Genomic DNA, 72,089 nt, shown 5'->3' with positions numbered 1-72,089 from the left:
AAACACACAGTCCCCAGTGCTGCGGGTCGAAGAACCTGAAGTCTTTACTGTTCCTGAGACATCGTGAACAGGGGGCAAGCTCTACCTCAAGCCCTTGGAGAGTCTCACCAATTCGGTTGCAGAAAGTCCAGTCCAGGCCTTTCACTGCCCAAGACAAAAGCAGCCACTGCAGGTCAGCCCAGCAAAACACGCAGCAAAGCGGTCGTTCCTTTTAGCAGTATCTCCGGCTCTTCTTCTGTGCAGTCTTCTTGACCCAGATGAGTTCTAAAGTTCAGGGGTCTGGGACACAGCATTTGTACACAAAAAATCCTTTGATCTGCCAGGCAGAGGGTGTCGGTGTCAGACCAGAACCAGTTGGGCCTTCTCTGGCATGAATTCCTGGCAGGAGGTGGAGACGGCTTTGTCAGAGGCAGACCAGGCCCTTTGAGGTGCAAGTAAATCTCCTACCTCTTCCCCCATCGTAGCCCAGGTCTATGTAGCCCTTTCCTGACCTACCTAGACTATCGAGAGCCACCCTGCTCCCTAGCCATTTGTCGTCCAAAAAACAGACAGGCAATCCACATTCCAGCAGAGGCACACGGGATGACCGAGCAAAATAATACCCACTTTCTAAAAGTGGCCTCTATGGTCTCAGAATGAAAATGACACCCTCGCTAAAGGCTGCGTCTTTAGACGCTGAGTTCAGGCGTACCAAACTTCATTCACCTATACCTTTTTTTGGCTACGTACATGGGTGGCACAATCCGTGCTGCAGGCCCACGAGTAGCGGTTGACTCACAAGCCCCGGCTCCCGCAGTGCCCATTATTGGGGAATGACAAGTAAGTCACACATCCAATCATAACACCATTTACCACAGGAGCACCAGCGCTTTACCACTGATCATCAGTGTGAAAAGCACGCAGAAACGTTATACTAGCAAAAACAGATTGAAAATCGGGAGGGCATTTTGATAAGTTCCTCATCTGACAAGTTCTTCGTCAGTCTTGTGGTGCAATCGTGGCCAGGGGACATCTGTCTCTGTTTGCACAATGTACACAGCCTTGTGCTCCCTTGCTCAATTGTGTGGTCACAGGGTGCAGCCTCGTGCTTCCTTGATCAGATGGTGTGGTCACGGGGCACAGCCTCGTGCTTCCTTGATCAGATGGTGTGGTCACGGGGCACAGCCTCGAGCTTCCTTGACCAGATGGTGTGGTCACAGGGCACAGGAGTTGGTCGTGACAGGCTGAGTTACCAACAATGGACAGGATGTGCCTAAGTCTCTGACACAACTGGGGGTGGGGAGGCACACAGGCAGCTTCTCAGAATTTGCTCGACCACAAGGAGGAAGGAGGGTTGTGCAAGTTTCAACAGGGACGTGGAAAGAAATTCTTCACCAGGTTGCCGAGAGCATGGCAACACAAAATGGCGTCTCGTGGGTCATTTTAATTGCAGTTGAACAGAGGACAACACAAGCGCATATTTTTATATTTTGGGTGGCAGATTTACAAGCCCCTTGCACCGCTGTTGCATCACTTTAGTGACGCAGCGGTGGCGCAAAGCCATCGCCATGCTGCGGGGTATTTACAACCTGACGCATCTGGGAGATGAGCCCCTGGAAAGGCCTCGCCACATCCTCCTCCTCTGGACAGCCTCGTTGCATTGTAAAGCCCTCTGCCACATGTACGCATTCTGGCCCAGGGTGGGGGGGGGCCTTCCGGTGCAGGAACGTCTCCTAAAAGTGGCTGAGGGGCCATGCTGCGTGAAAACCCTGCGCCTGCTTGAAGCAGAGTAAGGATTGGCGCAGCATGTTAGGGATAGGGCACCCCCGAGCCTTGCTGGAGCTGCATCGCGCTTGCGATGCAGCTCCAGCAATGCGCCGCATTTCCCCCGGGGATGCGTCACGCATCTGCCCATCCGAGCGCCCCGGTGAGCCGCATTTACAATGCGGCGCACCAGTGGTGGCGCACGGGTGGGCAGATGTATCGCAACTCTTGTGGCGCATCCCTGCTGATTAGAAGTCGTAAATCTGCCCCTATATATTTTATATTTCATTCCTTCGTCCCAGATCCCGAAAGGTGTCTGTGTTTATTGAGCGTCGTTGAGGGATATTCTCTTTGGTGAACAGTGACATAAAATAAGTGGCCTTGTCATTCTGAATGTTTGTATAAAATGAATGAATCTACAGTGGATGCCCAGCACTAAAGTTTGCAGACTCTTGGATTCTGCTTGTACCTGATGAAGAATCCCACCCTTCACAGTCGTGATGCACGTGTGCCCTGTGCGTGCCCTGTGCGTGCCCTGCGTGGATTCCCCTCAACAAGTCTGTTCTGGAGGAGGGGTGATGCTTCACTTATTTCGAATACAATCCACAGTCTTCAGTGATGTGCATTGAGCCCCTCACACTCCTGCGCCCGGTGCACTGCACCTGCTGCACAGTCACAGACACGCCCCTCAAAGCAGCTGCCCCTGAACCCTGGTCTTTCTATTTCTTGAATGCCTTTTTTGCCTTTGTGCCTGGACAAGAAATAATAAGAGCTCCTTGGATGGATCGGTTGCCAAGGAACAGGATAAGGGGGAGGAGGGAGCAGAGGATGAAAGGAGAGGGATGTATGACATTACAACGCATGCTTTTACATCGCATGCTTTTACAACGCGGTTTTTACAACGCATACTATTACAACGCATAGTGCTTTGGGGCGCTGGATAGTGAATAGTTTAATTTACTATTCCAACTCCAGTCCCCGTGGATAGTAGGGAAGGTGTTGGACAGTAAATGAAACCTATTCCCTATCCTAGAGCGCCCCCCAGCGCAATACGTTGTAATGGTTTGCGTTGTAAAAGTTTCGTCGTAAAGGCACTGCGTGGTAAAAGTTGCGTTGTAAAGGATGTTTCCCAAAGGAGAGGCCTGCCCATGGGGGGGAGGAGAGGGCAGAGGATTGAGAGGCCTGTCCATGGGGGTACAGGAGGGGCGCAGGGCATTGAAGCCCCTGTTCCCATCAGCCCCCTCGACAGAAGGACTCAGGGTACGAGCAGACCCTGCCCCCCCAGCGGCGCCTCAGACCCCCCTGGGTGTGTCCAGACTTTCATCATATTTGGGATACAGGTGAGACCCCTCCCCACTCTCTGCCTCCATCAAGGGTGGGTCCTGGTTCTCCAGAAGCACCTTGGGGGGGCCCCGGGGGCTTGGTAAAGCCCCCCTCCCGCCCCCCCTATGGAAAGCGTCCGTGCGCTGGAGCCACCGCGGGGGGCTCAAGGCGCTACAAAGATACAATGGAGAGCATTATAAACATGAAGGTCTGTGGGGTCAGAGAGGGGCGCGACCATAGCAGCCCCCCTCCCCCCGACCCGAGAGCCTCCTTGGGGCAGCGCCTAGATGCAGAGCATGGAGGCAGCGCCTAGAGCCTGTCCAGGGGTGCAGAGGAGGTGAGGCCTGTCCAAGGATGCAGAGGAGGAGAGGCCTGTCCAAGGATAGAGGAGGAGAGGCCTGTCCAGGGGTGCAGAGGAGGAGAGTCCTGTCCAGCGGTGCAGAGGGGGTGAGGCCTGTCCAGGAGTGCAGAGGAGGTGAGGCCTGTCCAGGGGTGCAGGGGAGGTGAGGCCTGTCCAGGGAAGCAGAGGAAATGAAGCCAGTCCAGGGGTGCAGAGGAGGAGAGGCCTGTCCAGGGGTGCAGAGGAGGAGAGGCCTGTCCAGGGGTGCAGAGGAGGCGAGGCCTGTCCAAGGGTGCAGAGTAGGCGAGGCCTGTCCAGGGGTGCAGAGGAGGAGAGGCCTGTCCAGAGGTGCAGAGGAGGAGAGGCCTGTCCATGGGTGCAGAGGAGGAGAGGCCTGTCCAGGGGTGCAGAGGAGGTGATGCCTGTCCAGATAGTCAGAGGAGGAGAGGCCTGTCCAGGGGTGCAAAGGAGGTGAGGCCTGTCCAGGGGTGCAAAGGAGGCGAGGCCTGTCCAGGGATGCAGAGGAGGTGAGGCCAGTCCACGGAGTGCAGAGGAGGTGAGGCCTGTCCAGGGGTGCAGAGGAGGAGAGGCCTGTCCAGGGGTGCGGGGGAGGTGAGGCCTGTCCAGGGGTGCAGAGGAGAGGAGGTGAGACCTGTCCAGGGGTGCAGAGGAGGAGAGGCCTGTCCAGGGGTGCAGAGGAGGCAAGGCTTGTCCAGGGGGAGCAGAGGAGGCAAGGCCTGTCCAGGGGTGCAGAGGAGGAGAGGCCTGTCCAGGCGTGCAGAGGAGGAGAGGCCTGTCCAGGGGGGCGAAGGAAGAGAGGCCTGTCCAGGGGTGCAGAAGAGGAGAGGCCTTGTCAAGGGGCAGAGGAGGAGAGGCCTGTCCAGGGGTGTAGAGGAGGAGAGGCCTGTCCAGGGGTGCAGAGGGGGTGAGGCCTGTCCAGGGGTGCCGGGGAGGTAAGGCCTGTCCAGGGAAGCAGAGTAGGTGAGGTCAGTACAGAGGTGCAGAGGAGGTGAGGCCTGTCCAGGGGTGCAGAGGAGGAGAGGCCTGTCCAGAGGTGCAGAGGAGGCGAGGCCTGTCCAAGGGTGCAGAGTAGGCGAGGCCTGTCCAGGGGTGCAGAGAAGGAGAGGCCTGTCCAGAGATGCAGAGGAGGAGAGGCCTGTCCAGGGGTGCAAAGGAGGAGAGGCCTGCCCAGGGGTGCAGAAGAGGTGATGCCTGTCCAGATCGTCAAAGGAGGAGAGGCTTGTCCAGGGGTGGTGGAGGAGAGGCCTGTCCAGGGGTGCAGAGGAGGTGAGGCCTGTCCAGGGGTGCAGAGGAGGTGAGGCCTGTCCACGGAGTGCAGAGGAGGTGAGGCCTGTCCAGGGGTGCGGAGGAGGTGAGGCCTGTCCAGGGGTGCAGAGGAGAGGAGGTGAGGCCTGTCCAGGGGTGCAGAGGAGGAGAGGCCTGTCCAGGGGTGCAGAGGAGGCGAGGCCTGTCCAGGGGTGCAGAGGAGGAGAGGCCTGTCCAGGGGGGCAAAGAAAGAGAGGCCTGTCCAGGGGTGCAGAAGAGGAGAGGCCTTGTCAAGGGGCAGAGGAGGAGAGGCCTGTCCAGGGGTGCAGAGGAGGAGAGGCCTGTCCAGAGGTGCAGAGGAGGTGAGGCCTGTCCAGGGGTGCAGAGGAGGTGAGGCCTGTCTAGGGGTGCAGAGGAGGTGAGGCCTGTCCAGTGGAGGTGAGGCCTCTCCAGGGGTGCAGAGGAGGAGAGGCCTGCCCAGGGTTGCAGAGGAGAACAGGCCTGTCTAGGGGTGCAGAGGAGGTGAGGCCTGTCCAGGGGTGCAGAGGAGGAGATGCCTGTCCCGGGGGGCAGAGGAGGTGAGGTCTGTCCATGGGGCAGAGGAGGTGAGGCCTGTCCAGGGGTGAAGAGGAAGAAAGGCCTGTCCATGGGTGCAGAGGAGGTAAGGCCTGTCCAGGGGTGCAGAGGAGTTGAGGCCTGTCCAGGGATGCAGAGGAGATGAGGCCTGTCCAAGGGTGCAGAGGAGCTAAGGCCTGTCCAGTGGTGCAGAGGAGGAGAGGCCTGTCCAGGGGTACAGAGGATGAGAGGTCTGTCCAGGGGGGTGCAGAGGAGGTGAGGCCTGTCCAGGGGAGCAGAGGAGGTGTGGCCTGTTCTGGGGTGCAGAGGAGGTGAGGCCTGTCCACGGGGCAGAGGAGGCGAGGCCTGTCCAGGGGTGCAGAGGAGGAGAGGCCTGTCCAGGGGGGCAAAGAAAGAGAGGCCTGTCCAGGGGTGCAGAAGAGGAGAGGCCTTGTCAAGGGGCAGAGGAGGAGAGGCCTGTCCAGGGGTGCAGAGGAGGAGAGGCCTGTCCAGAGGTGCAGAGGAGGTGAGGCCTGTCCAGGGGTGCAGAGGAGGTGAGGCCTGTCTAGGGGTGCAGAGGAGGTGATGCCTGTCCAGTGGAGGTGAGGCCTCTCCAGGGGTGCAGAGGAGGAGAGGCCTGCCCAGGGTTGCAGAGGAGAACAGGCCTGTCTAGGGGTGCAGAGGAGGTGAGGCCTGTCCAGGGGTGCAGAGGAGGAGATGCCTGTCCCGGGGGGCAGAGGAGGTGAGGTCTGTCCATGGGGCAGAGGAGGTGAGGCCTGTCCAGGGGTGAAGAGGAAGAAAGGCCTGTCCATGGGTGCAGAGGAGGTGAGGCCTGTCCAGGGGTGCAGAGGAGTTGAGGCCTGTCCAGGGATGCAGAGGAGATGAGGCCTGTCCAAGGGTGCAGAGGAGCTAAGGCCTGTCCAGTGGTGCAGAGAGGAGAGGCCTGTCCAGGGGTGCAGAGGATGAGAGGTCTGTCCAGGGGGGTGCAGAGGAGGTGAGGCCTGTCCAGGGGAGCAGAGGAGGTGTGGCCTGTTCTGGGGTGCAGAGGAGGTGAGGCCTGTCCACGGGGCAGAGGAGGTGAGGCCTGTCCAGGGGTGCCATGGAGGAGAGGCCTTTTTGAAGTTCCTGGCTAGCTTCAAGGTTTTTAGAAACCTTCTTCATGTACTCGGCCATCCTGGAGCAGAGACCAAGTACATAGTCCACTATGTCTTGCTTAGGCTTTTTGAGAGGTAATTCCCATCCTTCCTTCACCAGACACAGGGGTCCCCTTACAGGATGCCCAAATAGAAGTTCAAAAGGGCTGTAGCCAACCCCCTTCTGTGGGACCTCTATATAAGCAAACAGAAGGCAGGGTAGAAGGATGTCCCATCTTCTCCTAAGCTTTTCAGGTAAACCCTTGATCATGCCCTTTAAGGTCTTGTTGAATCTCTGCACAAGACCATTGCATTGTGGATGATAGGGTGTGGTGAATTTGTAGTTCACACCACACTCCTTTCACATAGCAGTTGGGTACCCAGACATGAAGTTTGCACCTCTATCTGAGACAACCTCTTTCGGGAAGCCCACTCTTGAGAAAACTCCCAGGAGGGCTCTTGCCACAACAGGTGCTGTTGTGGTCCTTAGGGGAATAGCTTCTGGGTATCTGGTGGCATGATCCGCTACCACCAGAATAAACCTGTGCCCAGAGGCTGTTTGGGGATCCATTGGTCCAACAATGTATATCCTAACTCTTTCAAAGGGGACCCCCACCACAGGTAGTGGTATAAGGGGGGCTTTTGTGGTGCCACCTGATTTGCCACTGGCTTGGCAGGTGACACAGGAGCGGCAAAACTCCTTGGTATCTTCTGACATGTGTGGCCAGTGAAAAAAGTCTACTCGCTATGGCGAGCCAGATTTATTCAGGACAAGCTAGTTTTTGAGCCTACTCACCCTTTCTAGCGAGCTGAAAATGCAGGAAGACAAACTGACTTTTGACACCCGTCTCTGAAAGCGGAGCAAATGTGACAAGGTAACAAGATTAAAATGCATCTTTATTGGTCACAAAGTGAATGAGCAATAAAGATGCCTTTAAATCAAGTTATCTTGTCACATTTGCTCGGCTATCAGAGACGGAGGTCAAAAATCAGTTTGTCTTCCTACATTTACTTTTCTTTCTGTGACTGAAGTAGAGGACTTTGATAAGGGAACTGTGTGACAATTGTGTTGAGACCAGTTCACGGGTCAAGTACATTACATTTAGGTCGAATACATTTTTCAAGGTACTAGACTTGCAGGTTTAGTAAAGTTTTTCTGAATTTTTGTCACAGTGTTCATATGTGCCACCTAACATTAAAAATTGAGGATAAGCATCAATCTATAAGCATACCAATGTTAAGGAGCTCTTGTTTGGTGCAAACCTATGATTGTCATGACTTGGTAGTGCAGTGGTTGCTTCTGAATTGACAATAGGCCAGAATTGAAAAATGTATAGTTGCATGTTAATGTGTGGATTTCACAGCAGGTTTTATAGAGTTGTCTGTCCGTATCCTTCCTCCCAGTTGACCCATTCCCCAGGGTCAGATGGCAGTAAAAGGGGTGGGCAGCATGCACCCTCTACCCACAGGCTTCAAAGGTTCCTGGGGACCTCACCCCCCTGGGCCGAATGCTATTGAAAAGGCGAGGCAGATCATGCGGCCCTCCATATTACTGAAAAGCTGACAACAAGGAGATAATCGCCTAAGCTGAACTGATCACTGGACCAACCAGGACAGGTGCACAATTTTAAATCCGATACATTTATTTATTTAAGGTCTTAAATAGCGCGAACATGACCCAAGCGGGTATCAGAGCGCATTACATGATACTAAAGAAAGGTGAAATTGGTGGGTTTCAGAAACGAAACCTAGCGACATCAATAGATATATTATGGTATTAAAGGAATTCTGGGCCAAACTGACGTCTCATGATACATCTGACTTGCTGGGGGTTAAAGGTGATTCCAAAGAGAGCAATGAAGATTCAGATTGAGGCCAGCTGCCAGGCATTCAGGAAATATAAAAAATAAAGAGTTACAAATGGTTTGTCCTTAATGGCTGTCACATAGGATGAGTCATTGAAGGAAGTGTGGCAATATGCCAGGAGAGATGTTTTAACTCGTTTTCTCATTGTACAGAATAATATATTCCAACATCTGCATTATACAACTCTGCCATCTTGGTAGTTTAAGATCACAAATAACTAATACATCTCTACACCACTTTTTAGCATTATCATTTACAGATATGGATGCAATACTCTATACTGCATGACTATCAAATTGGACATTGAAGAAACCTTCACTACAAACGGGATACTACTGATAAACTCAAGGCAGTCATTTGCAATACCTCAGAAGGATGAAAGACTTGACACATTTTACTAGACCCATGTGTTTAACAATGTTATAGTTACGATTGTCAGAAGGTCTCCCCTCAAACTTCTTTCCACAAAGAAATATATTTTAGGTACAGATTATTAAGTCAAAATAATTAGTTAATTTTTTTTTATTTAGTAATGAGTTGGTGATGGGATCAAGCGATTATTATTATTTCCAATTATAGCGTACTGCTACCCAACGGGTTTCCAGACGCTAAGCATAGGTAGAAGTGTCTAAATGAGAGATTAAAATAGCCACATTTTAAGGTGCTTGAGAAATAGGAACAGAGAGGCACAGTGTCTTAAGAATTGTAGTAGGCATTCCAAAGTTTAGGGCCCAGGTATGCGACGAATTCTGGGCACACGGCATATAGCCTCATTCTCAGATCTCAGCCTCAGACTGGACTGATAAGGAGAGGCCAGCTCCAGTGCATAGAGAGGGCCAAGCCCAGCTCTACCTTTAAATATGAAGCATAAAGTTTTAAACTCAACTCTTTTCAATTGGACGCCAGTTTAGTTCACGAAGAATATGAGCAGCCAGGGTATACTTTGAAAGCTGAACAAGCATTGGCTTAGCCAATAGGTCTCGCTTTTGGGACCTTATAAGTGCTTAACCATGCAACAGTTGGTGTTCTTGCACCGAGGATATTCTGCTGCATAACTAAATACTTATAGGGTCCAAAAAGCTAGACCTATTGGCTATGACAATGCTTGTTCTTATTGCAAACAAATTTATAGGTGTTTATTTTTGGATCTGAGGCTTATAAAGAATTCTTTGCATGGCGTCGTCTGTGGATGGTTATGTGAAAGTGTTCATTTTTTCTTTCATTTACTTCTGTTGGTTGTGTGCGTCTTTGCTTTTGTTAGTGGGTGTTGTCTGACACGTGTCTTTTTTCTCTGGATGTAATAGTTCCATTTGGATGTAGGAAGACGTTGTGCCCAGCGCATTTTGGAGTGTTTGCTTCAGGAGACGTTAGCTTTCCACAACAATTACAGAGGACATGGGACTGTCATGCTAAAGCGTATTTCATCTAATTTTTTATGCTTATGGCTTTGCGTTATTGGAGCTTGTACGTGTACCCAGACTAAGCTGCAATACATACATGTATTACACGAGGGAGACAGGAAACACATGACCTTGAAGTTCGAATCAGTGTTGTACACATTACTTGTAAGTCATGTACGAATTACAGCCACATTCAGCATCATGTGTCTCTTCATAGGTCTTACCCTCATTAGGAAATGCCATAGTGAAATGTGCAGTTTGACTAATAATTCTAAGAAACACACCAGCCCAAAAATACGAGGATGAAAATAATGCAGGATGTCAAAAACACACAATATTTATTAGTAAAGAAAGATCCGAAAGCAATCTTACTACAAAAGTTTATCAATGTGTTCTTACCAGTAGGAGTGCGCTTTTGGTCTGTGAATGATGGCTGAGACCTGGAGTCGTTAAGGTTTCTGTGAGTGATGACACAGGCGGTATGCGCTTTGCATAGGTGTCAATGATGGAAGGCTCGGTTTGAGTGATTTCAAAAACAGTTTGGGCTTTGGGTCTGTGTGAGTTATGACAAAGGATGTGTGCAGTGAGTCTATGTATGTCATGATCATGGCAGACACAGTGTGTTCTATACATTGCATTACGAGTGATGCAGACAGTGGGTGAGATGTTATTCCGTGTGACGTTTGGGCTCTGTGAGTCATCGGGCTCTGTGGCATCATTGGAATACGTGGCAACAGTATATCTTTGCCCTTGAATTTCCCATTCATAATTGTAGCTTCGATGACATTGTTAATTTATTTTATTTACTTATTTTTTATGCCAGAAACCTCCGTAGGAGTGTACTCAACAACTTCCCAAAGTTTCATGGCGATCGGATGAATGGTGCCCTTGAATTTCCCATCCAAAATTGTAGCTTCGATGGCATTGTTAATTTAAAAAAAAAAAAATGTATGCCAGAAACCTTCACTGGAGTGTCCCCAACAACTTCCCAAAGTTTCATGGCGATCGGATGAATGGTGTAGTAATGCATAAAGGACAAACAGACAGACATACATTCGTTTTTATATATATAGATATGCCTGTTGAGTTTGTGTGTGTTTTATCATCGGTAGATAAGTGAGTGAATGTAAGAATGAGCAAGTGGGTTAATGAATGAACGCTTGAGTGAAAGCACGAGTGACAGTTCATGTGTGATGAAGTGCCTAAACTCACCTGTGATTTCAGACGCACTTTCAGCTACAAACCATAATTGCTAGCATTGTCAAGGTTTGTTGATTAAATAGGGACTTGATTGCTCCATTATAAAGCTAAGCGCTTTGGTTTTCTAGAACTAAATTTGAGTACACAAATCTGCAATCTATAATTCTAACAAGACAGCTGGAGTTCTGAAATCAGCAAAGCCAAAGGGGTTGATGGACGGAGTGTTGACCATTGCAAGCACTCACACCAAGTCAACTGATCTGGGTTTAATCCATCATCATTCTTTAGCTCACTCTGCCACCCCAGTTCAGACATGGCCATATGCAAATCAGTCTGACCCTGTGCCTCATGGGAACAGTGCAGCCCTAACTGCCAAGCTATGTCTTCCCTGGACCGGGAACAAGCATCATGGGACCGGTTTCTGGCTAATCAGCCGTCATCAGCCAGGCTAGCTTGAATCCAGTGGCAAAGTGAGCAAGGGACCCACGTCTGGGCATACCCTGCCAACTTAGGGTGAACAAAGCAAAACCAAAGGGGATGATGGACGGAGTGTTAACCATTGCAAGCACTCACCCCCAGTCAACTGATCTGGGTCTGAAATCAGTCAACCAAAAATAGGCGTTTGCTTAATTATGTACCATCCTAAGACGACTACTTCTTCTTTGCATTAAAACACATTACTTTCTAATGTTAGCAGCGCACTTCTGAACAGTACAAAAAGTCACTATCAATCAGGTAATATGACAATTCTATTTACAATAACAACCATACATTATTGTACTGATGAAATAAACTACTGTCAATACATTATAAGGGTATGACAGGCCATTGGCGAACTCACTGATCAAAATTAAGAGAACACAGCAATTCGGCCATTTCCCCCAGACTTCATCTTATTATGATATGGTTGTGGGTTCTTGTTCCCCGGGACCAAAATTGATGTACTTTGCATGAAGATCAATTACTGTAGGAGCACTTTAAAAATGGTAGAAACTACTTAAACTGTATAAAGCAAATGGAAAACTACCAGGAATGCAACCAAAAAAAGACCCTGCTGTCATTATAAATCAGGCATAGGTGAAAAAACTCATGATACCCTTTCTTAAGATGGGGGTAACTGACTACGCCGCTTATGGCAAGCTAATCCATCTCCCTTAACTACTGTGTTTCACGGGCTGGAGGGACTCGCTTGTGCATGCTGTGTCAGAAGCTTCAGAGTGTCCTGTAACCTCTCCTTATGTCATGAGTTGCAGATAGTTCATTTCTTCACCTGTGCCATAGGCTGCTTGGCCTCCACTCCCTGCATTCAAAGGCTGTAGGGAACTTGGACATGTCCACTCTTCAGTCAAGCAATGCAGTTCAGTTACTCACCTAGAAAGTGTCCACTTCCTCACAATGCTCATGTCCTTTCATACAATGCCTCATCCTCGACTTCACCTACCAGGCTTCGACTTCTTATCGCCCTTCTACTGGGGTTTACTCAGTGGCGCCTCCAGGTCTTGCACCTGGCGTACATTCATGAAGATAGCGGATATGTAGACTATTGTCTTCTCAATGACCCCATTCCTCCCTCCTTTCGCAACTCCACGTCTAGGCCGAACATCCCCGGAATTGCATGGACCGGTAGCAAGCCCTCCCCTTCTGCCCGGATGCTTACCGCCTCCACGGCGTGCTGCAGTATAGGTATGATCTAGGAGAACATCCTGGAGTGCTGCAACTGCTGCCGGGAGTTCCTGCTCAGCTCTTCCAGCCGCCACTGCCGCTCCAGGGTCAAGCCGGGCCGGGGGCCATCTCTGCTAAACAGCCTGTGGGGTTCCCGGACCCGTGGCACTGACAGGAGAGGCAGAGCACCGAGCTGGTGCTACCACCGGCGACCGCTCAGAGGCTCCTGAATCACAAACCACCAGCTGACAACTACTGGGAATGACGTCAGCAGTTGGGCGTCCTTATGCTTTCAGATCGCACAGGTAAGGAAGAAGGACAGTCAAAACAAATCAGAGGGTCCGCCACACCTGAATCTGGTTGTGCTCCTTTCATTGTATTGTACGAGTAGCATTCCCGTTCTAAAATGAAGAGCACGCGCACGCTAAAAGCAGTTTACCCCATTACAATGCGTCCCCGTCGACGAACAATGACGTACCCATTGCTACCTCCCACATCCGTGTACCGGGGGCGGTGAGCCAGCTGGAGCGTCTTCGGATCAGCAGAGGCTGCTACAGGCAAGGGGTGCGCAGACTTTTCTGTTTTCCAGCTTTCTTATCTTTATGGGGCTAAACACATGGCCCCATAAAGATAAGAAAGCTTTTACTTCAGCCGGAAAGCGGATGAGCCCGTCCAAGTGGGCCGTCTGAAAAACAGAAAAGTCTATGTAACAAAGTGCTCTTTCCCAATGGCTGGCCACCGTTTAGCATAAACGGTGACGCCAGCCAATGGGAAAGAGAGTCGGGGCTTAAAGCCTAATACTCAAAGCCCCTCTAAATCATTAGATCTCGCCAGCGAGACTGCGCAGCCTACGCAGGCTCGACCCAAAAAGGTATGAAAATGTACTTTAGTGCAGGAATGTGGTGAGATGCAGTACAATGTGTTACACTAACCCCTGATGCGTGGCACTTGGCACGGCTGATACTTGAAAATGCCTCCTCCCTGGCGGGACATCATGAAAACTCTTGCACCTCAATTCAAAACGAAAGTGAAAAATAGAATCAACAAAGAACATGTTTCATCTAGTTTAAATACAGAAAGGCAGACTCTCTGATCCCTAGAAAATAAGTGGAAGAAGCCATCAGCACCCACTCCCTATAAAGTACAACAGCCTAGGAAAAAGGAACTCCAGTAACATTAAATACAGAAGGTGTTTCCATCAAGATTAAATAAAAGCACCTAAAAGTGATGGAATTCAGCAAACTCCTCCTTTACTCAAGCATGTCCCTAAACTGCAGAATTGTAAAGTGTGATTTATCACTCCTAAGGGTATCCAGGCGCTGGGGCCGTCGGGGAGATTAAGTGAGCTGTTGCCCAGAGTCACATGATGCTGAGCAGCGGCCAATGTTGGGGCTCGAGCAGTGAGCTCTGTGCTCCGGAGTCAGCTGCTCTGGCCGCTGCGCCACACCTGTCCCTAAAGAAGAAAACTACCAACCTGATACTCAATACTAAGGCTGACTTGGGAAACTGACAGGTTTAATAAGTGGGAAGGAAAATTGGATCCTTTCTTACAACTGTGGCTGTCACTCCTTATATTTACATTTATAAATGAACTGTCACTCTTTAGTTTCTCTTGTTCTTTTTCTTGCCTGGGGTGAAATGTTTAAACATTTAATAAAAAGATACATTTAAAACGTATGCTTTTGAGTCAGTGAAGTGAAAGACTCTCTCCTCCTCCTTGGGTCTGAGATATGTGAGGGTGTCTGAAAATGAGGATAAGTGCACAGACCCTCGGGGGCCCCTCTCCCCCTGCAGGAGGCACATACCCTCAGGGTCCCTCCCCCCCTGCAGGAGGCACAGACCCTCAGGGGCCCCCTCTCCCCCTTGCAGGAGGCACAGACCCCCAGGAGCCCCTCCCCCGCAGGAGGCACAGACCCTCAGGAGCCCTTCCCCCTGCAGGAGGCACAGACCCTCAGGGGCCCCTGCAGGAGACACAGACCCTCAGGGGCCCCTCCCCTGCAGGAGGCACCGACCCTCAGGGGGCCCTCTCGCCCCTGCAGGAGGCACAGACCCTCAGTGGCTCCTCTCCCCTGCAGGAGGCACTGACCCTCAGGGGCCCATCCTCCCTGCAGGAGGCAGAGACTCTCAGGGGCACCTCACCCCTGCAGGAGGCACAGACACTCAGGGGCCCCTCTCCCCCCTGCAGGAGGCACAGACCCTCAGGGGCCCCTCTCCCCCCTGCAGGAGGCACAGACCCTCGGGGGCCACCTCTCCCCGCTGCAGGAGGCACAGACTCTCAGGGGCCCCTCTCCACTGCAGGAGGCACAGACGCCCAGGGGCCCCTCCCCCTCGGCAGGAGCCTGGGACTGGACAGGACTCATTGCTGGTGCTGACTCTGGCCCTGCCGAGCCGGACATTATTACTCTCACAGGCCAGGGAGGAGCTACAGGACTCTGCTAAAAATGACCAGGACAGAGAAGAGCTCAGCAGCCTCTGCTGCATGTGCTGTCGCTTGCACAAGTGCCACCATTGCCTACTTAACGTTTGTTCTTGTATTTGAGGGTCTGCTATTTATTGCAGTACTATACCTCTACTTGTACTTTGTACGCTTTTGTAACTTGCACAAGTGTCACTTTTTCCTTCTGTAATGCACCGTTTGCTACCTCTTGTATTTTGTTTGCTCACAATTGTCACTTTTGCCTCATGTAACTTAACGTTTGCTTTTGTAATTTGTTCACTTGTAATTTTCTCCTCTTGTAACGTTACTGTTCCTATTGTGAAGCCTCTGACGCCTTCGGGTAAAGTCCACGCTATAGAAAAACGCACAAAATAAATACATAAATAAATTACACATCTGACTTTAAATTGGAGGGGTGCACATGATGCGGCCAATGCTGGGGTTCGATCAGTGAGCCCTGTGCTCCGGAGTCAGCTGCTCTGGCCGCTGCACCACACCTGTCCCCGGAGCCCTGTGCTCCGGAGTCAGCTGCTCTGGCCGCTGCACCACACCTGTCCCCAGAGCCCCATGCTCCGGAGTCAGCTGCTCTGGCCGCTGCACCACACCTGTCCCCTGAGCCCTGTTCTCCGGAGTCAGCTGCTCTTGCCGCTGCGCCACAACGGTCCCCGAAGCCCTGTGGTCCGGAGTCAGCTGCTCTGCCCGCTGCGCCACACCTGATACTCAATGCTAAGGCTGACTTGGGAAACTGACAGGTTTATTAAGTGGGATGGAAAGTTGGATCCCTTTCTTCCAACTGTGGCTGTCACTCCTCATATTTACATTCATAAAGTAACTGACTCTCTTTGGTTTCTCTTTCATATTTACATTTATAAATGAACTGACTCTCTTTGTTTCTTTTGTTCTTTTTCTTGTCTGTGGTGAAATGTTTAAACATTTAATTCAAAGATACATTTAAAAACCTCTGCTTTTGAGTCAGTGGAGGCTGGGCCTGGCAGGACTCACTGCTGGTGCTGATTCTGCCACCAATGACCCGGAGACTCTTCCCACTCACAGGAAGAGAAGAGCTCCGCAGACTCTGATGCTTATGCTGTCGCTGCCGACCCGGATGTTATTACTTACAAAGGCCAGGGAGAGGTCTGTTGCTGGCGCTGACTCTGCCCCCGGTGACCCGGAAGTCATTTGATTCAATGCGTGAGAAGGAACCCTCGAGGGAGGAGAGAGGGTGAGTCTGAGAAGGACCCAGAGGGGGGAGGGAAGAGAGAGGGTAGAGGATGAAGTAGGAGGGGCTGGGGCAAAGGAGGGAGAGGTTGAAGGGGGAAGGGAAGGAGGCCCTGGGGCAGAGGATGGGGGAGGATGGGGTGGAGGGGGGGCAGAAGAGGAGGAGGGGGAGGGGGGACTGGGGCAGAGGAGGTGGGGCTGGGGTAGAGGAGGGGGGTCAGAAGAGGAGGACGGGGGTAAGGAGGTAGGGGGTGATCTTGATATTGTGCTCTGTAATGTTAGACCTTTTAAGGCAGGAGAAGTCTGTCCTGAATGTGAGTCTTTAGTTTGATAATCAGAGGCCTCCTCCCCTCTTGTGGCCTCCTCCCCTCTCGTGTTCTCCTCCCCTCTTGTGGCCTCCACATGGTTCTTGCTCAGATCGCAGCATCTTTTTGTTCTAATTTCGAACTTCTTTTCAGCTGGCTGAGGCGGTGGAGACTGCACTGTTTATTGGAAATCATGAAGACATGAAGTAGAGGTGGAAGGGAGAGACAGAAATGATGTAGAAAGATATGTGAGGTGGAGAGAGGAAAAGAATACAGAAAAATGTGAGGTACTCGGATGGAAAGATGAAGAGTGGTAGATAGAGGAAGATGTGAAAGAGAGGTAGAGAAATAGATAGAGTTTAGAGTGAGATAGGGAGAAGGTAATGTAGAGAGGCAGAAGAGGACAGTATTCCAAGGGGGGAGGTGAAGAGGGAGAGGTGATGTAGATAAAAGGTGAATTAGAGAGAGGTAAAAGCAGCAAGAAGTGGACGATGCACGATAGAGAGAGCAAAATGAGAAGAGGTAGAGCACAACATTTCAGGTAACGAGAGCGGAAAGGGGTGAAGTGTAGAAAGATGAATTTGAAAACATATATGAACTAGAGAAAGAGAGGTGATGTTAATATGGAGATATCGAGTTGTGGGAAAAATAAAGAGGAAGAGACATTTAGGTAGAGCGATCCGTACAGATAAAGTTTGAGAGAGATAGTTGAGGTGGAGTGGGTGAGGTGAAGTGGAGAAGGAGGTCCCAGAGAGAGAAATATGTGTTTGCATGAAAGAGAGAGCAAGGGACAGAGAGGGTTGAGGATGGGCAGAGAGAACTTTACATATTTATTGAGAGAATAGTTCATGGTCGAGGTAGAGGGATAGAGGTAGCCAGAAAGTAGTAAATATTTAGAGAGGTGGAGGAAAGGGAACAGAGGTAGAACAGACCGTCCTGACCCAGTCAGCTACGGTCGCTCCACTCGCTCCCTGGACCCACTTGCGCCTGATTGTGCCCCCGATCTCGCCTGGTATCATCTGGAGACTGATATTGCCTTCAGCTCTGCTGCTTGATCTCTGATTGTGCCCCCGATCTCGCCTGTGATCGTATTGCTGTATCTGGTATCGTATTATTGTTGCTTTTCAACTGTTGTGCCTTTCTTGCGCTTGGTTGTGTCCCGATCCCCCCCACTGCATTTTGTACTGTGCCATTCGGTCCTAGCTCCCTGCCGCTGCTCCCCCGCGGCCCCACCCCCGTTCCCTCGAGCTTCCCTGGACATCGCCACCCCGCTCCCGCCTCCCAGCTGCTCCTCCCTCCCACTAACAAACAAATAGGTAGTCCCGCGAGCGGAAGTGCTGTGACCGTCCTGACCCAGTCAGCTACGGTCGCTCCACTCGCTCCCTGGACCCACTTGCGCCTGATTGTGCCCCCGATCTCGCCTGGTATCATCTGGAGACTGATATTGCCTTCAGCTCTGCTGCTTGATCTCTGATTGTGCCCCCGATCTCGCCTGTGATCGTATTGCTGTATCTGGTATCGTATTAGTGTTGCTATTCAACTGTTGTGCCTTGCTTGCGCCTGGTTGTGCCCCCGATCCCCCCCACTGCATTTTGTACTGTGCCATTTGGTCCTTGCTCCCTGCCGCTGATCCCCCGCGGCCCCACCCTCATTCCCTCGAGCTTCCCTGTACATCGCCACCCCGCTCCCGCCTCCCAGCTGCTCCTCCCTCGCTCCGCCCCTCCACTCTCCACTTATGACAGCTGCACTTACGCGCAGCGTTCACGCGCAGCGGAAGCGCCCCATGCGAGCCGAAGACGCGCCAAAGGTAAGCCAGTCTACGCCCGTCCGCGCCTGGACCACGCCCAGAGCTATAGCCCCTGGCCCCCGTTAAAACCACTCCACCCGCCTTACGTACGACGCCGCGTCCCTCACTGCACTCAACACCGGCCGACTCCCCAACTGCCACCAAGCCGCCCCAGGACGCACCCACGGACCCTTCACCTGCCTAACCTGCAAGTTCTGCTGCATCAGAACCCACACTGCATCCACAAACGCCAAGCAGAGCTCCAACAACAACGACCTGAAGTGCATCCTGCTCAACACCCGCTCGGTCCACAGACACACCATTGAACTATGGAACCTACTCGATACCACAACTCCGGACGTCGCCTTTCTCACGGAAACATGGATGAACGCCTCATCAGCGCCCGACATCGCCATAGCCATCCCGGACGGATACAAGATCATCCGAAAAGAGCGCATCAACAAAACTGGAGGAGGTATCGCCATCGTTCACAAAAACACCATCTGCATCACGACCAGCACCGACGACACCTTCTTAGCCACTGAACACCTCCACTTCCAAATACAAACCAACCCCAAAACCACACTCAGAGGCACCCTCATCTACAGACCCCCAGGACCCCGCACACAATTCAGCGAAGACATCGCTGACTTCGTCAGCCCGCACGCCCTCCCCTCCAAAGACTATATTCTCCTAGGAGACCTCAACTTCCATCTGGAGAATAACAACGACAACAACACCACCACCCTGCTGGACAACCTCACCAATCTCGGACTCAAACAATTGGTGAACACCCCCACCCACTACGCCGGACACACATTCGACCCAATCTTCACCTCCAGCAAGCACATCTCCTTCAATCACGCCACGGGACTCCACTGGACTGACCACAGCTGCGTCCACTTCAGCTTCAGAAAGACCACGACCCACCACCACCCGCAACAAGTTCCCCGAAGATACTGGAACAAAATTACTTCCGACCAGCTCACCACATCTCTAAACCAAAACCCTCCCGCCAGATCAACGGACCCAAACCAAGCAGCCATCAATCTCACACAATGGATCACCCACTGCGCTGACGAACTAGCACCCTTGAAAAACCCTCCCAACAAGCCAGGAAGCAAAAAAGCCCCTTGGTTCAACGACGACCTCAAGAACTCCAAAAAGAACTGCCGCACCCACGAGAAAGCATGGCGAAGAAACCCAACCACAAACAACATGACCGCCCTCAAGAACGCCACCCGCTAACACCACCAGCTGATCTGCACCACCAAAAAATCAGCATTCAAGGAGCGACTAGACAACAACGCCCACAACAGCAAAGAACTCTTCAGCATTGTCAAAGAGCTCATCAACCCCAACGCCGGCAACAACGACATCACTCCCTCTCAAGACCTCTGCGATTCTCTTGCCTCATTCTTCCACAACAAGATCGCTGACATACATAACAGCTTCGGCGACCTGACCACTCCCCCAACCACAGAACAGAAGCCCCCCACCACCACCCTCCGCGCCTGGACCCCGATCAGCACCGAAGACACCATCCGCACGATGAACTCCATCCACTCCGGATCGCCAACCGACCCATGCCCCCATCACATCTTCAACAAGGCCGACTCCATCATCGCCCCCCAACTCCGGGACATCATCAACTGCTCCTTCGACACCGCCACCTTCCCGGAAAGCTGGAAACATGCCGAACTGAGTGCCCTCCTTAAGAAACCTACAGCGGACCCCAGCGAGCTTAAGAACTACCGTCCCATCTCGCTCCTCCCATTCCCCGCCAAAGTCATAGAGAAGACCGTCAACAGTCAGCTCGCCGCCTTCCTTGAATCTACAATGCCCTAGACCCCTCACAATCCGGTTTCCGAGCCAACCACAGTACCGAGACCGCCCTCATTGCAGCCACAGATGACATCCGGACACTGCTCGACAACGGGGAAACAGTGGCCCTCATCCTCCTGGACCTCTCCGCAGCGTTCAACACAGTCTGCCACCGCACCCTTGTACAACGCTTCAGGAACGTCGGAATACAAGATAAGGCCTTGGACTGGATCATCTCATTCCTAGCCGGAAGAACCCAGAGAGTCCGCCTCCCCCCTTTCAGATCAGACGCCACCGAAGTCATATGCGGTGTACCACAAGGATCTTCACTCAGCCCCACCCTCTTCAACGTCTACAGGAGTCCCCTCGCATCCATCGCGCGCCAACACAATCTCAACATCATCTCCTATGCAGACGACACCCAGCTGATCCTCTCCCTCACCAACGACCCAACCACCGCCAAAACCAACCTACACGAAGGGATGAAAGACGTAGCCGAGTGGATGAAGAACAGCCGCCTAAAACTGAACTCAGACAAGACGGAAGTTCTTATCCTAGGATCATCCCCCTCTGCCTGGGACGACTCTTGGTGGACCTCGGCCTTAGGCAGGGCACCCAAACCAACGGACCATGCTCGCATCTTGGGATTCATCCTAGACTCCTCCCTCTCGATGACCAGACAAGTCAACGCCGTCTCATCATCATGTTTCAACATCCTACGCATGCTCCGAAAGATCTTCTGTTGGATCCCCACCGAAACAAGGAAGACGGTCACCCAAGCACTTGTCACAAGCCGTCTGGACTACGGAAACACCCTCTATGCCGGAACCACAGCCAAATTACAGAATAGACTTCAACGCATTCAGAACGCTTCCGCCAGACTCCTCCTAGACATACCTCGCCACAACCACATATCTGGTCACCTGAGAGACCTGCACTGGCTCCCCGTCAACAAGAGAATCACGTTCCGACTCCTCACCCACGCACACAAGGCCCTTCACGACCTAGGACCCAGATACCTCAACACTCGCCTGACCTTTTACACCCCCACCCGTCAACTACGATCGTCCAACCAAGCCCTCGCCACGATTCCACGCATCCGAAGAGCCACCATGGGAGGAAGATCCTTCTCCTACTTGGCGGCCAAGACCTGGAACTCCCTCCCCACCCACCTCCGTCTTACACAGAACCACCTCTCCTTCAGAAAACAACTCAAGACCTGGCTGTTCGATCAGTAGCGAACCCCTCTTCCCTTAAGCGCCTTGAGACCCTCTGGGTGAATACCGCGCTATACAAATTTATAACTTGAACTTGAACTAGGTAGAGGGTGAGAAAGAGAGGTGGCGAGAGTAGGCCGTGAACTAAGAATGATGTAAATGTTAAAATGTATGTAGTGAGAGAGGGTGGTGTGGCAGAGAGAGAGGAGATAGAGAGGTGAGGAGAATGGGGAGGCATGGAAAGGGCAGAGAGAGAAGTAGAGGTAAGGTAGTAGACATGAAGAGAGGATGGCGGTGAGGTAAAGCTAGAGATGAGTTTGTGTGAGAGGTGATATGGAATCAAGGGAGAAACAAGGATGTAATTGAGAAACAAGATAAGTGCGGTACAGAAATAGGGATGAGGTAGAGAGTGTTGAGTAAGAGAGCGGGAATCGAGAGCGATTAGATCTCGATGTAAGTACAGAGACTGAAAGAAAGACAAGGGCATGAGAGAGAGGTATAGAAAGAGAGAGAGGCAAGGGCATGAGACAGATGTAGAGAAAGAAGAAGCAGAGAATAGAGGAACATAGAGAAGTAGAGAGAGGCTAAGAGAGAAGGTGAGGTAAATCTAGAGATGAGTTAGTGTGAGAGGTGAAATGGAATCAAGGAAGAAAAAGGGATGCAATAGAGAAACAAAATAAGTGCTGAACAGAGATAGGGATAAGGTAGAGAGGGTTGAGTAAGAGAGCAGGAATTGAGAGCAATTAGATATAGATGTAGGTACAGAGACTGAAAAAGAGACAAGGGCATGAGAGAGAGGTATAGAAAGGTGGAGCAGAGTGAGGTATATTTGATGAGAGGTGAGGTAGACGAAGCTGAGGAAAAGAGATCAGAGATAAAAGAGAGGGTGGGGGTATACATAGAGAAGTAGAGATAGGTTAAGCGGGACGGTGATGTCAAATAAGGAGAGAGGGATGAAACACACTCATGTCACTATAATTGCCAGCAGCTGCCGGAGAATGTGAGGGTTAAGGTTGAGCAGACCAAGCATGCACAAGACAATGTGAGGTTTAAGGCTGGTCATGCCAAGCATGCACAAGGGTGTGAGGGTTAAGGCTGGGCAAAACAAGCATGCACAGGAAAATGTGAGGGTTAAGGCTAGGCAGACCAATCATGCATAAGAGAATGTGAGGGTTGAGTATAGGCAGACCATGCATGCACAAGAGTGTGAGGGTTAAGGCTGGGCAGACCAAGCATGCACAAGAGCATGTGCGGGTTAAGTCTGGGCAGACCACGCATGCACAAGAGAGTGTGAGGGTTAAGTCTGGGCAGACCACGCATGCCGAAGAGAATGTGAGGGTTGAGGCTGGGCACACCAAGCATGCACAAAACGTTGATGAGAGGCTGGGCAGATCATGCATGCACAAGAGAATGTGAGGGTTGAGGCTGGGAAGACCAAGCTTGCACAAGAGAATATGAGGTTTGAGGCTGGGCACACTAAGCATGCACAAGAGAATGTGAGGGTTGAGGCTGGGCGCACCAGCATGCACAAGAGAATGTGAGGGTTGAGGCTGGGCACACCAAGCGTGCACAAGAGAATGTGAGGGTTGTGGCTGGGCAGACCAAGTGTGCCCAAGAGAATGTGAGGGTTGAGGCTGGGCAGACCACACATGCACAGTAAGGAGCAGATACATTATTTTTTAGTGCACCGCAATGCAGCAGTTAGGTACAGCGCTGTGATGTGCGAGGGAGATAAAGCAGCGCTGAGCCAGATTTATGAAATACAGCACGCTGCTGCACACTGCCCCGGCACAAGTACACAGTATACCTAGTGCCACGCAAAACCTTTACACCATAGGGCAGAGGAGTGTGTGCTGTCTAGCATAGTATTAGTACTGGAAACACACTTACAGTACAAAATCCTATACATAGAGTAATCCTTCTACACTCCACAGGTTGGGGTATTTGTGCTGTGAAGTGCAGGGCAGGTTGTGTTTGTGCTGTAAAATGCAGCGCACATGCAATGTGTGGAGTGTTTGAAGAAGTGACAACGTTTCTCCGTGTTATCACCTACTTCAATTGCTTTTTTAACATAAAATTAACAGACCCTCAGTACTCTCACAATGCAATATTGAAGCCTTGTACATTTTTCCATATTTCCGCACGTCGCTAATATATGAAGTATTGCGTGTCCATGGTAGTGATAGAAAGGAGGAGTTTATTTCTTACAGAATGCTCCATCCACAGATCTGCTTCCTCCTCAGATACTGACACCTTCCAACTCCCTCAACATCATTCCACATGCAGTGTTGCCTCAGAGACTCTGGGATGTCACAGCTCTATTGAAGAGACTGCAAGAACTTTGTGTGAAGAGTGACCTGTGATTATTTGAGGTGTTACATGTGACGGTGCAGATCTGTGCCACCCAGTGCCCACCCTGGGTGTAGGTCTCTGGGAGTAGGTGATGCTCGTGAATGGCTTGGACGAAGTCTAACCTTTCAATACAGAATGTATGGAAGTGATTTGTGTGTGCAAGACAGTGTGTATGTGCTTGTTTTTGATTGGGCCTCTCAGGTGGATACATTATATATGAGCAAGTAAGCGACTGATCAGTCTGATTACTTACTTCCAGTGTGTAGGTCTTTGTGCCTGGGGGTTGAATTGTGTTTCACGTGTGTGTGTGTGCACAGCAGAGCACAATGCCTGTGTAATTGTGCAGCATTGAAGATGTGGTTAAGAGATATCTGGTTTGTTACATTAATCCATTTATAAATGAGGTGTGAGGCTGTACAAGTGAGAGTTGGAGTTAGTGTCACATCTGTGAGTATACAGTTGAATGGAGTTTTTAAAGAGCAGTTTCTTTGTGTGTGTGCTGCAAAAATGTTGCCAAAGACAAGCCTATCTGCTCCCAGGCACGCCTGTCCACATTCGCTGGGACCAGGAAACACGTAGTATACTCAATATTTCTCATAATCAGCAAAGGATCTATTGTCTTTAATGTACACAGATTTTAGTATCTCCCCCATGCTTGCCTTGTCTTTAGAAGTAAATGTTGTGTATGCCAGCCACACATATAGAGTAATCTGGTACTCAACAGCCCTCACTGCGGGCCATCAAACAATAAAACTCTTCTACATCCTCAGATTGAGAAGTCATTAAAAGCGGCTTAACTAAACCCACCCTCTCTAGTCAAAGATAAAGTGGAAATACTCAAAATATTAGAATCTCCTAAGACGGATATCCTGTTCTTAACTGAAACCTGGTTGTCAGAGGGATCTACTCCAGATGCCATACCTGAAGATAACCAAAAGAGAACAAGCTCAGAGAAAGGAGTGAGATAGCAGCAATTATTCACCAGTGGATCCACACATCTCTTTTACAAATTACTCAAACTGAAGGGGTAGATCTGCTTTCCTTTCTCAAGTTTGGAATTGATGACCTGAACTCAGCCCCTAAAGATAATGAATTTGCTGAGATAATGATGTTGAGTCTACACCAGCAAATTACATGCTCAGATCACATGAAATGAAATCCCTAAGATCTGATCTGGGCATATAATTTGAATCGATCCAATATAATCATCCCATCTTGCATACGGTCCAATCAGTATTTGATCAGCGTTGTATTCCGGTAGATTTTTCTAACTTGATCCACAAGCAGCAAATGAAACCATACGCACATGGCGACACATTAATACAGAGCCAGTGTTATCAACACTCTCACAATCCCACCCCTGCCCTACTTACCATCAATTGAAGACATTCTCTCCAAAGAAAAATAATCCACTCTGTGGCTCAGAGAGGCTAGTTATAAACCACATCAGACCAGTGCTCTGGTACAAGGTAGAGTTAAAGAAGGCGAAACCTGCATTGCTTCGAAACTGGCGGGAAAGGGATGATGAAGAGCGAAAAATCAAATTTAAAATTGAGCTTGCAGAATATAAAAGCAAAACCGCACATGCAAAGTCCTCTTAATAGGCAAATAATAAAAATGATTTTTTATATCCTGAATGATTTGTCGCCCCCAGATGAAATGAGAACTTCCCTGACTCCTATCGGGGCATTCTGTGACAATCTAAATACTTAACAAAAAAATTCTTTAAATATAGTATAAACAAATACAGCAGCAGTAATTCTGAAGTCAAGTCAAATCAAAACAAGCTTTATTCGATTTTAAAATCATAAAAGCAGTCAATTAAAACATCTCCTCTCACTTCTAAAAATACAATGGTAAACATAAATATGTACAAGTTCATACAACAGTTCATTTACTGTAGCTATTTCTAGTTACTCAACATAAAAATAACACATCCCATATATTTTCTGTCAAACCTCTAAACATTTAAAATGTTCCTTGCTCTCAGTATGCTTTTTAGGAAACCCACCATCGTTCCAATGCGATAATAGTTCTCCAACATCTGTAAATACAAAAGAGCTGGACGGCATTGTCTCCATCCCCCCTGTTTTAATAGAGGTATAATCCATCTACGTTGTTCATTGACGTAAAATTTACAGAATAGGATTACTTGGATAGTTGTTTATTGAGAGATATTATCGCAAGGGCACGGGCATTATTCCCTTGACCAATTGTTCATGCCTGGGTGACTAATCAAACGATGGAAGGTACCAAATCTAAAACATGTTAGCACGTACCTATCGTATCCCCCTATACAACCCAATAGATACGGTTGGATGTTATACGTTATAGTAATTATTTGGTGCTGAACCATCATACATTTATTCATTTATAGAGCTAGCCTGTTCTCTTCCAGGAAAGTCATACAAGCTTTTTTGAATTCCTTCCGATGTATGGAATTCATTGCTTCAGGTAGGGAAAAATATTCTGGATGCCCAATATCCCGCATAAAGTTTTTTAAGTATTTTAGCCAAGTAATCTTGCTGGCATGGTCTAATTTCATTGCGTCGGTCAGGATTTCCTTTTTTTAGATCTGTGCTGGTGGCGGAGCAGCACAGGTTGTACCTTAATTAAGTCTGAGATGAATGATAGTCCTACCTCTCTGTGACAGTTAAAAATGGGGTGCTGGTGAGAACTTCAATATAAATCTTAAGGCGTTTTCGACATGTTGGATTGGTGCACAATCGTGAAATCCCCATATACCTGTCCCAAAGGTTGCTATGCTCACGCATTTATCCTGGTAGATTATCAGGAGAATTTCGGGTGGCCTTTTGCCCAGTTTTTCATAAAATTAATTAAGGCCGCATTAGACTTCATAAACAAAAGGCTCCTAGTCTTGATCACTTGAGCCCAAGACCCAGTACGGTTAAATAGGACACCCAGATATGTAAAAGAGTTAATAGGTTCCACCCTGCTCCCTGAAGCTTGAAAGCTTCTACGCTTTTGTTTCCCTCTCCCACAAGTCATTATAAAGCTTTTCTTTGCATTCATTTTCAAACCCAGGTTGTCCATAAAACTAGTATAAAAAGTAAGAGCCTTTGTAAACCAATCTGGGTACGTGCCATAAGTAACGCATCATCCGTGTAGAGAAGGGAGACTATCGGACGGTTATTTACATATGGCGGGTCCCTAGCGTTTGACACCTACTCCTGTTCCAATGCGTTGTTATAAAGAGTGAACAGGAGTGGTGCCGAAATGCATCCTTGCCTCACTCCCCTCTCCACTTTGAACAGAGCGATACACTCTCCCTTAAGTCCATAACGAACTTTAGCTGTGGCACCAGAGTATAACTGTCTTAGAAACTGGATTAGTATTGGGTCGACCTTGAGATCACTAAGAACCCCCCACAGTTCGCTGTGTATAATGCAGTCAAATGCGGCTGTAAGGTGGACGAATGCCAAACAAAATGTCCCTGATTTAGCCTGAGTGTACTTTCCAATTAAAATACTAAGATTAAGAGCCTGCTCGTTGATTCCTAAACCAGATCTAGACCATACTGTACATCACTTAAAATATTGTTTTCTTCTGCCCATGTTTGTAACCGATCTAAAACAATCCTTCCTGCTACCTTCATAAGTGACTCTAATAAGGATATCGGGCGGTAGCAGTCGCGATTTTCCCGATCCCCCTTCTTAAAAATTTGGACAATGATCCATTCGCACCATGTATCTATAAATCCTTTCGCACAGCATGCTCATAAAACCTGTGTTCATATTGGGACCACAGCTGCGGAATTGACTTAAATAAATTAATTGGTACCCCATCCAGGCCTGGGGCCTTGCCACTCTTGCTTGCATTTGTGGCCATGGTTACATCTTCCAGCATGATATGAAAGTCAATAGGCAGGAAACCCTGGTTCCCCAACACCCCACCCCCCCCCCAAGCTCCAGCCTGCAGTCTGTCTCCCTCTCTGTGGCATTCAGTGGGGAGTAAACATTTGAAAAGAAGTCCACCCAAGTTTTTTCCTCAATTACTACCTCAATGGAAGGCGCATCGGGCTTGTTAGTAAAAAAAGGTGCGTTCACGCCCTGCCAAAATAGGGAACTGTCTTTACTTGTTGAATCTTCTTTAAGGTTCTCCCAAGCCTTCTCTTTCATTTAATTTATCCTAGTTTTTCAAGCTTCATTGTACAGCTTCCTACATTTCCTATTTTCCTCCTTATCTCTTACTTTCTTATGTAAGGCTTTTTTTTCTGAAGTCGAGTCTAAAAGAACTCAACCACCTTATCCTTGTTTGAAGAAATAAACAAACTTCATGAATTCATGATCAAGGTCAAATCCGGGTCACCAACTGACCCTTGCCGTCCAGCAGTCATATAATCTCTGACCTCAGCAATCAATCAATCAGCATTTGTAAAGTGCACCCCTAATGGTATCTGGGCGCTGGGGCTGCTGTGTCTCCGTGGAAAAGCAAGGTCTTGAGCAGTCCCCTGCAGAGCGTTTTCATCAATTCAGCAGCTCAAGCTGTTGTTCCAAGTGATTTTCAAAATGCTGTAGAGCTCACGATACTGAAAGAGCAGGGAGAAGTCCCGGATATAACCAATAATTATAGGGCAATACCTCTGCTCCCTTAACCTGCAAAAACTATTGGTCAGAGAACTGTCTTCAAGAGGTTCCAGGCTTTATAAATACACCAGCTCTCAGATAATTCTTATCAATGGAATATCCGCCTCACCACTCTAGTCTCAAAATATGATGCAATTTAATGATTACTTGATGAGGATGAATCAGCTAAAACCGTATGTGGACAAAACCGAGTTTGAAATTCTAAAGAATAAGACCAACGTTTGGAAACAACTTTACTCACCAACAAAAATGAGATTGTTACCGGAGCCTAAACCCTCAGCTAAAAGCCTCTGAGTGATACTCAATAGTAATCTTAGCGAGACCCAGCTGCTGGAGCAGTAGGATCTAAATGCAGATTTATGCTGAAACTGCTTCAGAAACTAACCCCACTCCTCCCACTTTTGACCAGAAAAGCAATAGTGGTGGCCGCAGTCCTGTCTAGATCGCATTATGCCAACCGAGTATATGTAAGCATACCCAATAACACCATTCATAGACTGCAAGTAATTCACAGCGATGCAGCTTGTTTACTACATCATCTACCGAGGTGGGCACACATCACACCTATATTGAAATAACAAATCCAGTCTAAGACCCTCTGCCTCAGCCCTAAAGGGTTGAGAGGTCTAGCCCCTCACTTCATTGCAAGATACACCCGCAAAAAACATACGATCTCACTTGAATTTACTTGCTATTCCGAAATTATAGAAGATCAGATCAGGTGGACGCAACTTTGTGGTACAAGCTCCTTCCATACGGGGCTCTATCCCAGCTAAATCCATTTGAATCTAACTTCAAGTGTTTTGCCAGAAATCTAACAGCCCACAAGCCTACTCATACCACATTCTTCCCTGGTCTGATTGGTTGTCTTCTTTTGCGTATTTCTGATTCCGCTCAAAGAAACCCCAGGTTGAACATGCTCTCTATATATGCAATGACATAATAAGCATTTTGTAGATCCTCTAGAGGTTTGGTATGTTGGCGCGTGCTTCCGTCACTGAACTGAATATTGCAAAAGAGAGCTGTACAGTACAAGTGAGAATGATAGAGCAGTCTTGTCTGCTAGGGAATTATGAACCTTTCATTGCTGCAAGGCTGTTACAGTATTCAATTTTTTTCATAAAAGTGTGCAATTTGATCAGACCAAGGAACACACATACTGTTGGAAATGCATTTCAAATCAGTGTCTTTCATAATATATGTACTACTAGCTGTACCCTGCCACGCGTTGCTGTGGCTCAGTCTGGTTAAATGGAAGAGAAAGAAAAGAGTAAGCGCACGTTTCTAATATGTTTCATTTCACAGTGCTTGTGGGTATACAATATGTTTTTGTGACTATTGTCTGTATGCGTCCCTTGTAGTTGTTGCGTAGCAAGCAAATAGATAGGGTCTGTTCGGCCTTTCGATTAAAAACACGTGCATATTGTACACGCGCGTATTCGAATCCAACAAGGTGTATATATAAACACGCGCTAATGTTGCAAAGTGAACCAACTCCTCCCCCCTCCCTCCACCCACTTCCCGGTCTGCCATCCTGACACCAACTGTCCATTCTAATATATGTAGACTATTGTGTCTATGCTTCCTTTCTTAATGTTGCAAAGTGAACCAACTCCTCCCCCTCCCTCCACCCACTTCCCGGTCTGCCATTCTGACACCAACTGTCCATCCTAATATATGTAGACTATTGTCTCTATGTGTCCCTTGTATTTGTTGCGCAGCAACCAAATCGATAGGGTCTGTTCGCCCATTCAATTGAAAACACGCACGTATTGTACACGCGCGTATTCGAATCCAACCTTGTGTATATATAAACACGCACTAATGTTGCAAAGTGAACCAACACCTCCCACTCCCTCCACCCACTTCCCGGTCTGCCATCCTGACACCAACTGTCCATCCTAATATATGTAGACTATTGTCTATGTGTCCTTTCTTAATGTTGCATAGTGAACCAACTCCTCCCCCCTCCCTCCACCCAGTTCCCGGTCTGCCATCCTGACACCCACTGTCCATCCTAATATATGTTTAATTTCACAATGCTTGTGGGTATACAATATGTTTTTGTGACTATTGTCTGTAAGCATCCCTTGTAGTTGTTGCGCAGCAAGCAAATCGATAGGGTCTGTTCGGCCTTTCGATTAAAAACACGTGCGCATTGTACACGCGCGTTTTCGAATCCAACAAGGTGTATATATAAACACGCGCTAATGTTGCAAAGTGTACCAACTCCTCCCCCCACCCACTTCCCGGTCTGCCATCCTGACACCAACTGTCCACCCTAATATATGTAGACTATTGTCTCTATGCGTCCTTTCTTAATGTTGCAAAGTGAACCAACTCCTCCCCCCCCTCCCTCCACCCACTTCCCGGTCTGCCATCCTGACACCAACTGTCCATCCTAATATATGTAGACCATTGTCTCTATGTGTCCCTTGTATTTGTTGCACAGCAACCAAATCGATAGGGTCTGTTCGCCCTTTCAATTAAAAACACGCGCGTATTGTACACGCGCGTATTCAAATCCAACATTGTGTATATATAAACACGCGCTAATGTTGCAAAGTGAACCAACTCCTCCCACTCCCTCCACCCAGTTCTCAGTCTGCCATCCAGACACCAACTGACCAACCTAATATATGTAGACTATTGTCTATGCGTCCTTTCTTAATGTTACAAAGTGAACCAACTCCTCCCCCTCCCTCCACCCAGTTCCCGGTCTGCCATCCTGACACCCACTGTCCATCGTAATATATGTTTAATTTCACAATGCTTGTGGGTATACAATATGTTTTTGTGACTATTGTCTCTATGCGTCCCTTGTAGTTGTTGCGCAGCAACCCAATCGATAGGGTCTGTTAGGCCTTTCGATTAAAAACACACGCGTATTGGAGACGTGCGTATTCAAATCCAACGTTGTATATATATAAACATGCACTTAATCGAATCCAATGTTGTGTCAAAATTTCAAAGCATTCGGTGAAGAAGTTTCAGAGATTTAAGATTTTGAACAAACGAACATTGACATTTTTATGTGTCTGTTAGGGCTTTCGATTAAAAACACGCGCGTATTCGACCCGCGCGTATTCGAATCCAACGTTGTGTATATAAAAACACGCGCGTATTTGAATCCAACGTTGTGTCAAAATTTCAAAGCAATCGGTGAAGAACTTTCGTAGATTTACGATTTTGAACAAATGAACATTTACATTTTTTTTTATATAGATAGATGTTATGGATATTGTTAAATTTCAATGATTGAATTTTTTCTGGGTTTTAGAAATTCGCAATTTCCTCTGATCACACTGGGGTTGGTGAGTCAGGAAGGAGTATTTTGGCCTAGTTGTCCTGTGATAACGTGTTGTCTTTTCTCTTTTCCTCTCCTCTGCAGACACTTGAGACTTGAACATCAATTTACCAGAATGGGCAGAAGACGGGTTCCAGGAAAGAAAGTGACAGCGCAATGTTCACGTGAATCCGTAAGAGCCACAGTGCTATCTTTACCTGTCCTTGATGTCTCAACTTCCAGATCCCGAAAGGATGCTCAGAGGGACCAGGACCTGGAACCTCTTTCGGAGAACCTGCCCCACATTATTCTTCTATCCATGCTGGAGGAGTTGGAAGCCAAAATGGATAACTTGCTGAATACTGTGGAGGACATACCTTCTAGAGTCACTGGGCTGATTAAGAAAATCTGGATAGAAAAGGATCAATGTTACCCAGATAATGGTACGGTGTCTTTGGAGATGGTCTGTCCAGCGAGCATTAGAGATTGTACTGTTAGCCGGTCTTCTGTGACACCTCAGCTGGACAGGCCAGGGGATCCGAGCTTGTGTCTTCAGACAGTGTTTTCTGATGGGCATATACCAAAGCAGGACTGTACGCTCTCTTCTCCGACTGATGTTCAAGTGCGTCCATATGAGCCAAACCTTTGTCTACAGCCAGTGTTTCCAGATCGACGTGACCCACCGGAGGACCAGTGCTTGCAACCTGGGTTTCCAGATGTACATGAGTCGAAGCAAGATCAACGCATGCAGCCTGGTTTTCCAGATGTACACGAGTCGAAGCGACACCAGCACATGCAGCCTGTGTTTCCAGATGTACACGAGTCACAGCAGGACCAGTGCATGCAGCCTGGGTTTCCAGATGTACACGAGTCGCAGCAGGAACAGTGCATGCATTCTGGGTTTCCAGATGTACACGAGTCGCAGAGAGACCAATGCATGCAACCTGGGTTTCCAGATGTACACGAGTCGCAGCAAGACCAGTGCATGCAACCTGGGTTTCCAGATGGAAATGGACTACAGCTGGATTGTACTCTATCCAGATGCCCTCAGACAGATCCTCCAGGCAGATCATTGGAGGCAAACCTGTATCTTCCCTCAGAATCAGAGCAAGACCAGAGCGTACAGTCAGCGTTCCCAGAAGAGAGAAAACCAGATGGGCACCTGAAGCAAGAACCATCTCCATTGTCTACTAATTGCTGGGACCAGCAACAGAACCTCTGCCCACACCCAGTATTTCCTGATGGACACCAACCACAGCAAAACCACTGTATACAACCTGCGCTACCAAATGGGAACAGTCCCGATGATCCCTTGGAGGAAGAATTGATGTGTTCTGATTGCCAAGATCCCCAGGAGAACCGCAGCCTCCAACCCGTGTCACCTGATGGGATGTCATCAGACGAACACTTAGAGTCTGGTCTGTTGTCCTTTGATGAGTTGGGGTCACAACAAACCCAGTGCCTACAGCAACACCTATGCTTTAAGCAGGAACTTCCTTACGTGCAGGATCCTAACGTGAACTATGAGCTAGAATCTATGCATCCTGAAGCACAGGAACCAGAGCAGAAAGACAAGCTAGAACAGACCTGTGCAGATGCACCGGGTTCAGATCAGAACAACACGGTGGAACCACTGCACACTGCTGCACTGGATCGAGAGAGAGAATCGGCGCTGCCTGAAGCACAAAAAACAGATCAGAAAAACACGGTGGAACAACTGCACCCAGAGAAGCAGGGTTCAAATCAGAACTGCAAGCTAGAACCAGCCTGTACTGATGCAGAGGGCTCAGATCAGAGCTACATACTCGAACTACTGCATCCTGAATCACAGCCTCAACATCAGAACTGCAAGGCAGAACTGCTCTGTCCTGAAGAGCGGGGTCAGCCTGTGCCTCCATCATGCCTAGAACTGGACCCATTTACTGCAGATGAAGATGCCCCCTCAGACTCAATGGAGACAGGACCAACACAGTCACATTTATTGCCGTCCAAAGCCACCCCAGGTATGTGTTTCGCTATAAATGGACACGTGGAGTGCACTAACACATGTAACCTCTTTAGAATGCATATGGGCAGATTTTAGAAAGTCTCCGAGGGGATTAATATTGTTTGGGTGGAACCCCCTGAGCGATACTGACCCTCAAAGTACGAGTACACAGGGTGCAGGTGTGTCCCTGCACTCTTCTCTGATCCACCCATGACTGCATCCTTCCTGTGCAGAAACAGTCCTGGTAATGGGAATCTGCATGAGACAAATAGGCCAGTACCTCTCGTCCTTCCTTGTTCGCGCCCATTCCAGGCTGAGGAATTGGAAATAGCGCTATTCATGGGAAGAATTACTGGCCAGAATCAAACGTAATAGTCGGATGCAAGTGATGTGGTGTTCATTGAGAATAGCAGACATGCGCAGTCTAGAGAGGGAACTGTTTCCTGTTGCACAGTTACAGTGGGTAAAAAGCAGTCATCTCCAGTTCCTGATATAAAAATCCTAGCCTGTATTCAGCCTCAACAGCAGGGCCCACCAGGGATGTTCTTATCACTGCAGGATTCTCCATGACTGCTCACCACCTCATGGTAGACAGATACACAAAGTGATTTGTTATGTGTCACTGGTGAGTTCACCCTCCCAACCTCTAGCTCAGTCCCAAGTGTGCTATGAATTGTTTTATGCTCAGACAAAAGTAGCGATGATCTCCCTACAGCAGCATCCTGCCTTTAGCAAACTCTTTAGCTATGTAAAATGTCATCACATCATGAGTTACGGTTTGCACACCCGTAGTGCGAGTTATGGATTGTGGTTCTATCTAGAACTTGCATATTGCAGTGGTTTGATCAATTTTAAGTTTTAACTATAAATGCACTTTACCCATGTTTTTTAAGCAAATTTATTTTTTATTTTTTTAAAGATCCATTAAGGTGTTATAACAAAACCAACTATAATTTCACTTTAACCTTATTCAGTGAAAATATTTTAGGGATAAAGTACCTCCGGCCACACATAAGAATATTGCATTTCAGCGAGGAGTTCCATAACTATATAGAGGAACGAGACCGAAGGCAGAGTTAATTTATAAGGTTATGGGACTCCGAGGTAACTTGCAGTAATCTTCTAATGTGCGCCAGGTGGTACTTTATCTCATATAATACATGTTCACACCATCACCTTTCCCACAAACCACTTAAAACCTTGTTGCATAGCTCTTTCGTATGAAAGAGCAATTATGTTTGCAAACATGAAGAATAAAAATAAAGCCTCTAGTGCAAAATTAAACACCTCAAAAACGTGGGATATGTTTTGCACATAGATATTAGAAACAGTTCAATGCAAGTCATAAAAAAAAGCTGCAGTACCTCAGAACATGTTGAAACATGCAGAAAGATTCCACCAGAAGAAAGATAATCAACGTTTCTTTTGTTGCTTTAAACAGCTGCTTCAATTTTGTTTTGTTAGACCTAGCATCATTGGCTTGGGTCTCCCTTCCTCTTTTCGCTTCCTATCTTATATGTTGGCTGGATTTAAATGCTTTGTGCGCCGTGCCACTGCTAATCAGTGCCACAGCACGAATGCTCCCAGTGTAAAGATGACTGTATGAATTAGGATAACCATAATGCCTAGGTCTGTGTAGCATGTTCTAATAGCGAGTTACCCTCCATTTCACTGTTACTATCGTGAAGCTATCCGTTCTCATAGGCCAGAATGGGCAGGTTGACGATTACATTCTATAATCCTATCTGACCCCCAGAACCTGATAGGAACTTCAAGTTTGATATGTTTATGCTCCGGACATTGAGATACACCTTTTAGTAAAACCATTTATATATATCCCATGTTCGAAAATGGCTCTTCTGGAAACGTGCCTGAGCTTTCCTGTAGGCTTTGCTAGTATGTGTATTGGCCGTCTGGTTTTGTAGCAGCAGGGCCAGCTGAGTCAGACCTGGCTGGAGAGAGAGATCGGTACTCGGAGCATGGGGAGGGGCGACTCTTTGATTCAAGCAAGGCCGTGCCTGGCTAGGTGAATGATGGCTCCACCCCCCCCCCCAGCCTCACTGGGCGTCTGATAGGAGACCCCCGCATTCTGAAAGGGCAGGATGTCACCTCATAAACCAAGTGCTACCCGACCCCACCGAACTTGTTCTGACTGGATTGAGTGATTTGTGGCTTTGGAGAACAAAGACTTTTTAGGTATAAAACGCTGCGCTGGCACCTTGTCCAGGTGTGTTCCTTCTGGATGTCAAGACGAAACTCTGTCCGAGTCAACAGAGGAAAGAGCTTTTGAAACTTTCACCAAGCTTGCTGAAGAAACTACCCGAGGGCCTGAATCGAGAGCGCCTCCTGCCGAAGTCTCAGGGACATTAGACTTCGCCCCGTCAGTTGTCGGAATTCCTGTGTGAGGATATCTGCTTGCAGGTGAGGCCCCCTGTGAGGAGGCAGCATCCGAAGCGGCATCCAAGGATACTTTCCCCCTCCTTCCGGCATGCCCATTGCGTTTGAAGCTGGACTGCCCCGGCTGTCAAAGACAGAGAGAGAAGGTGTTAATCTTTACCGCTGCCTCTCCCACACAGGAAGACGTCACCTCGGACAGAGGCGGGAGCCAATGGGAGAGCTGTAAGGTGGAAGGCGGAGACCAATGGGAGAGCAGGAAGTCTGGAACCGGGGGATATGAAAGAAACCTGAGAGAACAAACGGGCGTTCTCGATACGGAAGGAAGAAGGAGTAACACGGAGGACCAGATGAAGGACGAGAGCGACCAGGAGAGCAGAGGAGAGAAGAACCCAGAGACCAATCCCGACGTCGTCTTTGAGCCGGAGGAGGAAGCAGAGCTCTGGACAGAAGAGTGGTGGACGCCCCCGGTGGAAGCTGATGAGCCGCTGCAATCCAGGAGGATTGCGGCTTGCGCGATACGTAACTCAGGAGGGAGGGATGAGTAAGGGAGGGGGTTGAGGTTATTTACAACGGGGCACTGTATATATTGCCAGCACCACCGTTTTTTTTTCTTTCTTGTGCACTGTATTGACAGCATAATCGGTCCACTTTTCACGTGTGCACATTCCCTACACTTGTGAGCATTTGTGTCCCGCATAGCAATCCCTCATCCTAGATTGTGTATTCCTACGTTTGGATTCTCCTCCTTTTTCCTCTGTTACTGTGCCTTATTTTTTTTTTTTTTTACCACCCCTCTGACTCGGTCAAATCACCAACCAACCCAAAGAAACCCACAAAGGGTGTATCCTATCTTGGTGAAGGGTTCTCTGGAGTTTGAGACCAGTTGATTTACCTCCACTTCTCTTTGCATTCTTTTCCTGAGGCTGCCGGGGTGTGTGACCACATCAAAGCCATCAGTTGAGAGAGAAGCATTCCTGAAAACATCCCAAGGACCTTGAAAGGAAGAACCCTAGGAGTTGTCATTGCACCAATCTTCAAGATATTCAGAAGAAATCAGAAAAGAAACTGTTCATTGTAAATAAAATCCTGACACCATTGATCCACGAATTCGGCCTCCTCGCTTCTTCTTTCGCCCTTCCCTCTCACACTTGGTGTCAGAAGTGGGATCCTAAAGAATGGAGGCCGCACTGCAGAAGATGGCGGCAGGACAAGAGAAACTGGGACGTGTGATGGAGAAATTACTGTCTGTAGCTGAGGAGGATAGGGAGAAGCTTCACAAGTCCCTATCAGAACAGAATCAATCCCAAGAGGCCATCTTCAATAGACTCGCCGATACATTGGGACAATCAAGAAGTCATGCAACTCTGCCCTCAGTAGTCCTTCAAAAATATGTTAGTGGTGAGGATCCTGAGTTTTTCTTTGCCAATTTTGAAAGGATGGCCAGAGCAGCGGGATGGGCGGCTGATAAATGGGGCCAGTATTTGGGACCACTGTTGACAGGCGACCTACAGGCTGCCTATCAAGCTGCCAATCCTGTGGGGCTCACTCCTTATGAGGATGTTAAGAAGGCAATGTTGGAAAAGCCCAGGATAGACGATGAAACCTACCGCATACGGCTCCGGCAGGTAAAGGAAGGCCCCCAAGAGACCCCCAGGACTCTGTCATATCGGATACGGGATCTTGCTGACCGATGGCTCAAACCCCTCACAGCCACTAAAGAGGACATTATGGAAAAGATTTATTTAGAACAATTCTTGTCCTGATTACATCCACCCGTACAGAAATGGGTGCGACAACACTCCAACTTGACTTGTGACAGGGCAATAGAGGTAGCATGGGCGTATAGTAGGGCTCAGGAACTCCAACGAGGTAGAGATGATCATTCCTGGAAACATTCCAGCGGGGGTCCCTCTAAAGTTACCAAGGCAGTAACCCCCCGAAGATAAGACACTGTCACTCTCCTACCAGGTCCAATTCCTTCTCCAGGATCAACGTGCACCCCTACCATTAGGCCCTCCCAACCAGGACCACAATGTTTCTCATGTGGAGGGTTCGGTCATATAGCAAGGGTATGTCCCCAAAAGGAAGAGCCTATGGACATTGGTCTCACACGTTCTTTTTACTGTAACCCCGCCGAAAAGAAACCACCATATTATCACGCCGTAAGTGTCAACGGAGAACCGCGAAAAGCTCTAATGGACACGGGTTGTTTACAGAGTGTAATTCAACCTACTGCTGTCCCAGGAGGAGTAACGCATACCAAGGGTATGGTGAACATACAGTGTGTACACAGGGACAAGAAACGTTATCCCACCACAGAAGTGCAGGTTTAACATGGACCTGGGTACACCCCAATTCCATTTAAAGTAGGATTAATACCCCGATTACCAGAGCCCTTGGTGTTAGGCTCTGGTTATCCCTATCTGTCTAAAGTCACCCCAATTCCATTGAAAGTAGGTTTAATACCCCGATTACCAGAGCCCTTGGTGTTAGGCTCTGATTATCCCTATCTGTCTAAAGTCGTACCAGAAACAGAAACACCCCCCAGAGCAGGAAGAATGGTGTGGGCGTGCACCTTTCGCTACAGTAGCCCGGTTGGCGTCCAACCAAGAGAAACCCAGGAAAAGTGGGAAGCAAAAGAAGCGAGAAAAAAAAGAATGGAACAGACCAAAGAGGACTCTATGTGGCAGTATGACCGTGGATTTTATTCAGCACAAAGGGAGGACTCTACCTTGAGAGAAGCCTGGAATAAGGCCACAGAGGACGAAGACCCTGAGCAAGTAGGTCCTCAATTCAAAGTGAACAAGCATTTGCAATGCAATAGGTCTCGCAACTGCGATTTTTGGAGCTATTGGTATTGTAAATGGTATTGTAAATGGCAATGCCTTTTATTTACGTGTTAGTTTTTACAACATCAATAAAAGGCATTGTCATTTACAATGCCAATAGGTTAAACTCTTGCAAATGCGAGACCTATTGCATTGCAAATGCTTGTTTGTTATGGCTAGGGATGGGGGGATAGGCCAAAGGAGTGTGGAGGTAGGGGGTGGGGAATAGTACCTGAATTACAACGGGAGCAGTAGAAGGACTCTATTTAGAATTAATCCCTCTGTGCTTGGTTTGTGCACCACACAGATGAATGGAAGTGACTCCTGGCCAATTAGGAAGTAGCAAAAAAGAGTAGCAATCAAGCCAAGCGAATGGTAATCAATGGGTAGACTCTAAGACCTTTACTGCAAATACTACCCATCGCAGAAATAGCGTATGCGCATGACCTAAAAGTGAGCATCCGGTGGTAAGTTTTAATCGGGCACCCTGCTTCAAAAATTAAACAAAAATGGAAAACTGCACAGTAATACAGAACAAAGGCAAACAAATAATTGTCTAATTTCAGGAAACCGGTGTAACATAGGCCTTCTATCAAAAATGGAAAGACACTTGCAGTAGAAAGGGGATGGCAGCCACTAGCTGGTGGTTGTCAGGGAAAGAAATTTGTCGGGCACCATAAGAACGCACACGGGGAATCTTGGCGCCCTGCAGTACTCTGCAGGATGGCAGGGTAGCATTCCACGAGTCAGTGGGAATTCGCGGAAGGTGCTGGTCTCCTCTTCACGGATGGTTCCGGCTGCTGAAAGTTCAGGGATTGGGGTCACATTGATAGTGCTGTTGGTCTGCGATTTGAATGCCATCTTCCTGAGCAGTGCACATATACGTGTGGATCAATGTTTTAAGTCCTGCATATGCAGAAACCTAGGAAACACTATGCATGCCCACAAATTGAAAACAATATAAAATTAGCTCCCTTCCTAGCTCCTTTCTTTTATTGTGTGTTTCCTTTGAGGCCCACTTAGTTTGCTCGTATTTTAGTTTGCCTGCACATTTAGGGAGCTTTGCCTCACACACATGTTACGCTTGGCACGTTTATTTTTGTTAAACTGTGGATATTACCTGCACACCTACGTGTTCAGTATAATGAAGATAATCTGTGATTCAACTGTTAATCTGCAGTGTGCTACCTCGAAACCTGACCCGCTCCTGTCAGGAAAAAATTATCCACAAATTGATGTGTACAAACTGTCACATGCGTCAAAATGCACCACTGCTCATGCCCATAAGGTGCACTTATTTTAAGTGATTTTTTTATGCAGCTTTTTTCAATTTAACTGATTTCCAAGTACATCAACAAATTATCCACAATAATAACAATAACACAAAAGGTTCATTTGACACATTTCTCGTGTACCATGAAATGTAAATGTGATAATTTTCTCTTGACTTTCTAATATTCGTGAATTCAACATGAAGTTTCCAATGCCATGTTCGCAATGCATTTTGGGAATCCCTTCGTCAAGGGAAACTCTACAAATAACAAATAATCCATGTATTTAACCATACTATAACAACAAAAAGTTCAAGAACTTCCCAAGATATTTCATCATCGTCAAGTTGACTCCATTAGTTCATGCTGTTGCTCAAGAGCACTTGCGTACACCATAAAAATGTGTTGTGTGTTGGTGTTGCCTCCATCATAAACATATTCCCAAGTGAGTGCTCCACGTATCCCACAAAACATGGAGGTCTTTATTTCCATGCAACATTTTTCCATGTGCCACCGCTTCACATTTAAACACCCATGTGCTGAAAGCATGCCGCTTTAAGCTGAACACCTTAAACAAATTAAAACCTACCCGGTAATCGCATGAACCAACAATATTGGTATTATAAGTTTCCCTGCAAAGCAAAAAAAGGTATCATTCAGTACCAGCCCTATAGCTAGCGGACTTTCTGTGCACGAAAGCTGAAAAACACTTATGCAAACAGCAGTCGATACAAGCGCATTGCCAGTCAATCTAAAGCACTGTGTGCCACGGTATTCTAAATAAAGTGACATGAGTCACGCGTTAATAATGAAAAACGAACAAACATGACTCCATTTCTATCCTTTTGGTGACTTTCCAACTTACTTTTACGATAAACTGCTACTGCGTGTCATGCTTTCACATCCTAATTGTTCAAATGATCTGCCCGACTGTGATCTTGTTTAAATGAAAAGTGTACACGCTTCTGAACAACATGACGTAGTGCTCAATAGACAAGGAAAACACTCTGTCGCATTAAAAACAAGCCGTGAGCGTGCACATCCCGATACTGGAAGTTCGGGAGCGTCACGCCTGTCGTGGAGCGGGACTTCCGTTTTCTGCGGGAAGCACGCGCCCACGGAGTGGCTGGCCCAGAGGAGTAGTGGTGACGCGGGGCTCCCATGCCTCAGGGAGAGCCCCGCGGTGGCTGCAGAAGTGAGGAGTGGTGGCTGAGGCTGCTGATGCGGTGAGTGGGGCTTAGTTGTAGGGGGTGGGGTGGCGGTGTGTGTGTGGGGGGGTGTGTGTGTGTGGGGGGGGGGGGTGGGGGGTGTGTGTGTGTTTGCGCCCGCGTGTGTGTCTGTGTGTGTGCGCACGTGTGTGTGTGTGCGCGCGCGTGTTTGTGTGTGTGTGCGTGTGGCCTAAGTAACGTGAAGCGAAAGCAGGGTGAGAGGGGGCTGTGTGTGTGTGTGCGCACGCGCTGTACGTTACTGCACGCGAGCCTAAATTAACGCGCACCAAGGGAAAGCGAAAGCAGGGGCTGTGTGTGCATGTATATGTAAGCACCTCTGCGCAAGCGCGTCTCAGAAGCGCGTCCACAAACCCCAATCGGCTCGTGCACAGGTCTGTACCACTTGTGAAGCAAGTCAGTAACAAAAGATCTCGCTGGCGAAAGCGCTCTTTCGCGCTGCATCTCCAGGCGAGACCTAAAAAGGGACTGTTATATAGGAAAGGAGGAAATAACCAACCCCTACAACTACTAGTTCCCCTATCTTATAGGGAAAAAGTATTATTTTTGGCCCACAGCCATCTCCTAGGAAGCCATTTTGGCGAGGAAGAGACAGAAAAAACAGGAAAATGGAGGCAGCACCAATCTTGAAGTAAATCAACAAGGCCAAAAAATATATTTTTTCTTTTTATTTTCGTATTTTCAAAGTGCACAGGACAGCCAACGCGTTTCGCTCCCCAACCATGGGAGCTTCATCAGGGCTGAAAACAACGTGAAATATACATATATATTAATAACACATACTAACAATACAAATTTACATTACAATACATACAAATATATAAAAACATATAGATACAGCTTCAAAAGAAAAAGAGAATGACACTATACCTAAAGGGACATATTGACAATCCTACTAGCATGAGGGCATATTACCCCAATGTAAGAGACAAAAATAACATTGGAAGCTCTAGGGTAAATACAGCTACTACGTTGTTTGAACAAAATATAATACAACCATGGATTAGATTAAACTCAGAGTAGCAATAAGTGGATAGCAAAAAAGGAAGGGCAACGTAGTAGCTGTATTTACCCTAGAGCTTCCAATGTTATTTGTGTTACTTTGAAAATACGAAAATAAAAAGAAAAATATATTTTTGATAAAAAAACTTTGGCCTTGTTGATTTACTTCAAGATTGGTGCTGCCTCTATTTTCTTTCAAATTTTCTATCTGGAATTCCAGTGGGACCGAATCGCAGCAGGTCCTGGAGGTTGACAGCACAATAAGACTGAATATTTTAAGGAACTTTGGAAATTTGAGGTGCTTGTCGGTTGATCCGCTGTAGAGCCTTTTTTCTAGACAGAAAAAACAATCCTGGATACATTTTGTGTGGCCTGGTGTCTACCAACATGTCCGAAGATATTGTAAGGAATGCCCCATTTGCCAGAAAAACAGTAGGCATGAGTCCTCAAGAGTACCCCTACGACCTTTACCCATAATCAGCAAACCCTTCTCTCGCGTGGGTATGGATATCATAGGGCCCCTCCTTCCTTCCAAAAGTGGTTGTAGATATGTACTGGTATTAGTAGATTATGCCACATGTTTTCCTGAGGCCATCGCTCTACGCCATCCCAATACCGTACACATCGCCAAGGCTATGGTCAACATCTTCTCCAGAGTAGGCTTTCCAAAGGAAATCATAACAGACCAGGGAACCCCTTTTACCTCCAATTTAATGAAACAGGTCTGTAAGCATCTGAACATTAAACAAATACGCACAGCTGCCTATCACCCTCAAACAGACAGGTTGGTAGAGAGGTATAATGCCACCCTCAAAACAACATTAAAAAAACGATTGGAATTAGAGACCCGAAAGTGGGAAGAGATGCTACCCCTGGCCCTCTTTGCAATCAGGTGCAAGCCACAGAAAAGCACAGGGTACTCCCCATTTGAGTTGTTGTATGTCCGTCCTCCCCGTACCTTACTAGATATGGCCCCAGAAGAATGGGAAGAGATTCCAGAGGGGACTAAACCACTTCATGAATATATCCTAAACCTAAAAACCCACTTTCAGGAAATCCTTTCCACATGTAAAACCCATATGGATCAGGCCCAAGAAACCCAGAAACATCACTATGATAAGGGGGCCAGAGAAAGATCCCTGAAAGTTGGTGAATATGCCTTACTTATGATGCCGTCTTCAGATCACTTAGGGCAGTGGCAGGGTCCTTATCGAGTAATGGAGGTGGTTACTCCTGTGACCTATCGCCTTGAAATGGACCCCTATCAAAATACCAGTACTCAGGTTTTCCATATAAACTTGTTAAAGAAATGGGAGGGAGACATACCCCACACAGTGAGCCTAGTGAGGAACACTCCCCCTTCCTATTCTGAAAGCCTGGATCCTGAACTCACTGAATCCCAAATAAATGATCTCCATGAAAAATTAGAGGCACTGCAGGGGGTGTTCACTACAGTTCCAGGACACACCACCTTAATTGAACATTCCATTAACACCATACCCGAGAAGAAGGTAAAATTACGCCCCTATCGATTACCCAAATCTCGTAGACAGGCAGTCAAAAAGGAAGTACAGCAGATCCTCCAAATTGGAGTAATAGAGCCATCAAGCAGCGAGTGGAACTCTCCCATCGTACTAGTGCCAAAGCCGGATGGTTCCATCCGCTTTTGCATTGATTTCAGGGAAGTTAACAAGATATCGCAGTTTGACTCCTACCCATTACCACGGGTGGATGAAATGATAGAGAGGTTGGGCCAAGCACGTTATAACCAACCCAAAGAAACCCACGAAGGGTGTATCCTATCTTGGTGAAGGGTTCTCTGGAGGCTGAGACCAGTTGATTTACCGCCACTTCTCTTTGTTTTCTTTTCCTGAGGCTGCCGGGGTGCGTGACCACATCAAAGCCATTAGTTAAGAGAGAAGCGTTCCTGAAAACATCCCAAGGACCTTGAAAGGAAGAACCCTAGGAGTTGTCATTGCACCAATCTTCAGGATATCCAGAAGAAAGCAGAAAAGAAACTGTTCATGGTAAATAAAAGCCTGGCACCATTGATCCACGAATTCGGCCTCCTCGCTACTTCTTTCGCCCTTCCCTCTCACACCCCCGTCGAGCAATCCGGAGTCTCTAGTTCTACTGTGAGGAACGCGGACTGGGAACCTTTGCTGAATCTGTGTGGGCTGCTGCAGCTAAGAGAGAGTTGCCGCCGCTGAGAGCCCGCCTAAATTTGAACCTCCGGAACCTTCGCTGAATCCGTGTGGGTCGCCGCAGCTAAGAGAGAGATGCCGCCGCTGAGAGCCCGCCTGAATTTGAACCTCCGGCACCTTTGCTAAATCTGTGTGGGCCGCTGCAGCTAAGAGAGAGCTGTCGCCGCTGAGAGTCTGCCTGAATATGAACCTTTGGAACCTTCGCTGAATCTGTGTGGGCCGCTGCAGCTAAAAGAGGGCTGTACCCGCTGAGTGCCCACTGTTGTGTCGGCCTGGTCGAGACCATCCTTCATCCTGTGGGCCGCCGTAGCTAAGAGAGAGCTGCTGCCGCTGAGTGCCCGCACCTTTGCCAACTTTGTATCACCGTGATTCGTCCTGTGGGCCGCCGCAGCTAAGAGAGAGCTGCTGCTGCTGAGTGACCGCACCTTTGCCAACTTTGCATCATTGTGATCTGTCCTGTGTGCCGCCGCAGCTAAGAGAGTGCTGCTGCCGCTGAGTGCCCGCACTGTTGCCAACTTTGCATCATTGTGATCCGTCCTGTGGGCCATCGCAGCTAAGACAGAGCTGCTGGCGCTGAGTGCCCTCACCTTTGCCAACTTTGCATCACCGTGATTCATCCTGTGGGCCACTGCAGCTAAGAGAGAGCCGCTGCCGCTGAGTGCCCGCACTTTTGCCAGCTTTGCATCATTGGGATCTGTCCTGTGGGCCGCCGCAGCTAAGAGAGAGCTGCTGCTGCTGAGAGCCCGCACCTTTGCCAACGTTGCCTCATCGTAATTTGTCCTGTGGGCCGTTGCAGCTAAGGGAGAGCTGCCTCCGCTGTGTGCCTGCATCTTGCTCACCATTGTCGAGGATTGTCGCTATCGTCTCGTGGGCCGCCGCAGCTAAGAGAGAGCTGCTGCCGCTGTGAGCCCGCCACGGAGCTGCAAGACGAGAGTCATTGCCACCACCAGCCCGGGCGTCCGCAGCCACGTGATGCTGCCGCTAAGAGCCCGCCTGTCCGAGAGTGCCCGAATCATTGTGGGTGCACACTGCGGACCCCTGCAGCCAAGACTTTTGGTCCCTGGGAGTCCGCCTGTCACCGTCTCTGCTTCTTCAAGAAGCTGTGTGCTGTGTCCCCTTTCAATGGCAGGTATCTGGTGCGCAGTGGGTCGCGTAGACCCCGGCCTTGAACTCAGTCAGTGTCACGTCTGGTGAATAAGTTATTGCCTTTTTGAGTCCCTACTGGTTTCTGTGCATTGTAGCTTGTGGCTGCATTTGTCGTGGATACCAGTGTCCTGGAATCTTGTGACTAGGGGCCAGATGTAGGTAACTCACTTTTACCGACTCTAAAATACCGATTTTTCACAGAATCTGTATTTTAGAAAAGGGAAATGAGATGTAGGTCAAAAATCGGTAAAAAATACCGATTTGGTAAAATTCGGAAACCCCGACTCGGTATTTACCGAATCGGTATTTACCGATACGGCAAATACCGAATTGGTAATTCACATGCAATTCTATGGGCCCGGAGGCCCATAGGAATGCATTGAATCTACCGAATCGGTATTTACCGAAGCGGTAAATACCGATTCGGTAAATACCGAGTCGGGGGATACAAAATATCAGGCAGTTGATGTTACAACCAATCACGTGCCTCCACCCCGCCCCTCAGCCAACCAACAGAGCAATAGACCAATCCTGTGCATCCACCCCACCCCACAACCAGGAAGTGGCCACACCCATGCAGGTGCAGTGTACCTGATCACACAGGAGAGCAGTTACACAGAGACAGGCTGGTGTGAAGCAGAGCCCTGCAGGACATACAAATGGATCCCCAAGACTCTCAGAGGGAAGGTGCAGAGAGGAAGAGGAAGATGAAGTTCAGCACTGGTGAACTTCAGGTGCTGGTGGAGGAGGTCGTCAAGCACTACCCAAAAATCTTTGGGAAGCAGTCCCTGCAGGTACCAGAGGCTGTCAAGAGGAACACCTGGCTGGGGATCCAGACCAAAGTACACGCTATAGGAGTGACCACCAGGGAAGTGGACGATCTCAAGAAGCGATGGTACGATCTAAGGATCGTTACCAAGAAAAAAATGGCTGCAAGAAGCAAGGAGGCCAATGCTACAGGAGGAGGGAAGAACAGGGCACCTGCTCTCACGGACCTGGAAGAGCTTGTGGAGTCCACACTGGAGCCAGAGTGCGTTGTGGGGATTGGTGATGCAGACAGCTCAGCCCGAGCTGCAGCTAAGAAAGGTAAGGGACATGTCCATCATCCCACACCCCCTGCCTGTGTCCCTCCCCCAATATGTCTATGAGTTGAGGAAATCCAGTACTGACTTCAGTATTCACCTGCAATGCATTATGGGAGTGGTAGTCATAAGAATAGCCATATGAGCAGTCTACATGAAATGTTGACAGGCATGCCACACAATTCAATCAGGGACATGGGAGGAGCAGGAAATAGTGAAAAAATAATGTTATTTAATAGTGATTTACACGGTGAAAGCACCACTAAGACACTGTCCATATCTGTCCACAGGGGAGACATCACGCAAGTCACTGCAGGTGAGGGAGAAGACACATCCCCAAAGGGATAGGAGTGAGCCAGAAGGCAGGGTTGCAGGGCCCAGCACTGCAAGACCTACAGCACCCTGCACACAAGCAGCTGACACACCAGAGGCAGACGACACCATGCACCTTGAAGCATCTCCAGTGCTCCTTGACTCACCACAAGATGAGTCACAACAACCACACACACCAGCAGACACAGAGGTCTCAGACATCTGCAGGCCCGTGAGGCATGAGGGTCCCCGCAAAGGATCCTACAAACATCCTCCGATGAGGAAAGGGAGTGTGAGGAGTCAAGACAGCCAATGGCAGGAAGTGCACCATGTCATTCATCCACTCCTGTCAGGCGATCCGGTGGAACAAGACGTCGTAGGGTCCAGGAGTCAAACGTCAGTGGCCGTGATGCAGATGTCTTCCAAGGCCTTGAGACCACAATGGTCAAGGTGCAGCGCCTGCAGGCAAAAGGAATAAGTGCAGTGCACAGACAAATGCGCCTTTTGAACACAAATTTCACTGACATGAACAAGGGAATAGCATCAATGGCAGACAGCATGAGGGACATGGCAGATGGAGTCAGGGACATGTCTCAGTGTGTGATGACACTGTGTGAGGAACTGCGAGAGGACCGTGCACAAAGGCACAGGGAGAGCCATCGTACGCACCAGCAGACAAGGGGAATGCGCCAACTTGCAACTGCGACTTCACGGATGTGTCGCCGTTCAGTTGCGATGCAGGAGGGGCTGGTGCACTGCTGTACTGATCTCTCCCGGGGATGGGGAGAGTCACTACAGCACTTGAAGTGCTGCTGACAAACCAGTCAGTCACCACAGGAGCAGAAATTGTTGGGGACACAGATACCCCTAGTAGCAGGAGCAGCACCCCTGTCCCTGAAGTAAGGAGGAGCAGCAGACGCCAGAGTGCCGGTGCTGGCACAGCAGACTCGGAACTTATCCAACCTCAGGCATCACGCGTGGCTGTTCATGGGCGCAAGCAGTGAGTCTGCCATATGCAGATGGACATGTGAGGGTGAGGTAACCCCCGTCCACACAGTAGTGCTAGGCACACTAGTATGTGTGTTTTGTGGCTTATGTCATTTCAACGTAGTGCAAAATAAACTACGTGCATTGAAGTACAACACGTGCTTTGTCTCAATACTTACTCAGAAGTAGTTGTGTGTGATTTCTGCCCGTCTCTGTCTCCCGTCTGTGGGTGTTGGTACTCCTACTGTGTTGGCTGCTGGTAGTGCCTGCTCATCGTCATGGTCTTCATAGTCCTCCAATTCCACCTCTGTGCCCCTCTTAGTTGCGAGGTTGTGCAGCATTGCACAGGTAGCAATTATCTTACAGCATGTTACAGGTGAGTACTGCCGTGCCCCCCCACTTTTGTGGAGGCAGCGGAACCGGCTCTTCAGGAGCCCAAAGGTGCGCTCAATGATGTTGCGGGTGGATTTATGTGCCACATTGTAACGTCTCTGGCAGGGGGTTGTGGGGTTGAGGTAGGGTGTCAGGACGAAGGAACGGAGTGCATATGCACTATCCCCTAATGTGAAAGAAAAAAGATACATTACTCAGAGGCACACATTGACATACGTCTGCTTCATCTATCAAGGGAGTGTCACCCATTTATTTACCTAGCAGGTATCCTTCCCCGAATTCACCCGCTGTCAGGCGGGTATAGATCCCACTATTATGGAATATGTATGAATCGTGGGTGCTTCCTGGGTATCTGGCCACTATATCGGTGATAATGTATTTGGCATCACAGATTGCTTGTACATTGATTGTGTGTGAGGACTTCCTGTTCCTGTATATGTGCTCAGTGGCAGCTGGGGGGCAAATGGGGATGTGGGTCCCATCAAAGCAGCCAATCACGTGTGGGAAATTTGCCATGAGGTCAAAGTCAGTCTTGGTTCTGAGCAAGTCCGCATCAGTGTCTGGGAAGTGGATGTAATGCTCCATTCTTTGCATCATGGCATCCAGGAACTTTCTGAATAAACGCGACAGCAGCTCTGGGACACCCCACCTACCACAGCAACTACACTCTGGTAGCTCCCAGATGCAAGGAGGTGTATGCTACAGAGCACCTGCACATGGGGTGGGATGGCGTGGGCCCTTGGTCTTGGGTGGTCCAGGAGTGGGTGCAGGTCCCTGATCAGGTCCATGATGGTTTCGGGGTGCAGTCTGTATCTTTGTAGTATCTCTGGCTCTGTCAATTGGAAGAGTGTAATCCTCTGCCTGAAGACCTGCTCCTCCCTTCTCCATTCCCTCTCACCTGCTGCCTGTAGCCTTAGCCGTCTTGCTATGACGTAGAAAGCCGCCATTCTGGTTCCAGTGTTGCATTTTGGGGCCCTTTTTTATAGGCTGCACCTGATTACCACCTGCTTACAATCCATGTTAAATACCGATTCATAAATACCGAATTTTGGTGAAAATCGGTAAATTATGGCTCACCTACATCTCGATGGTGTTGTTTTTTCCATTTCTTAATTTCCGGAACATTTACCGACTCAGTATATTTTCCGATTCGGTGATTTTACCGATTCAGAACATTTACCGACTCGGTATATTTTTGGATTATTTACCGAGCCGGTAATCTACCGAATCGGAATTTTTTCCGATTCTGTAAAATTTGGGCGAGCTACATCTCAATGTCTAAATACCGGTCGGTAACGGCCGAAATTACCGATTTTCGGCCGTTACCGACCGGTATTTGGCTATCTACATCTGGCCCTAGGTGCGGTGGTGATGTTGTCGAAGGTGGCCGAGAGGTCTAGTAGGATGAGAGGGGCAATTTCACCCCAGTCAAGGAGGGAGTGCATGTCGTCGATGGCTGCGAGGAGTCCAAGCTCGGTGCTGTAATTGCTTTGGAAGCCGGATTGCGAGTTGTTCAGGACTTGGTTCGCTTCGATGAACTTGGAGAGTTGGGCGTTAAGGGCCTTTTTGATGACCTTGGCAAGGGATAGGACGAGGGAGACAGGTCTGAGGTACTTTAGGTCTGTTGGGTCGGCAAACGGCTTCTTCAGCAGGGGGGTTGATCTTGGCGTGTTTTCAGGCGGCAGGGAAGGTGACAGTTTTGATGGCGCAGTTGATGGTGCTGCCTCTGCTCAATGGAAGATGTGATACGGGCAAGGATCCGGTGGGGCTCTGGAATGGATGCTCTTTATGGTCTTGAGTGTGTCATATGTGGTGAGTGGAGTCCAGTTGAGCATGATATGTTGGGGTAAGGCATTGTTGTGAGCGATGGTGGCAGGCATTGTAGCAGGGTCTTGGGTGTCAAAGCTGTCGTAGTTATGCCTGAACTTGGGGTGAAGAATGTGCTGAGTTTGTTGCAGAGGTCTTAGGGAGGGTGGAAAGTCTGTGGTCTCGCTGTTGGGCCTGGCGAACTCCTTGACAATGGCAAAGACTTCTGTGCTGTTGTGTGCGTAGGCGTTGATTCTGTCTTTGATGGCCGTTTTCTTTGTGGTTTTAAGGAGAAGGTGGTGTGTGTTGACAATGGTTTGCTTGGGTTTCTGGGATTTTGTTGTGCCTCTATCTCTTCTCGAGTTGTCTGCTGGTACGTCTGGACTTTTGGAGGACTGAAGTGAGCCAGCTGGCTTTCTTGAAGTTTTGCCTGCCTGGTGTCTTCTTTAGGGGTGCTGATGTGTCGGCTCAGTTGGACATCCATTGATGATGGTTGTGTGCTGCGGTGTTGGCGTCTGCTGGTGGTGCGGTCATGCTGAGAAAATGACAAAAAGTTCTTCGATGGCCTTCTTCCAGCTACAACAGATGGGGTGGAGGGGGGGTGAGGGTGGTGGTGAACGGTGGGAATGGCTAAGTGCACACAGTGCGGATTGGTCCAGAGTAGTTCGGTGGTGTGACTGTAGGTGATGTTCCCGCTGACGGAGAAGACTAGGTCTGGCGTGTGTCTGGCTGTATGGGTCGATGTGGTGACTAGCTGCTCGAGTCCGATGTTGGTGAGGTTCTCCAGTAGGGAGTCGGTGTTTTTTCGTCACTGGGATTGTCCAAGTGGAAGTTGAGGTCTCCGAGTAGGATGTAATCGGTGGATGCTAGAGCCTGGGGTGCGATGAGGTTTACAATGGCGTCATTGAAGGGTAGGGGCCTGGGGTCCTGTAGATTAGGGAACCACGGAGGGTGGGGTTGGGGTTGCTCTGGATCTGGAAGGGGAGGTGTTCCATGGTAGTCCTTGAGTCATTCGAGTAAGTGGTCAGTTGGTGGGTGTTCTTGTGGATGATGGCTTTGACTTCTCCTGGTCGGTCGACGCTGTATTTGCGGGGACCAGGGGATTGCGGTGGCATCACTGATTTTAAGTCCTACTTCTTGTGCCTTCTTGGTGAGCATTATCAATCTAGTATGATTATGAGGTATACCCCCCTTACCCTAAGAAGTGCACTAAGAAATGTAAAGAAATTCTATATTTTTAATCTTGCAAGGAAATGATGGCTTTTTTTAACATGTGTTCCAGAGAGTGTCAGTAGTGGGAAAGTGTGTAGATTCGACATCAGTAAGCATCCAATGTGCCTGTGTAATTCCTGATCTTTATTCAGGCCCTTGACTTCCTCGGTACCCAGCTCTGTATTATATCTTAACCCCTTCGACGCTCATGACGAGCTGGGCTCGTCATGAGGTAGCCTCCTCGCACGCTCATGACGAGCCCAGCTCGTCATGTAAAGTGCGTTTCCGCAAAATCCAGCGTACGGGGGGAAATCATGCCGCACGCATGCGGTTAAATCGATTCTTTTCAATTTCTTCTCTTGATCACCTTCTCTGATATAAGGCCAAAGAAACCAAGCGAGTCTACAATTCTATCATGGCATTTTTCAAAATCTCCAGACCCTGATGAATTTAAGTCCGCCTGTTTGATGCCTCTCATGTGCTCCATCACTTGCCAATGGGGAACATCAAGTTGGCCACATATTGTTTTCTGTGTGTACATTCTTTCACATATATATACACAGAAATCTGTGCTATAGGTTATGAATTGATGTATTTTCCTTCCTGTTCTGCAGAATAACCTCTTTTATTTTGACATCAGATTTGCAAGCCATACATTTCCCTCATTTTCTGAAACCTTTTAGGTTAGATGGCCCCTTTCTCTCATTGTACTATCTATATAGCTATGGGCTTGTTGGTCCTTTAAGGATAGGGCTTTACGATACGTGATGGAGGGATGTGAGGTAATATCGTGTCCAATCACCTGATCAGCTTTTAATATTTTCCAATGTTTAGAATTTGTCTTGCTGCTGTGTACCTCGTATTGTTTGTAGTGATGAACCTTACGGTAATATCAGGTCTCTCCTTTGGTGTCTCTGATTTGAAAGTAGTTTATTCATGTTCTGGGTTCTCGCTTGGCTGCTGGCCGCATACTTTTTTGTTTCTTCTCATACACTTCTTGGCTTTCCCTTTTTCGACGGGTCCGTAGCATTTCACCATAGGGGATACTTTCTATCAGTTTCTGTGGATGTACGCTATTCACAACGCCCGGCTTTTTCCTTTCTTTGTAGGCTTTTGACCATGTGTGCTTCTCTAGCTCAGTATGGATAGCCAGGTCATTTATAGATTTATTTCTGATCTAATGAGTGAATTTTCGGTTGGGATCAGTTTTTGTCTGTCTCTGGATTAATCTTTTAGACATTTCCCTACTTCCGTCCCACAGCAGGGAAAGGTCATCTATATCCCCGATCCAAATCAGCGTATGGTTTGTCATGTTTTCATTTTGTGATATCCAGACCACCTGCTATGTGTCCGGGTTAGGTCCATGTAGCGAAGTGGCTCATTTCATATATTGTCCAATGTTTTACAGGAACATTTCTGCTGTGACGTTTACACAAATTTGCATGCATGGCAATGTTGGATTTGTTTCTCTGAGACTACTTTGTTTACACATCTAGCTTCGCACAACATTATCACGATGTCTCGAACACTAAGTACAAGGCCTCTTGACGCACTATGTACAAATGTCATCTCTATCTTCATCCGCAGGGCGACAGGGCTATCTACATATCTAGAACATAGACTAATCTATACGTATATCACAAAGATGCTTTCTATTATAAATAATGAGCATCCCAATAGATTAGTAGAGGAGGCGCTATAGCTGACACCCAGGGTCTGTGCAGGCTGAGACTTCACTATGCAGAGGTCTGGCATCTCCGTGAGGGGGAGTTCAGTTTGTAACCAATACGGGGCCTGCATTCTTTCCTGTCAGGTAATGGGGTGGGATCGTCCCTTAGTGGGGATTCTTGGCTTCACACCCACACACACACTAAGTGCACGAAGAGTAGGGAGTGCATAGTAGGAGTACGCTTGATTACTGCCTTGCTTATATGCCTGCATATATGTACTGTTTTAGCACCATGGTAGAACTATATCTACTATTTACGTGCTTGTAATCACTGTCAGCTGCTTCGGTCTACTGATTATTGCAGCTTATGTATTCTATACAAGAATAACGTTGGTTCAATAAATATATTGAAAACGTCCCACTCTGTATTCTCTGTATATTTCTCTGAGAGCAAGTAAGCTTGAGTGACTGAACAAAAGGTTCTGTTCTGTTTCCACGATCCCTGAGGGGTTAGGGTTGTCACGTTCAGAGGTTGCCAGAAACCATTCGCTTCCTGGTAAGGTTAGGGAGGCTTATGGTAGCACTGTGAGCTAGCTGGTCTCTAGGCCAACTCATCCTGCGGAGGTGCCCCGAGCCAGTCTAGGCACCTCATCCAAAGTTTATGTTGTCCAACAAAGGAGCAGGTCCTACGGATTAGTGGGAACTACACGACACACCTGTTCCTTCCACCAGACCACAAATACATTTGCATAGTTAGGAGAGCAGGTGCCCATTGCTGTTCCTGGGATTTGTCTGTAATATCTAACTTTAAATATGAAAATATTGTTATTTAGGCAAAAGTCACAGTCCTAAGCATCCATGTATAGTCATTTGGAGATATTGGTCTATTGCAAAAAGCGTGCTCGTAGGCTCTTAGACCTTGCGTGTGTTGTATACATATTTAGTAAGATCACATCCTAGGCAATTGTCATATATGGCACTCGCAGCCTGACTGAATCGGATCAGGTTGCGCGCGCGCATTCACCATCTCCTGTCTCCCTTTTAGCTCCTTCTAAGCAGACACTCACACGCACACACACGATCGCACATACACACACGCACGCACACATAGAGACATACACGCCCCCCCGGCCTTCGTGCGCACTCACACACACACACACAGGAGCGCACAGAGACACCCCCCCACCTACAACTAAGCCCCACTCTGCACACACAGACACGCGCACACACACATCGCCCCCCACTCACCGGGCTCTTTCCGCGTGTCCCTCTCCCTCGGCAGCAGGTCAGTCTCGGTATCAGGCTCCATGTCTTCTCTGGCGATCCGCCTCAGCTTGCGTGCACGCTCACGGCGACGGCGTCTCGTGCGCTCCCACGCACTTTCAGTTTCGCGCCCGGCGTTGCCCTCACTTCGCTCCCACCACTCGACTCCCTTTAAGTTTGCCAACCCCCTTACTGCCGTCCCTACCTCTTCAGGGGCTCTTCTGGTTTATCTAAGCTCTGATCTAAGTTCTCGCCTTCCCTGAGTGTGCCAGAGGAGTTGTAGGGCCTGTATTTCTAGTCTTCCTCTAGAACTAGGAAGAGAGGTACGGAAACCAAATACCCCCAAATATTCGAGAAATTAATTGTTTACTATTTTAAGTTCGGTCGAGTCCTCGAATAGAGCGTTTATCAGCCTGCCTTGTCCTACTTTCAGCAATCGAGGAGAGTAAATACTCCAGCATGTCAGTGTACATGAGGAACAGTGCGCATGCGTGAAATGCTTTCTCGCGCACGCACATTCTATCCGTTTTTTTTGTTTGAATCTTTTTTCTTGCATTGTTTTGTATACAAACAGTGCATATTTTAGTCATATGAAACAGATGCGATATGCATGAAATAAACGGCAGTAACAGTAAGAAGCATCAGTGCAATAAACAGAGGACTCAATAAATATTATATGAAATAGAAAGGACAAAAGAAAAAAACATGAGAGGATTATTCCCACGCAGGGAACATCGACCATGGGGTGCGCACCACTGATCAACAGGAGGATAGGACTGAATTGCACCAGTACAGAGAATAAGATTGAATGAGAAATGCAACGAGTTACCTTGTTGGGGGTGGAATGCATTCAGGGGGGAATGACCAGGTGACAGATCAGGGACTGGGATTGCTGCAGTCACTGGATGGAGACCTGGACGCCTCTGGTGATGTATCGGCAGGCACCAGTGCTTGAAATGAAAAATTAGAAGTGGAGGTACTCTGTAGCAGAGTACTTGCTTGTTTCTGAGAAGTGCCGGTACTCCCCAATTAAAAGTATAATATTTCTCTTGTGAAGTGCCGGTACTCTGCCTCTCAAAATAAAAAAGTGCCGGCACTCACTACCGGACAGTACCGGCCCATTTAAAGCCCTGGCAGGCGCTGAGGCTGCCTGGAAGGCAGTCGGGACGGCATCCCATCTGGCTGCTAGCGGGTGGGTACGCAGACCCTGCTCGTCCTCCCTGAACAAGGCAAGGCCTGCATGGAGAGCTCCCAAGCAGGGACCGCAGGGGGCGCTGATGATCTCTACCCACAGGTGATCAAGCGCTTGGCAAGAAGCAATCCCAGGTCTATGAACCTTGTGGTGGCCATGTTTCTTGTCTATGCGGAAAAGATCTAGTAAGCAGACTTCGCAAGTATAGGGCACACCTCTATCCGTGCAGTCCGCTAACCAAGAGGTCACGCTTAACCAGTATTGGTGAAGGGAGGGACAGTCCCAGAGCATGTGCACCAGGCCAGCATCAGGAAGGAAGCAGCAGGGGCAGACATCGTTCAGTGCGATGATAGCATTGGTTATCTTTCCAGGAGTAAGGTAGGCCCTATGGAGTATGTAGTGTTGGGTAAGGCAGAAACATGCATTGAGTGGAACAAGCGCAGTATAGCCCACTATGGCTTTCCACTCTTTGAACGGCCCAGGACTGGTTCCCAGTGGAAACGTACAGAGGTCAAAGGGAAGGCAGCGTGTGTGCGCCAGGCTCAATTCTATCCATTACGTCAAAATTGGACTACGAATGATTATTGAGTGAGTACTGTGGTGCTGGAGCGCTTTTCAGAGTGGGAGTGCTGCCAGTAATATCACAAAACTGAAGTCATTAAGGATTGTAAAAAAGCCTAGCATCACACAAAGAACACATGCAGCAAATGTGTCATGTCCAATTAGCAGGAGGGCAGTACGGAAATAGTGTAGAACTGGTAATGCATTTTGGAGCACACTTTCACAAATATCTTATTTTAGCATAGTGGGGTCATTTACTAACAGCACATTTCCATTGAAATGGCCACTAAATTTGCATAAATCTGCAGTTTTACTAATAAAAGTATAAAACAAGCATTTACAATGCAATAGGTCTCGCATTGACTAGAGTTTGAGCTATTGGCATTGGAAATAACAATGCCTTTTCTTTTTGTTTTATTTTTAAAAACATAAATAAAAGGCATTGCAATTCACAATGCCAATAGCTCAAACTCTAGTAAATGCGAGACCTATTGCATTGCAAATGCTTGTTTTAGTTTACTGCTGTGTTTTCCAGTAAGCTATTGTTAGAGGGCACTATACGCCCCCCTTTTTTTTCTTCATACATTTGTTAGAAGGTAAAAGCATGGTACAGTAGAGGGTAGTGTTTTACACAAATGATGTTGCCATTCCCATTTCACAACAATCCATATTTAATAATTATTGAAAAGCCTTTTGTCCATAATTGCAAACAATCATTAAAACCACATTTTTGCCCCTTATCGTATGACATTGGTACTTATGTTGTCATTATGTAATGTGTTAATGGCCTCCCTTTGTCCGTTACTCAAGTTGGATCTGATTCTTCCCTTCGTGCCTTGACTGGTGAACAATTTATTTGAATAAGTCTTTGGCGACCAAGTCACTAAAGACATCCAGATTATCATGAGGCAAGGAGGAGTTATATGTAGCTTGCTTTTTGAAGTGAGTTAGGCTTCCCTGGTCTATCTGTTCCCTCTTTCCAAGCAACGCTTCCCGCTCTTTTGTTGCACATATATTTCCATTATCCAGACCAGCCAATGTCATGAAGTATCAGCGTCTCTTGAACACAAGTCATGTGTTCTGTATTGGGCCCCCTATTCTCATGTTCATTGGCTTGGGTCTGACTTTATGTTGATATCTTAGAAACGGAAAAATGTAAATTCTACATGAACTGTAATCTAAGTCCCTCCTGGGGCAGAAATATAAGCCAAGGTTCTGGATATTTAGTTCATCCATTGTCAGTTAATGTTGTGATGAGTTAATAATGGAGAATTCATTCATATCTCGCCTTGCTCTATCACCTTTCTCTTCCTATGGGGTGTTATCTTTTCCATTTGCTCTTTCCTGTCTTTCTCTTCCTCTGTTTGTGCCTCTTGCTTTCGTTTTTCCTTTTTAATGATATTCTATTGTCCGTCCTTGTCTCAGTAACCCGTACTCAGCAAAAAAAGTGGCAAGTAGTTTTTTTTTTAGGTAGTTGCTTGCAGAGTCGTCTGAGTCACCTTCTGAGCTTGATTCCTCTGTCAGAAGTTCATGTCGTCTTTGTGTCAATGTAATTTTTACTGCTCTCCTTACTTATTCGTATCATCTTACAAAGTTTAAGACTCTGCCAGGACAGTAGTCTTGCTTTTCCCTTTAAAATGTCCTCCTCTCTAGCTATTACCTCTTTCTTATCACTCGTTCATCATTCTCGTTGTCCTTAAGTTCAGCTCTTATTTTCAAGTGCAACAAATGTGAGGTTGGAGAACTCCATCGGACTGCAGACTTAGAACTGTAACAAAAAAAAAACAAGTTAGCAGGCCTTTTCCATCTATGAATTCATGATCTGGAACAACATCCCTGTATCCATCAGGACCGCCCGACATTGCTCCTGTTTAGGAAAGAGTTGAGGACTCCCCTCTTTAAAAATAATGTATGCTCATCTTTGGCTCTAGCTTCAGGCTAGGTTTGTAGTATAGAAATAACATATACATACATACATAAAGAAGCTGGCCTAGCCTACACTAACGTTTGAATACTTTTAAAAAAACTCTTGTGAAAATGTTCGTGGGAGAGTTGAGAATGGTTATCCCACCAGAGCACCCCTGGCATCCAGTTAAGATTTTAATGTTGTCTTATCAAGAGTAACAAGTCCACCTTTTAAGCCACTACATCACTGCAAGCCTTACTGTAGATAGTTGTCTACCTAGTAGCAGTCACTTCCTCAAACAGTTAGCAAACTACACGACCCATCAGTAGATGAACAGTTCCTGCAAGTTTACAAAGACAAAGTTAAATATGCACCTAGGGGCTTATTTATAACCCTTGTGCCGCCAGTGCGTCACCTTTTGCCATGTTAAAAGTGGCGCACTAGAGGCGCAAGGGGCTTGTAAATAAGCCCCCCAGTGTTAAACATGCACTCATGCTCTACATTATCAGAATTGAAAATGTATGAAAAATAAGACAATTGTTTGCACAGGCACAATTTGGCATATGGTTTTCTACTCGTGCGGAGACTAGGGGTGGGCGGAATTTCCGTAGTCGTGTTACGCAAAGCTCAGCGAAATAGTAATAAATCTCCGCGAGCACGCAGAGTTCTGCGAACACGCGGAATTGTTTGTTCCGCCCGTTCACAATGCTTTTTTCCTGTTCGCGTGCTCGGGGGGAAACATCTTGCGAACATGCATTTTAAAAGCGTAAACAAGCAAAAAATTCTGCGAAGCCGTGGATCGCGGAAGTTTTGGCAATTCCGTGTTCTCCGCGGAACGCGAAATTACCCAAATTCCGCAAACGGTACTGAATTTACCGCCCAGGCCTAGCGGAGACACCACATAGAAATAACACAGGCTGAGTCCACATGTGATAAAGATGCAACCATGGCTTTTCTACCCAACATACCTCTAATAGATATTTGTAAAGTAGAAACATGTGGTTCTGTGCGTCCTTTCATAAAATATTTCTCTGGTGACATCAATGCAAGAAAGATACCCAGAAGTGTTTAATTGTTCTAAGCATATTAGTAACTCAATTAGCCATTCTTTCCTTTCAATCAATCAATCAATCAGCGGTTTTAGAGCTCGCTACTCACCCGCGAGGGTCTCAAGGCACTGAGGGGGTGGGAGGGGGGAGGGAGCAGCTCGGAGTCAGTCGAAAAGGCAGTTCTTGAGGTCCTTTCTGAAAATATTGAAGCTTGGGGAGCGTCTGATGTTGACCGGGTGCTCATTCCAGGATTTGGCAGCGATGTAGGAGAAGGCTCTCCCACTGGTTCTGTTTCTGCAAATGCGAGGGACCTCTGCCAGGGCAAGGTGGAGCAGAAGTTCCTCTTGGGTACGTGGAAACATACTCGGTTGTTGAGGTATGTGGGTCCGATGATGTTGAGGGATTTGTAGGCGTGGGTGAGGAGTTTGAAGGTGATCCTCTTCTCGCTGGGGAGCCAGTGGAGGACTCGTAGGTGTTGGGTCATATGTTTGTGGCGTGGTGTCCCTAGAATGAGCCTGGCTGCGGGGTTCTGGACCTTACCGATTCTTTTAAGTTATGGCACAACGTGTGATGTGCCACAGCATGCTGCAAATGGAAAATGTTACTCTCTTGCAAATACTATCAACTTGTCATGTTGCAGGCTCACATGCATCACCCATTTGCTGTATGATTGGAAAGTATATAGGTTGCTCAGATTAAGCAGTTTATTTTTTTTATTTTACACATATAAGCAGTCGTACTCCGATGGCGAAAACAACACAATAATTTAAGTTGGAGTCTGCGCTATGATGCATTATGCCTTTCTGGTATGGGATTACGAGTCGTTCTCAAGATCAAAACTCAAATCAAAAACCCATGAGAGATCACCACATGTGAACGGTAGAACTACAAGCAGCAAATGATTGTTTACAGGTAGTAACATTTTCCTTCCTTCCTAGATATTACTGTCCACCTTTCTCATATTATAACCGTGCATTTCTTTCAAGAAATATTTCCCATGTATAATTTTCAGTGTCCTTTTCATTCTACAGCACAGCAGCCGTCGACAGAAAGTATGAATGGGAAAGAGAAACATAAAGCTTCTGGAGGAAGGAAGAATTTTGCTTATAAAATAAATGAAAGAAAACACCAAGGAATACAGAGGATGGAGAATTTTAACAATAAAACCCTAGTTGCAAGGCAGAAAAGAATATGCTCCAGCCTAAGAGCTTATGCCTGTGCTGAGTGTAAGAAGACATTTACTGGAAAGATGCATCTTTTATTGCACAAACACACATAGATCGGTATCCCTACACTGAGCATGAAATGAGATTTGCTGATAAGGCAACACATGAAAAAACTCACAAAGGAGAGCGGCCCTTTCACTGCAATGTCTGTGAGAAAAGTTTTACTCAGAAGAGAAATCTACTACAACATCAAAGAATACACACAGGAGAGAAGCCTTATCACTGCACTGTGTGTTCCAAAGCCTTTTCTCAGAAGGCGACCCTTGTACTGCATCAAAGAACACACACCGGAGAGAGGCCTTATCAATGCATTGAATGTTCCAAGCGCTTTCCTTATAAGGTATCCCTTGTACTCCATCAAAGAACACAGGAGAGAGGCCTTATCACTGCACTGTGTGTTCCAAGAGGTTTTCTCAGAAGGGGCCCCTTGTACGGCATCAAAACATACACACAGGAGAGAGGCCTTATCACTGCACTGTGTGTTCCAAGAGGTTTTCTCAGAAGGGGACCCTTGTATGCCATCAAAACATACACACAGGAGAGAGGCCTTATCACTGCACTGTGTGTTCCAAGAGGTTTTCTCAGAAGGGGACCCTTGTACGCCATCAAAACATACACACAGGAGAGAGGCCTTATCACTGCCCAGTGTGTTCCAAGTGCTTTGCTAATCAGAAAAACCTTGTGCTGCATCAAAGAACTCACACAGGAGAGAGACCTTATCACTGCACTGTGTGTTCCAAGAGGTTTTCTCAGAAGGCGACCCTTGTACGTCATCAAAGCGTACACACAGGACAGAGGCTTTATCACTGCGCTGTGTGTAGCAAGAGCTTTGATCTTAAGGCGAGCCTTCTACGCCATCAAAGAACACACAGGCGACGGCCTTGACGCCGTGCAGGATATGGAAACTGCTGTAAACAAAATGTGGTGCTCAGAAACCTCAAGTAACACATACAAGATGGAAGTCTTCTCAAAGCACTGCCAAAAAACCTTCATTTAGAAAAAGAAATCTGATCTTTACATCATCTAAGAATCTACAGCTAAAGTTAAACCTCCTATGACATCTAACGATCCTTCCGGGCTGAGATCCTCCCTTTCCTCTGTCAGAAGAGCTTTGAGTTAAAGGACAAACTCTAACGTTCGCAGCGTCTCCAAACAGAATGTAGCTTCTTCAACGTCACTAACGTCCCTTCACCAAGCAACGAACTTCACAGAGGCTGCTTCACTGATTTTGAAAGATCTGAGCACATGGGAAAAAGAAACTAGGAGAAGAAATAGGAATCAAAAACCACTTGAGGACAAAAAATATAAACTCCATTCATCACTAAAGCAGGTACATCTACTCCCCATCAGTATCTTCAGACCGGCTGTGTAAATATTCTGTACAACCCATCCAGGCTGAGAGATCAAAAGAGGATTCATGGCTGTCCAGAGTCTAACAACTTACAAAGGTGTCATCACCACCCATATAATTCTGCAGTTTCAACTGCCGAGACCGTTACACAGTTCACAATGTTTTGAGATGGTTTATTCTGGTGAGAGTTTTTTTTTTTGATAATCAATTTTATTATCATTTTGAAAAACAAACAAACAAAAAGACAGCATACATCTTACACAGTAAAGCCAATTCCATCTCCAACAGACAGTAAAAAACCCCACTGTTAGGGTAGGAGTATTTATGCAAGCCACCCAAGCTGGAAAGCAGCACCCCGTTACACGGGAGGGCCAAAGCTGGCAATTTAAAACAGTAGGTTCAGCCATTTGCCCCAAATTCTATGGAACCTCGCGGGACAAACATGTGTCTCAAAGAGAGGTTCCTCCTGCGCCGCGCACCAATCCAGTCCCTGGCACCACTTTCGCAGGGTAGGGGGGTTGGGCTGGGCCCAGGCTGCTGCAATATCTTGTTTAGCCACAGCGACCGTCGTTCCCAGAAGATGTTTGTCCGCTCTAGAGCTGTCCAAACCATCAAATACACCCAGGAGAAGACTTAAGGGATCCTGTGGAACCTGCCAACCCAAGGTCTGTGTTAGCTCAGATTCCACCTCGGACCAGAATGAGTCAAGGCCTGGGCAAAGCAAACCATATGGTAGAAGTCGCCGGAGTTTGGCCGCTATTCTGATGAGAATTAAATACCCAAAAACTAACTTTCACATACATTACTAAACAAAGCATATTGTCAGATAAAGACACTGTAAGGAGTATTTCATCGCATGTTGTGATGTGTTTTGTGAGGTCAGTTGTGTCCTGTTCTAGTGTGAGGGGTGAGATTGACAGCTAGAAAAAGGACACTATTGCAGTGAGCTGTTTGCCAAGAATGACTTATTTTACGCAATAAAACTTTGCTAATAAACCAATCTGCCTGCCTGTTTCATGTGGTGATGAGACGGGAGATACTTCAAACTCATCAGTGCGTTCAGAGTGTCTGTTTTCTATCTTGCTGCTTAGTCTGTCCCAGAAGAGGGTGGTGAGGAACTTACGCCCCCCTGCAGCCCTCCCACCACCATTCCCTCAGATGTGAGGCATGCCAGGGTGTAGTTCGCTCCATCACTGTGTTTATTAGAGTAGTGCAAGCGTTACAAGTACAATTTGCACTGTTGATGTTTCCAAAGACAACTTTTGACGTTTAATAGTGTAATTGCTTTGGAAACACCTTTGTCCCTTGGAACTTTTCCTTCACTGAGCGTATTGGTTGGTTTAAAATAGATGATTACTCTGGACTCTGTGCCATCTGTGAGTGCACAAGGCTTGCCTCCAAACCATTATATCGAAGCAACAGCACTAGTGTATGGAGTTGTGAAGCATCCTGGTGAATGTCTTGTGTCCCCCACAAGATCCACCCGTGGTCCTCCATAACCATGAAGCAAGGGTCAGACAGATGCCTGGTGCTAGGCTTTGTGCGAGACTGCTATGGGGTCACTCAGACACCAGTGCCCAGGTCGCCACCCACATTTGGGTGAGTGCTCGGAGCTTGCTGTGGCTGGTAGCAAACCCTGGATCTGCAGTGACATGTGTGTCGCCAGGAATGTACTAAGTGGTAATGGTGGCATGTATGTGTATGCAGTGATGAGACGGCCTGGGTGCTAAGTGAATGATGACTAGGAATTGGGGGCCTCAGCTGAAGCTGTGATACTGGATTATTTTCAAGAGCAAGTCAGTGGGTCACAAGATTGGTACAGCTGCGTTGGCACATTTACGGCATATCAGCCAAACATAAAACTTTATTCTGCTTACATAGGCCATAAAAGTACAAGTTACAAGCATATTAGACTCATCATTCATGTAATAAAACATAGTGATATTTTTGCACCACATATTTGTCCCGCACAGTAAAATCAGTGCGAGCGGCACCACGCACACTGCAAGAGGGTGCTGCTTCTTTCCGCCGCTTGAATAAAAGTTCTACTAGAGCTGCAGCTTCCTCAACGCGAATGGAAAGTTTATCAAAATGAGTGCTAGTGCCCATCTCCGAGCACCTGCTTTGAGAAATCTGGCTTGCAGATGGTCTAGTGCTGGATTTTCCTTGCTCAAGCTCGCCAATTCAACGTTGGTGAGCACGAGCAAGGAAACGTTTTTCACTCCTCCGAGTAGTCTGCGGAGTGCGGAATCTCCACAAAGGCCACGAACGGCAAGGAGTTCACTGCCCAGGCCTAATTTGTATGTATCTGTATATAAGTGTTGAGAGAAATATTTTTTTGACCTGTCATGTCAAGAATGTAAAATTTTATTAAGCACATATAGGTGAGAATAATGCTTCTTTTTCTATTGCTGAATTTGCACAGCAACCAATGAACAGTAAACTTAACAAGCATTTGCAATGCATCGGTCTCGCCTTTGGGACCTCATATGTATTTAGCTATGCAGCACATTAGCCTGGGTGCTGAAACATCTACTGTTCTTTAACATGGAGCGAAAGAAAGCACCAAACTGCGTGACACGCCAGGTATGGGAACACATGGAGAAAAATAGTGCCTTTCAAATGGAAATGGTATAGTCCAAAGCTCTGTATATAATATATAATCAGGGCCTTTGGTGGTCATATCACTGAAAATACAAGATTTGAAAAAAAGCTTATTGTCTACGGGTGCTTGTGGAAGACAATTTCTATGGACTGGAATCTACAGTATGCTGAAGTGATTCTGGTATTTAACTGACTTCTGCTTGTCATTTTCTTTCAAGAAAGTTAAATAGAGGCAGTTGCCAGAAATATTAAAAACAGAAAGTCCCTCAGCAGAAAGCAATTTTGGTATTTTATTGACCTCTACTGGTCCTTTTTTATTAAGACAGTTAAATAGAGGCAGTTGAACAGAAAAAAAAGTCCTTAAACGGAAGCAGACAAGTCCTAGGGGTGATCTCCAGAGCCCACAAAGTACATACACATATATGTCTACACTAATATATAAGTATATACTAAAGTATATACAAGAGATCTTGAATGGCCCAAGTGTTGTGTATTATATTGAAATATAAAAAGATCATGCCGACTGTTAGTGGAACCAAAAACACATTGTTCGGAAAAGCAGAAATGCTAATATATTTAATATTTGACTACAAGCTATCCAAAAACACATCCAGTGCCGGAGCACACAAAGTTTAATTGTAGCAAACCGACTCAGACGAATGTGCGCATGGAAGATCAAGTGTGAAAGCCTTGTTAACCATAAGCAATTTATTTTTGTACTAATATGAATTAGTAATGAAGTGAGAGAGAGAGAGTGAAGAGCGAGAGAAATAAGGTATGGATAGAGAGAAAGAGAAAGAAAGAGAGAAAGAGAAAGACATGCGAGGTGGGCTGGGAAGAAGTCACCTTGGAGAAAAGCACTGGACTGGTATTCTGAGGATATGTGGGAGAGGATGAAGGAAGGAAGTTTCTGGTAAGATGCGTAGAGTTTGAGGCCTGAAACATGTCTGCAGGGTGGGGAGTGGTGATCCTGGAGAAGAACGTTTGACTGCTATGGACGCTTAGATTGAGTGTGGTTTAGAATCTGAGGGGAAGGATGAGGGGACTTCTTAGGAGATTTCTGCAGATTTAGGCTTCAGGTATGTTTGCTGGACTGGGGAGAAGTCACCGTGCAGTAGAGCTGTGGCCTGGTAAGGACAGTCATTTTGTGGGACTGTGAAGGTTTGTACGAACGGATGAGGGGATGAAGCTTGCCCTTGTTAAGAAACCTCTGTAGGTCCAGGCCTTAGATATGCCTTGGGGTGGAGAGCGGTCACCTTGAAGGAGAGCTTTGGACTGCTAAGGATGCACACCTTGTGGGCTATGGCGATGTGTGGGAGAGGATGAGGGAAGAAGCTTGTGCTATGGTAGTATGTTTGCAGGTGCAGGCCTGAGATATGCGAGCAGGGCTGGGGCGAGGACTCTGGGCAGTGGAGTTCTGGACTGCTACGGTCATATATAATGAAAAAATAAGATAGGACCGATGCTTTTTAAAATTGTAAATCAACAAAACACATCGACTTAAAAAACAAGATTTGCTAATTAACCGTGACCAAATAAAGGAGATTGTTGTTTTTTTAAACCAATTTTTAAAACGCCATTGCCATAGCTGCATAAATGTGATTATAGTGTGAACTATCACAGAAACTGAAGGTTTTTTAATGCAGTTTTTTTGTGTGACATCAGGGTACATGTGTTAATGTACTTATGTGGAATTGTTTTATTGTTTATAGTTAAGTGTTAAAAACGCATGCTGAAAATAAAGCTGTGTTGTGGTGGAGCAGGGGAGAGACAAACATGTTGTGTACCCCTTGTAAAGTCAGACTCTCATAAATATAACGAAACATAACAGTGTGAAGCATGTAACTAACCAACAAAATGCACCAAGACATTTTATATTACATGAGGGAAACTAATGGCTATTTGCAAAATTAATATATTAATAATTGTAAACGAGTCATACTAATATAGAGTTACAAAAATATACATTTAATTGAATAAGCATGTGTAGTTATGCTTTAATAGTGTATTTATATGTCGTGGCAAGGGAAAATGCACTTTGCTAAGTAAAATGACGCTATCTGTGACGCTTATGCTAGGTAACAACTAACTGGGAACATTAGAATGGTGGGAGGTAAACAGAAGGGCTATAATTCTGCATTAGTTCTCATTGAGGCCTACGCGGCCTGTCTGTGGTAAATGATTGATATTTGAAGCGTTGACATCAGTTTGAAAGAAAAGACATTCATGCATGCGCGTTGTGAAAGCAGAAATAAATAGAATGGGCTGTACCCGAAGCGAGGGATGTCAAGGTCAGCTGGGCCTAGGGCACGGAAGTGTGCCAAAGGGTGCCTGCATCTAAAACCGGGTGAAAGGAACAGATGGAGAAAAATATCAAATTGTGCAACAAAAGGAGAATGACAAGCATAAATCACAGATGAATACCATGAGAACGTTTTAAGATGACTTTGCTAAAATGAAAACTGGTTTAAGCGAGGATTGAATGAGGTGATCATCACCACCCCTCTAATGGACCAATCAAAATGAACTGTGGACCCTAAAAGTCTCAATTTTAAGTTAGTTAGTTAGAGAAAAAGGGTATAAAAGAGCTTGTTCGGTAGAGTGAAAAAAAAGGAGCTTGCACCACTGATTTTATTTTGCACCACGACATGCTGTCGGTTTGGACAATTATATGGTGCAAGAGACTTTGAAATATTTTTGGACTTTAACTTTTGATGGAGCAGAGAAGATGATTGAATGCGGAATTTTATTTGTGCAAGGGAGGCATTGAGGAGAATAAAGAGACAGTTTGGGAACCTGCGTGAATCTGTTATTTTCATATAACAGAGGGTAATATATTTTCTAAATTTCATTTTTCTTTAACATGTACTAAATACATTGCTTAAACTTTGCTTGTCATAATAAACTTTAAAAGTTCCTTTCTTAAATGAAGTAGATAAAATTTAATTCAAACTTAAACTTGAGTCTCATTATGTTATTTAATTTTAGATAAATGTCATGACAGCATAGAATAAGAAATGTTAAATGATTATAGGATCACTCTGATTGAGCTGGTCTTAATCGCCATCAACTGACTTCTACTAGCTTGGTCTATCAACCGAATTGGCGGAGTACTTTGATGTATATGTGTCCTGTTTTCAAATTAGCATGATGAACAAAACTTTATAAATGTATATAATGTTATAGTGTAGAATCTAGGTACCCTGCTAACCAGCATCTCGCCTTCTTTTCACTGATTCGGGAGCAGTGTGATGTGTGTGTATGTGTGACTTGCAGTGTTCTGGGCCCCATGAGTAAGAAAAGTTGTTCCTGAGTTAAGTGACATGATTATAGAGGGATGTTGGGGAGCTCCGCTGGATCAGTTGCATGTTTTGAAGAATGAGATGGTGTATAGGGAAAGGTATAGGGAGGTGGAGATTAGTCAGAGAAAGAGTGAAGAAAGAGAAATGTTTAGATAGAGAGAAAGAGAGAGCTAGGGAGAGAGAGAAAAAGCGAGAGAAACCACGGCATGTAAGGTGAGCTGGGGAGAGATCACCTGACAGTAGAGCTCTGGACTGCTAAGCTCGCTTATTTTGTGGTACTTGTGGATATGTGGGAGGTACAGTAGTATATGTGGAGTCCTCAAATATGTCCCCGGGGTAGGGAGTGGTCACCCTGGCGATGAATTCTGGACTGCTAAGGATACGCACACTTGTGGGTGTTTGAGGGGAGGATGAGGGGAGAACGGTTGGGCTGAGGGAGGATGCTTGCTGGTCCAGTTTAATTATAAGGAACAAAAGCAGACCAATGTGCACCCAGCTTGATACAATCTAAATGACTGCTTTATATAACAAAGCAGGCTGGTAACCAGACACACTATTTGAATAATGCCTCTTGTCCCAGCAGGTCTGTCTCCATTGTGTAGCTCCCTTCTATTATGTATCATGAGGTGTGAACACTCCATAGTAAAATGTGTGTAACATATACAAGCATTGGCATAGCCAATAGGTTTCGCCTTTGGGTCCTTATAAGTGTTTAGCTAGAGTTCTTGACTTAGCCAACATGTTTAAGCTATGTTGTAGAGCAGTGTGGCTGCAGGCAACTATGTCAGCCTGTTTTGAAGTGAGAGAGAAAGACTTGTATGTGTGTTGATAGCAAGATGGAAGTTGCAGTCACTGAAGTAGTAAAAATGAAGGAGGGAATAAACAGTGTGGCTTATATTGAGAATAAATGTAGGGGATATGAATTGAAATAGAGGACGAGTGTTGGTAAATGTGAGATACAAAAAAAGATAGAAGGTAGAAGAGTAGAGACTGAGAGGAAAAAGAGTAGTATACCGGAAAAGCATGGTGAGACGATTATTGGAAAGAGACAGAGGAGAGAAAGTGGAGGAAGAGAAAGGGTGATAGAGGAAGTGTGAAAAGGATGGAAATACATATTATGGCTATTGTGAATTGGAGGAAAATATATGAACATTAGGGAGAAAAAGAAAGTAGTGAAGGGTAGAATGTGAAGAGTTGTTGTGAAACATATTGCGAACATATTGTTTCAAAATAAAATAAAGAGAACGTTTGAGAACTAAAAGTGTAGGTAATGTCAGTAATAAAAATCTGAAATACTAGAGAAGAAAGATGGTACTTATGAAAGAGTGAAAGTTAATTGGTGTGAATATAGGAGCTTAGCGGATGTGCACTAATAAAAGTGCCTTTTCATAAGCTTGTTTTCGCTATTAAGGAAAACCGCATACACGATGTAAGCAGGCTCAAAAGAATTGTATAGATATAACCAGATTAAGTCGCACCCTTGTTATTAAATAACAAAGCTTGCTCCCTAAAACAAATTCTGCTCTGATTGGGAAGTGATAACGGAGCGTGGGCGGGGTTTAACACTTGCCTGTATTTGGGGAAAAAACGTGAAATGCTGTATGTGTTTCAGAGAAAATAATGCCATCAGCGTAGCGCGGCAATGAAAGTAACCAACTAACCAGTGTAACTAATTCATGGGATTTGAAAGCTTCATTCGCTTCGCAGGGTGTTCTTGTTTTTTTTTTTTTTTTTATAAGTCTTTTTTATTAAACAGTCTCCACATTAGGGACAAATTCACAGAATTACTTGAGGGTTACAGTGGAATCAGGTTACATATAATACAGCAGCATGATGCATCGGATTTCACGGGGATGGGGGGATCATCATCATTGACATCGTGGGGAGGGGTACATATATCGCCTGGGTATGTATTCCAGGGTGTCCAAATCTTGGACCATTTGCGGGGGCAACCCCGGGCCACATAGACTGTTTTCTCTCTTAGCATACACCAGTCAAGATCTCGCTCCCAAGCTATGACGTGGGCGGGTGTGGGGCTTCCCAAAGCTATGCTATATTCCTCTTGGCAATCATACAGCCAAGCGTGACCCATTTCGTAGTGTAAGTGTTGAGGCCGGTAGGTTCCCAGATATTGAGGAGACACCTGGGCGCCTCCGGTCTGATTTCTACCCTCAACACTTCACTCATGATTGTGTAGATGCTGCGCCAGTATTCCTGAATTTTCTCACAATGCCATAGTATATGTATGAATGTACCTAATTGTGTGCATCCCCTCCTACAAGAGCCGTCCATCAATACACCCATGTGCACCGGTTAGGGACCAGTTATGTAAATTCTATGGAGGATCTTTAGTTGCACCAGTCTGAGTCGCGCTGGGATAGCGACCGTTTTAGGAGAGGAGACGGCTTCCTGTCAGGTTTCATCATCTAATTCTATTCCGTCCTCAGTCCACTTGTCTCACAGTTTCAATAGGGGGCTGTCGATATTGTTAATGAGTTTTCGATATGTCAGGGAAATGGCTTTGTCAGGTAGGAGGCTTTCTAGCAGTCTGTCCTCTGGTGGGGAGGCGTCCGGTGGAGTCGAGACAGCGGGAAGTGCCTGATTTGTAGGTATCCGCATACTGAGTTTGGAGAACGTCAAAAGGTTTCACACACCCCGCGTTCCAGAGGTCTTTGCCATGGGAAATGTCTATTAAGTCCCATTTATCAAATCCTTTTGTATTTCCCATATATCCAAGTTTTTGTGAGTCCCACAGAGGTGTGGCAAGAGTCAGCTTGTTATGCCAGCCGAGTGATTTCGTAGCAGAGTGCCATATTTTAACTGTGAGGTCGGTGGGGCCGGTGAGTGGGTACTTGTTTGGTGTTGAATACAGAGCCCTTGAAAAGGTCCCGTTGGGTAAAAGCCAACAGTCCATAATGAACCCAGGGTTGTCAGGGCAGCCATATGTGCAATGATTGATAGCTGTTAGATGCGCAGCCCAATAGTATTTTTTAATATCAGGCAATCCAATTCCTCCATCATACCAGCAAAGTGTCAGCTTTTTCATAGCAATATGTGGTCGCCCTCCCCATAGGAGGTCCCTCAGGAGCCCTTTGAGATTTTTAAAATACAAGTTTTGGACGAGGTCGGCTGAATTCTGCAACGCGTACAGAAAACGGGGCAAAGACATCCTTTTAAATAATGCAGCTTTGCCCAATAGTGAGAGCGGGAGTGACTTCCAGTGTGGCATGTCGCTTTTGAGCTGCTGCATTGGGAGAAGTAGATTGCGGGCGTATTGAACTGAGGGGTCTAGGGAAATAAATATGCCCAAGTACTTGAAGCCTTCTGAGACTACTGGCATCGGCCAATTACGGGGTAGAGGGGGAGAAGACCCCCACAGGACATACAGAAGTGATTTTTGCCAATTTACTCGAAAACCAGAGTACCTTCCAAAAATATCTAATATATCAAAAGCTGCTATTAGGGATCTCTTAGGAGATGTGAGATAAAAGAGAATGTCATCCGCATATAGGCATATCCGGTCCTCTCAGTCCGCTGACCAACGCATGCTGCGGATCATTACGTCTTTACGGATCCACGCTGCACGTAGCTCGAGGGCCAGAGCAAACAGTAAGGGAGAAAGGGGGCATCCCTGACTGGTCCATCGACTGAGTATAAAGGGCTCTGACTTCTTGTTATTCACAACTATCTGAGCCATCCAGCGCCAAAAATTTGGCCCAAATTCCAGTTTGGAAAGTACTACAAAGAGATAAGGCCATTCCAGTGAGTCGAAAGCCATCGTGGCGTCAAGAGAGACTATTACGGCAACCTCAGGTATAGTCAGTACTCTGCCCAAGACACCATGCAGTCTGCGCAGGTTGAGAGCAGTGTTTCTTTTAGGCATGAACCCTGATTGATCTGGGTGGACTAAATCGCCTATCACCTTGATCAGTATAGTGGCAAGTACCTTAGCTAGAATTTTGGGTTCAACATTTAGCAGCGATATCGGTCTATATGAGGTGCACTCCGTTTTGGGTTTCCCTTCCTTGTGGATTTTGACTATAGTGGCAATCCTTTGGTCATATGGCAGCGAGCCCTGTTTAAGGCTGTCCTCGAACATGGATTTAAGATAGGGGGCCAATTTGTCTGGTCGAAGTTTGTAAAGCTCAATTGGACTGCTGTTTGGACCCAAAGCTTTCCCCGAGCGCAACGTTCTTATTGCTGTTGCTATTTCATCAGCAGTTAGTGCACTATCCATGAATGCGTGGTCTGAGTCTGACAGCTTCGGGAGGGAGATGTCCTTAACAAGATCAGTTTCAGGGTATGGCGCCACCTAGCTATATACAGTTTGGAAGTGAGCAGCAAAGTGGTTAACTATGTCTTAGGGATCTGTCACAGGGAACCCGTCAGCACTTTTAATTTCCGGCACGAGCCTGCTGGCCTGCTCTCTCTTGTCCAACCAGGCGAGCAATTTGCCAGCCTTGTCACCCCAGTCATATATCTGTCCCAGCCTATCCTGTCCCAGTAGTTTGCCATGGTCAGTGACCAACGCCCGGTATTCATCCTGGCGCAGACGTAAGGAGTGAAGTGCTTCAGGTGTGGCGTCTGAGGTAA

The 72,089-nt window shown here is 47.2% G+C and overlaps 1 pseudogene across 1 annotated transcript; it reads left to right on the top strand.

Annotated features, from left to right (window-relative positions):
• Nucleotides 1-16,117: 16,117 nt before the first annotated feature.
• On the top strand, nt 16,118-67,115 carry LOC144758217 (uncharacterized; annotated as a pseudogene). Its single transcript, XR_013595597.1, has 3 exons — nt 16,118-16,147; nt 31,626-33,523; nt 60,045-67,115. The product of XR_013595597.1 is annotated as an uncharacterized LOC144758217 (transcript).
• The last annotated feature ends 4,974 nt before the right edge of the window (nt 67,116-72,089 follow it).

Source organism: Lissotriton helveticus, chromosome 1_1, assembly GCF_964261635.1.
Source record: "Lissotriton helveticus chromosome 1_1, aLisHel1.1, whole genome shotgun sequence".
NCBI lineage: Eukaryota > Metazoa > Chordata > Amphibia > Caudata > Salamandridae > Lissotriton > Lissotriton helveticus.
This window is presented reverse-complemented; position numbering and strand designations above follow the sequence as displayed.